The sequence below is a fragment of the Mytilus galloprovincialis genome, chromosome 3, assembly GCF_965363235.1.
Source record: "Mytilus galloprovincialis chromosome 3, xbMytGall1.hap1.1, whole genome shotgun sequence".
NCBI classification, from domain to species: Eukaryota; Metazoa; Mollusca; class Bivalvia; order Mytilida; family Mytilidae; genus Mytilus; species Mytilus galloprovincialis.
Genome location: NC_134840.1, coordinates 103197359 through 103258944, shown reverse-complemented (window position 1 = coordinate 103258944; position 61586 = coordinate 103197359). Strand labels below are relative to the sequence as shown.

At 35.5% G+C, this 61586-nt stretch overlaps 1 protein-coding gene and 1 long non-coding RNA gene across 2 annotated transcripts; one reads left to right on the top strand and one right to left on the bottom strand.

Moving 5' to 3' along the window:
- Positions 1 to 11183: 11183 nt before the first annotated feature.
- Positions 11184 to 34198, bottom strand: LOC143069603 (26S proteasome regulatory subunit 10B). The gene is made up of 12 exons (XM_076244318.1): positions 34073 to 34198; positions 23509 to 23588; positions 22349 to 22388; positions 21180 to 21300; positions 19665 to 19779; positions 18620 to 18769; positions 17307 to 17430; positions 14909 to 14970; positions 14247 to 14367; positions 13076 to 13156; positions 12279 to 12350; positions 11184 to 11360 (listed from the first exon to the last, which is right to left on the bottom strand). The coding sequence occupies exons 1-12, from the start codon at positions 34164 to 34166 to the stop codon at positions 11242 to 11244; spliced, it is 1179 nt and encodes a 392-aa protein (XP_076100433.1). The 5' UTR covers positions 34167 to 34198; the 3' UTR covers positions 11184 to 11241.
- On the top strand, positions 15581 to 16335 carry LOC143066675 (uncharacterized). The gene is made up of 2 exons (XR_012975733.1): positions 15581 to 15657; positions 16012 to 16335. It is a non-coding gene; the product is annotated as an uncharacterized LOC143066675 (long non-coding RNA).
- Positions 34199 to 61586: the final 27388 nt, after the last annotated feature.

Below are 61586 nucleotides of genomic sequence, written 5' to 3'. Positions count from 1 at the left end.
ATTCGTGTATACATACGCCTGGTAGAAAGTTACGGAACTATAGTCAGTAGCGCAATTTAAAATATGTATACATGTATACATTGAACATAAGAAAGAAACATACATTTTGTGTAAATTGTGGTAAAAGTTTTGTAAATAGACTAGTCCATGTATGCCAACAGTATGTAATCAACGAATTCGATAGACTATTGTATACCAAAAGAAGAAGAAGAAAAAAAAGAAACAATTTGATTTAAATACAGGTCAATTTATAACTTGCTTTGGTTCATCGAAGTTAAGAACATAGTAAACTCACAGATTTATATATCAATTAAATTGTTCTCGAATAAAGGACGAAATTCGTCATCATCACAATTGTTCCAACATTCATGTAAAATATATGCAACTGGACGTACACTAATAATCCCCAAGGAATGTGAATATTTTCTAGGAAAACTATTGAGTATCAATTTCGGGATTTATTTTCTTTCTTGATATTCAATGACAGCAATTTAAAGAATAAACTGCTTGTCGGATATTTGTCCGCTTTAGGGGTATTCTTGCAAGTTGAACAGACTTATAATAACATTCAAAAATAGGGAAAGATAACATTAAATTCGTTGTCTTTTAATTTTAAACATCGTTGATCAAATAGTTATTTAAGTATATATATACGTTGGGAGACGACGATAATTATAGTTGTCTCAGATTTTAATAAGGACGTTCCCCATTATGATAAATTTGGTTGACGTTTATCACACTTGAACAGAATATCTATTCGTAATTTTTCGATTCCATTACAAAAATATTTTTGTTCTTGATTCGTACATATTATATTCCGCTTCGGTAGAGTTATCTTCAGATAGTTTCATATATTAATTAATGCATGGCTTTCAAAAGTCTAAATGTAAGTGTTCTCGTACATTTTTTCGCCTAATAAAGACAAATAAAAATGATTTAGTAAAGCTATTTCTAATTTCTAAGTCCCCCTTTTTTATGTGACATAAATCAAGGACAAGACTTGTATATCATTTCATTCTGACATATGCATTACGTTTCCCGTCTTTAACCGAAAATTGTGTATTTCTTAGTAAATTAACTTATTTGAATTCAAATAAATAATAGCACCAAATATAATTAAATAATTCCACGGCGACCAATTTTTATTTGTCACCAACTTGAATATGTATTTTTAATGCCGTGTGTATTAAATGCTACCACTGATCCGAATAGACAGTCACACCTGACAAGGTGTGCCCTAGAGGCGTGGTTAAATACCGAAGTGCAAATAACAATTTACCTTTCAACAAGCCATCTACGAGTATTGCCACAGAACCGTGAATACACACATCGTATAAACCTAGCCATAGCAGAGATAGTAAAAGGTCAATAATAGTACACCAACGGTAAACGGACAGAAAGTCACAGGACAAAAAGTCACAGGACAAAAAGTCACAAATTTGATAGGACAAAAAGTCACAGGACAAAAAGTCACAAATAATTTGTTGACAATTGATTGAATATACGAGAGAAAGATCTTGAAATATTTTCTTTTTGTAACATATATTTATTTCTAAGTTTAGGCAATTGTTCATAAGCCTTGAAAAATGAAAATTTATTGAAATTAATCATACAAAGGACATATTTCTTGGCAGAATGAAGCCATTTAGGTAGTTAGCCACTGTGACATTTTGTTTTCATAACAATTATTTGATCATAATTGATATTTATTTAACACATTTAGAATTACAACATGTACAAAGTTGCTTCATATAAAATAGTTCAAGAAAAAACAAAAAAAATATTTAAAAAAATTAGTGTAGTCTTGTTCAAAGAAAAATAATCTCAAAACTGAATTGTGACTTTTTGTCCTGTGACTTTTTGTCCGTGACTTTTTGTCTGTGACTTTTTGTCCTGTGACTTTCTGTCCTACATTCTACACCAACATATTGTCTTTACAGATTATTGTACTTTAATTTGTTCACCTTATCAGTCCGAAAATGCATTTATTAAAAATAAATTTATAACTTTTTGTGTTGTCTACAAAAATTATTCGAATATATACGTTTAACATAGATAATTTATCTCACGAATGAGTACAATTGAACGTCTGTGCGTTTTATCTTCTTATTATCGGATGGTTATTAGATAAAGCATAAGTCATCGGCGCGCTTACGATTACGTTAAAATATGATTAAAAACCAAGACTTTTAATGATTGTATTTTAAATCCCGGCATGCAAAAATCAGGAGAAAACGTCACGACCTACAGGAAGTAGTTGATATTTTTTCATTAATTATTGAATTTCTCCTTTATTACTGCACATATAGCGATAAAACTTTGTGAATATATATATTATGTCATAATGAACATATTTAAACCATAAGTAAAAAATCGTGAATTTTCCCTTTAACAAATTCACCAGGTACCAAAACAAATGCAAATGGACAATCAAAAATCTAAATTCAAAGAAAAACTTATCAATATCAGTCAAGAAAGAAAATGCAAATAAGTCTACAAAACCTTAATATACTGAGCAATACGAAAGTCACCAAAACTTGGGGATCTTGGGTACTCAGGCTTGGTACACACCCGGTGTCATATGGTATTTTGAACCCCCTAAAAATTGAACCCGGGGTCAAATTACCATGCGGTAAAATGGCCCCGGGGTCATTATACCGCATGGTATTTTGACCCCGGGGTCATTTTTCACATATGGTATTTTGAACCCCCCTGCGGTATATTGAACCCCCCTGTTTTTGATAAATAATATTGCAGATAATTTAATTATAATAATAGTAGGGGGTTCAATATACCGCAGGGGGGTCAAAATACCATGGCTAAGTAAAATTTTCAAAATATCTTTTCCAGCATAGTAAATACATACAAACTACGTATTGGAGTATAATAACTATGTAAAGAAGCTAGAATAGATTGAGTTTTTGAAATTCAAGGTCTATAGAAGGGGGTTCAATATACCGCAGGGGGGTCAAAATACCATGGCAAAGTAAAATTTTCAAAATATCTTTTCCAGCATATCTAATACATACAAACTACTTATTGGATTATTATAACTACATTAAGGAGTTAGAATAGCTAGAATTTTTGAAATTCAAGGTCTATAGTAGGGGGTTCAATATACCGCAGGGGGGTCAAAATACCATGGCAAAGTAAAATTTTTAAAATATCTTTTCCAGCATATCTAATACATACAAACTACTTATTGGATTATTATAACTATGTTAAGGAGCTAGAATAGATTGAATTTTTGAAATTCAAGGTCTATAGTAGGGGGTTCAATATACCGCAGGGGGGTCAAAATACCATGGCAAAGTAAAATTTTCAAAATATATTTTCCAGCATATTTAATACATACAAACTACTTATTGGGTTATTATAACTATGTTAAGGAGTTAGAGTAGATTGAATTTTTGAAATTCAAGGTCTATAGTAGGGGGTTCAATATACCACAGGGGGGGTCAAAATACCATGGCTAAGTAAAATTTTCAAAATATATTTTCCAGCATATCTAATACATACAAACTACTTATTGGAGTATTATAACTATGTTAAGGAGCTAGAATAGATTGATTTTTTAAAATTGAAGGTCTATGGTAGGGGGTTTGTATGTATAAAACATGTCTGGAAAGAAATTTTGAAAATTTTACCTTGCCATCTTATTTTGACCCCCCTGCGGTATATTGAACCCCCTACAATAGACCTTGAATTTCAGATATTCTATCTAATTCTAACTCCTTAACATAGTTATAATACTCCAATAAGTAGTTTGTGTGTATTTAACATACTGGAAAAGATATTTTGAAATTTTTACTAAGCCATGGTATTTTGACCCCCCTGCAGTATATTGAACCCCCTACTCAAGACCTTGAATTTCAAAAATTCCATCTATTCTAACTCCTTAACATAGTTATAATACTCCAATAAGTAGTTTGCATGTATTTTACATACTGGAAAAGATATTTTGAAAATTCTACTCAAGACCTTGAATTTCAAAAATTCAATCTATTCTAACTCCTTAACATAGTTATAATACTCCAATAAGTAGTTTGTATGTATTAAACATACTGGAAAAGATATTTTGAAAATTTTACTTCGCCATGGTATTTTGACCCCCCTGCGGTATATTGAACCCCCTACTCAAGACCTTGAATTTCAAAAATTCAATCTATTCTAACTCCTTTACATAGTTATAATACTCCAATAAGTAGTTTGTATGTATTTAACATACTGGAAAAGATATTTTGAAAATTTTCCTTAGCCATGGTATTTTGACCCCCCTGCGGTATATTGAACCCCCTACTATAGACCTTGAATTAAAAAAATTCTAGCTATTCTAACTCCTTAACATAGTTATAATACCCAAATAAGTAGTTTGTATGTATTAAACATACTGGAAAAGATATTTTGAAAATTTTACTTAGCCATGGTATTTTGACCCCCCTGCGGTATATTGAACCCCCTACTATAGACCTTGAATTTCAAAAATTCAATCTATTCTAGCTCCTTAACATAGTTATAATACTCCAATAAGTAGTTTGTATGTAATTGATATGCTGGAAAAGATATTTTGAAAATTTTACTTTGCCATGGTATTTTGACCCCCCTGCGGTATATTGAACCCCCTACTATAGACCTTGAATTTCAAGAATTCTAGCTATTTTAACTCCTTAACATAGTTATAATACCCAAATAAGTAGTTTGTATGTATTAAACATACTGGAAAAGATATTTTGAAAAATTTTCTTAGCCATGGTATTTTGACCCCCCTGCGGTATATTGAACCCCCTACTCAAGACCTTGAATTTCAAAAATTCAATCTATTCTAACTCCTTAACATAGTTATAATAACCCAATAAGTAGTTTGTATGTATTAAACATACTGGAAAAGATATTTTGAAAATTTGACTTCGCCATGGTATTTTGACCCCCTGCGGTATATTGAACCCCCTACTCAAGACCTTGAATTTCAAAAATTCTAGCTATTCTAACTCCTTAACATAGTTGTAATACTCCAATAAGTAGTTTGTATGAATTAAACATACTGGAAAAGATATTTTGAAAATTTTACTTCGCCATGGTATTTTGACCCCCCTGCGGTATATTGAACCCCCTACTCAAGACCTTGAATTTCAAAAATTCAATCTATTCTAACTCCTTTACATAGTTATAATACTCCAATAAGTAGTTTGTATGTATTTAACATACTGGAAAAGATATTTTGAAAATTTTACTTAGCCATGGTATTTTGACCCCCCTGCGGTATATTGAACCCCCTACTATAGACCTTGAATTAAAAAAATTCTAGCTATTCTAACTCCTTAACATAGTTATAATACCCAAATAAGTAGTTTGTATGTATTAAACATACTGGAAAAGATATTTTGAAAATTTTACTTAGCCATGGTATTTTGACCCCCCTGCGGTATATTGAACCCCCTACTATAGACCTTGAATTTCAAAAATTCAATCTATTCTAGCTCCTTAACATAGTTATAATACTCCAATAAGTAGTTTGTATGTAATTGATATGCTGGAAAAGATATTTTGAAAATTTTACTTTGCCATGGTATTTTGACCCCCCTGCGGTATATTGAACCCCCTACTATAGACCTTGAATTTCAAGAATTCTAGCTATTTTAACTCCTAAACATAGTTATAATACCCAAATAAGTAGTTTGTATGTATTAAACATACTGGAAAAGATATTTTGAAAAATTTTCTTAGCCATGGTATTTTGACCCCCCTGCGGTATGTTGAACCCCCTACTCAAGACCTTGAATTTCAAAAATTCAATCTATTCTAACTCCTTAACATAGTTATAATAACCCAATAAGTAGTTTGTATGTATTAAACATACTGGAAAAGATATTTTGAAAATTTGACTTCGCCATGGTATTTTGACCCCATGCGGTATATTGAACCCCTACTCAAGACCTTGAATTTCAAAAATTCTAGCTATTCTAACTCCTTAACATAGTTGTAATACTCCAATAAGTAGTTTGTATGAATTAAACATACTGGAAAAGATATTTTGAAAATTTTACTTCGCCATGGTATTTTGACCCCCCTGCGGTATATTGAACCCCCTACTCAAGACCTTGAATTTCAAAAATTCAATCTATTCTAACTCCTTTACATAGTTATAATACTCCAATAAGTAGTTTGTATGTATTTAACATACTGGAAAAGATATTTTGAAAATTTTACTTTAATAGCCATGGTATTTTGACCCCCCTGCGGTATATTGAACCCCCTACTATAGACCTTGAATTTCAAAAACTCAATCTATTCTAGCTTCTTTACATAGTTATTATACTCCAATACGTAGTTTGTATGTATTAAATATGCTGGAAAAGATATTTTGAAAATTTTACTTTGCCATGGCATGTTATTTTGACCCCCCTACCATGGTATATTGAGCCCCCTACTATACATCTAAAGACCTTTAATGCTAAAATATCTAGCTCCTTTCCATATTTATTATACTCCAATAAGAAGTTTGTATTTATTTTAGTAGCTTGAAAAGATGTTTTGAAAATTTTACTTTTTAGATTAACTGAGCCATGGTAATTTGACCCCCTCCCCCTTTTTTTACCATGGAGAATCAAAACTTAAGTCTACCATTCTATATAAATATTACAAATTTCAAAAAATTAAAGTGTCCAAGCTACATGGTCTAGTTATAATGCTTTCAGAAGTTTTTTGATTGAAATTTTGTTGGTTAAGACTTCAGAGCACTTATACCAAGCAAATATTTTTCTTTTAACCAATCATTGAAAATTGACCTCCCCTTCTTGTATTAATGATTTTTAATATTTGATTAGCTTTTATATAATGTTAAATGTTTTATTAATCATCTAGAATTAAAAAAACAGGGGGGTTCAATTTACCATGGGGGTTCAATTTTCCATACAGGGGGGGGGGTTCAATTTACCATGGGGGGGTTCAATTTACCATAGCGGTATTTTGACCCCGGGGTCATTTTACCATGGGGTTCAAAATACCATATGACACCGGGACCAGTTGTATTACTCATGGCAACTTACTACACAATGGGTGATGATAAATGTCACAATTGGAGTAAAAGAGAACATTATGAAGCTTCATACTTTTGAAAACCATCGGTTGAAGGGTTTATCAGTTATTGAACAGAAAAGACAGTATTATTTTCAAATATATCAATGACCATAACGTCAGAACAGAAAAAGTGAAAATCTTCAAAATCAAACTTGACCAATATTTTTTTATAAGTTACAACATAACATAATTTGAAAACAATCATTTAAAGGGTTAAAATAAGTTATCCAATGTAAAAGACAAGAAAATGAGGGAATATTTCAAAGGAAGACAACCCTACCAATGGGTCTTCAACGCAGCAAGAAAATCCTGCAGCCAGAGGTTTGCCTCACATGGCCATTAAATAAACTAGAGGCTCTAAAGAGCCTGTGTCGCTCACCTTGGTATATGTGCATATAAAACAAAGGACACAGATGGATTCATGACAAATTGTGTTTTGGTGATGGTAATGCGTTTGTAGATCTTACTTTATTGAACATTATTGCTGCTTACAATTATCTCTATCTATAATGAACTTGGCCCAGTAGTTACAGTGGAAAATATTTTGTAAATATTTACAAAAATTGTTAAAATTTATGAAAATTGTTAAAAATTTACTATAAAGGGTAATAACTCGGGATCCTTAAGGGGTCAATTGACCATTTTGATCATGTTGACTTATTTGTAGGGCTTACTTTGCTGTTTATTATTGCTGGTTACAGTTTATCTCTATCTGTAATAATATTCAAGATAATAACCAAAAGCTGCAAAATTTTCTTAAAATTACCAATTCAGGGGTAGCAAACCAACAACCAGTTGTCCAATTCATCTGAAAATTTAAGAGCAGATAGATCTTGACTTGATAAACAATTTAACCCAATACGAATTGCTCCAAATGATTTGGTTTTAGAATTTTAAGCTAAAATCTAAATTTTACCCCTATGTTCTATTTTTATACGACTGGAAAAAAAATTGCGGTCGTATATTGGTATGACGTTGGCGTCGTCCGAAGACACATTGGTTTTAGCACTATAACTTTAGTTTAAGTAAATAGAAATCTATGAAATTTAAACACAAGGTTTATGACCACAAAAGGAAGGTCGGGATTGATTTTGGTCCCAACGGTTTAGGAATTAGGGACCAAAAAAGGGCCCAAGTAAGCATTTTTCTTGGTTTTCGCACCACAACTTTAGTATTAGTAAATAGAAATCTATGAAATTTAAACACAAGGTTTATGACCATAAAAGGAAGGTTGGGATTGATTTTGGGAGTTTTGGTCCCAACAGTTTAGGAATAAGGGGCCCAAAGGGTCCAAAATTAAACTTTGATTTCATCAAAAATTAAATAATTGGGGTTCTTTGATATGCCGAATCTAACTGTGTATGTAGATTCTTAATTTTTGGTCCTGTTTTCAAATTGGTCTACATTAAGGTCCAAAGGGTCCAAAATTAAACTTAGTTTGATTTTAACAAAAAATGAATTCTTGGGGTTCTTTGATATGCTGAATCTAAACATGTAATTAGATTTTTGATTATGGGCCCAGTTTTCAAGTTGGTCCAAATCGGGGTCAAAAATTAAACTTTGTTTGATTTTAACAAAAATTGAATTCTTGGGGTTCTTTGATATGCTGAATCTTAACATGTACTTATATTTTTGATTATGGGCCAAGTTTTCAAGTTGGTCCAACTTGGGGTCCAAAATTAAACTTTGTTTGATTTCAACAAAAATTGAATCCTTGCGGTTCTTTGATATGCTGAATCTAAACATGTATTTAGATTTTTGATTATAGGCCCAGTTTTCAAGTTGGTCCAAAATTAAACTTTGTTTGATTTCAACAAAAATTGACTATATGAATTTAGATGCTGAATCTAACCATGTTTTTAGATTTTTGATATTTGGGCCCAGTTATCAAATTGGTAAACATTGAGGTCTTAAGGGTCCAATTTTGAACTTAATTTGATTTCATCAAAAATTGAATTCTTGGGGTTCTTTGATATGCTGAATCCAACCATGTATTTAGATTTTGGATATTGGACCATAATAGGTAAATGTCCAATTTAAAATTTTTTAAGTTTAAGTTCTTAGACCACTTTCATTCTGTGTCAGAAACCTATATGTTGTGTCAACTTTTTAATCACAATCCAAATTCAGAGCTGTATCAAGCTTGAATGTTGTGTCCATACTTGCCCCAACTGTTCAGGGTTCGAACTCTGCGGTCATATAAAGCTGCGCCCTGCGGAGCATCTGGTTAGCAATGGCAGCCATCTTGGTTGGTTGGCCGGGTCATCCCACACATTTTTAGCTCGCCTGGCCCAAAGGGCCAAGTGAGCTTTTCTCATCACTTGGCGTCTGACGTCATTGTTAAATTTTACAAAAATCTTCTCCTCTGAAACTATTGGGCCAAATTTAACCAAACTTGGCCACAATCATCATTGGGGTATCTAGTTTTAAAAAATGTCTCCGGTGACCCAGCCAACCAACCAAGATGGCCGCCATGGCTAAAAATAGAACATAGGGGTAAAATGTATATTTTGGCTTATAACTCTGAAACCAAAGCATTTAGAGTAAATCTGACAGGGGTAAAATGTTTTTCAGTTCAAGAGCTATCTGCCCTGAAATTTTCAGATTAAATCAGACAATTGGTTGTTGGATTGCTGCCCCTGAATTGGTAATTTTAAGGAAATTTTGTCGTTTTTGGTTATTATCTTGAATACTATTATAGATAGAGATAAACTGTAAACAGCAATAATGTTCAGCAAAGTAAGATCTTCAAATAAACTAGATACCCTAATGATGATTGTGGACAAGTTTGGTTAAATTCGGCCCAGTAATTTCAGAGGAGTAGGTTTTTGTAAAAGTTAACGACGACGGATGAAGATGGACGCCAAGTGATGAGAAAAGATCACTTGGCCCTTCAGGCCAGGCGAGGTTAAAAGTGTACTAGTTCAGTGAAAATGGAGGTCATACAAAACTCCAAATCATATGAATGAACTAAAATTACAAAATGAACATACAAGACTAACAAAGGCCAAAGGCTCCTGACTTTGGATGTGCAAAAATGTGGAGGGGATTAAGCATGTTCTGAGAGAGCTCAACCCTCCCCTTTACCAATGTAGATTAAGAAAAACAGCAATACACACAGTTATGTTGATTTCACACATGTCTTTGACATTCACAAGGCGAATAAGGGGGTTGGGGCAGGGGGCCTCAGGCCCCCCTTTCGAGAAAAAAAATAAATTTAGTTGATTATATAGGGAATCACTGAAGCATGACAGCAGCTGGCATCCTCTTAGGCAGCCAGTGGGCTCCCACTTTTGAGAATTTCTAGATCAGCCACTGATTGCTAATATAATCTTTGATGTCAATTCTTAAAATCTGACAAAAATTGCATGAGAGCACTTACAAAGAAAAGAGGAAAGAACTTGTTGATAATAAAGGTGAGTAATGGCTATAAACTCTGGAACGACTTCAATGTCTCATATTCTTTACTTGTAGGGATTGCTATAAGAAGACGTCATCAAGTAACCACCTTGCGTGCCTACTGTTATGTAAAATGGTGCTAAAACGTTAACAACCAGATAAAAGAGTATAAAATAGACAGAATTGAAACTTAATAAATCATTCACAACACTCTCTTAACCTGAAATTCCTTACAAATTGTAAACTCATGCACTATAAAGCATTTCAATTTCTCTGAGCTTTTTGTAGCCAGGATCTTTTGGTATGGGCTTTGGTCAGTCGGTGAAACCTGATTCATTTCGTCTTTGGTGGATAGTTAGTGATTGCCATTAACACATTTCAGAATTTTTTACCCTGGTCAGACAACTTATTAATTGTTGATGATGTAAGTACTGTAAGTTCAGAAATTATTGCATGCATTTGTTATTTGTTTGTGATTTTGTCATTTTAGACTAAAATGACATTTAATTTTTGCAATATTGAGAAAAATCCTGTTTAATTCATATGAAATAATTTAAAATGCAAGTTTGAATTATTGTGATTATAACCCTGTGGCATTTTTAGCAATAATTAAAACCTCACAATAATTTTTGAATTTACCGTACTTGAAATCAAATGCAATTGTTTTGGCAAAAAACTGATGTCATGGGCGACATAAAAACACATAGTAGATGACAATTTTTATTTTATCAATAATAACACAATAATAAATGTTCAGTTCAGTTTTTACAGTGGTTTGTAGTCCAACTTGGATTCTAACTTTTTATTATCCCCAACTTTCCTGACGGCCTTCATAAAATCTTCTTCTATTACATAATCTCTCTCTGCTCTGATAGCAAACATACCTGTAATTAAAAATATTCAACAATTTAAGAAATGTTTTTATGTCAAATTATTCTGATTTGATTATGATTTTTGGTGTTTTAACGTGTGTCGTCATTTTTAAGAACCGCATTTAGGCTATTTAGCGGCTACCAGTTTTCATTGGTGGAGGAAGCCGGAGTGCCCAGGAAAAAAAAAGGATCTTCAATAGGAAAATCAAATGATTCTGCCTTTCAAATCAATACCTATACTGACATTAAGTGTGATATATTTTATAGTTGTGTTGTTTGGTTGACATGTCATCGATTTGTACAATAATTTTTAATTATGTATATCCACCATTATGATTGTAAATTCTTTATATCATCTTGCATCTCCCTGGGTTACTTTGATTTGTCCAACTCAGGGTTGACTCAACTTAAAAGATCAGGGCCAATGAGCATGTTAGCAACCTATCCGAATCAAAGTCAAAACTTTTCCATCGCGTTGACTATCAAATCGTAAGATGTCTATTTTTTTTTTAAATCATTCTGAGAAGATATAAAACATGCCCCCACCACCCAACAAAAGATTAATGGTCAGTTCCCTTAAAGCTTTCTGTTAAACAGTCTAGGTAAAATTGGTTACTGAGTGATGGACATGACCATATCCCCCTCCAGTGTGATGCCCAGATGTACGCCTAGAAATCCTAGGCATACAAACATGTATAAGTGACATTGATATGGTAAAGTGAATGTATTTTTGTAATATAAAAAACTTTGAGCATGCTGAAATTAATTTCTGTTCTTATTATAAACATATACACATGAACAATATTTGTTGAGCAAAAACAAAATACAGGCAAAAATAAATTTTGAGTTGATGTTGAGTTAACTCGAGTAGGTTCAAAAGGTCAAACTCAGGGGTTCGATTGTCAGTCGAGTTAACATTGTAATAATTACCTGCTTCTGTACAAACATTTCTCAGATCTGCTCCATTGAAATCATCAGATAATTTAACTACAGCTTCCCAATCTACAAGATAGAAATGTTTGGCGTTATTAGTCATTCATATTTATATTATTTAAATCAACTTTTCTTTTTCAGATATTTTGTTTTACATATAACCCTTTCTAGACAACTGTAAATTAAGAAATTATTATGTGCATTTATACAACTTTGTTAATTTTTTCATGTAAAGATCCCAGTTTGACATATCTGTGATGATTTATATTCTCTTTTATTTATAGCATAATCTTGAATAAACTTAATCTTCAAAAAAGGTATGAAGGCCAAAAGTACTTTTATTTTTATTTTACACTGAAGCATTCCCCCTCCCCCCCCCCCCCAAAAAAAAAAACATGCTTAAGGAATAAGTGGGATATTAATCTTATTTGTCTTATTAAATGAAACATTATGAAATTATGTATACATATGTTGCAATGCTTGATTAATATGAACTCAAGTCTTAAGTTAAGATTGGTCGTATAAAAACTTTATAAATATTTACTCTATGTGACAACATTATCACACTGATATAAGGAGTGATATACATGCAGTGAGGAGAGGTTTATTTTTGTTGCTCTGTGTTGTGTATGTAGTGAGTTTATTTCAGGGATGGATACCCCAGATACTTTGTTTTTCTATTCTAATAAAACCTCCAAATTTTTGATTAATGGTATGTTAAAATAGTTTTAATCTGACAAAAGAACCAAATTGTCTACATGTTTCCATGTTTTTCTCTCAACAATTAATCTTACCTATTTCACCATGTTTTGCTATAGGCTGTGCGTGAATCTTGAGAATTTCAAGTCGTGACTGTTCATTGGGAAGTGGAATTTCTGAAATATAAAATTGTTGTCAGGATAAATTCATATACAAAAACAAACAAAAATATATCATGGATACCAAACATAAAGAATAGAATGACTTTGTATTTTGTGGAGTTTTTTTTTTAACATAGTTCTAGTCTTATGTCATTTAAAGGGGCACTAGCTGTCAAATTCATTGTAACCGATTTGACTCAAATTCTCATATTTGGTTTATAACAATGTAAAACATTTATCCAAACTATCAAAAGTCTAAAATAAACAGTTTACAGAGCATGGGGTAGATAATATATAGGTTCGTTTCGTGTGTATTTTAGTCTAGACGCCATCTAATTAATTATCGATTTGACCTCAGATGACCATATAAGCGATGTAAACAAAAATAAAGATACGAATAGATTAAACCAACACGTGCAATTTTATAGGTCTGTTTGATTTTATTTTATAGATTAAAAATAGATGTTTCTCATTGTTTTTAACCATATAAGAATGATTTTATGTGCATCGAATTAGTAATCAAATGATTAACCGTAGTTTCACTTTCATTGTTGACATTCTTTTTCTTTAAATAACCAGTACACGTACAATGCATGCGTTGTCAATCTCTAGCTAGGGGTTAACTTGAAGTTCACATGAATACCGGTTAGAATGATGATGACGTTTTCACTTGCAAGTGAATCAGTCAAAAATTATGTTTAATCGCTTATTTCAACAAAATTAAAGGAAATTGATTGCTAAAAGCAAATTATTATTTCATTATTCCAATTTGATTAATGATTGATCTAAAAAAAATCATACTTTATTTTTTTATAAATATCGTAGCTAGTGCCCCTTTAAATTAAATTGAAAAAATTAATTACTCTGTTTAGAGCTTGACATCATAGGTACTTGTCTCTGATTTTTGTTGTTGTATTCATATACCTTAATATAGCAGAAAGTATCCAATTCTTATTACGAAGAGATGACACTTGGTTGCCAACTTTCATAATGTCACACCTTTTATAGTTTACTTATAAAGAATGATTTTAGCTCATTGTTGAAGGATGTAGTGATCTATAGTTTCTTACATTGAAGTAATTTGGACATTAATCATCACATTTACCTATTTTTCTGTCCAATCTACCTGGACGTAATAAGGCAGGATCTAATGTGTCTGGTCTGTTTGTTGCCATTATCATTTTGACCTGACCTAATGCATCAAAACCATCCATCTGATTCAACAGCTAGAAAACAGAATAGAAACATCAGTCATGTTAGTGACAGTCTGCTTAGAAAGATAAAACTCTATTGTCAAAAGTTTTACAAAAGCTTTATTTACTTTGACAGAATTTGAACTAAAGTCATAGAATACATTTAGTATATACTATATCCTGTAAAGCAACAAACAAACTGTATATTTATAAATTTTTGAATGGTTTTTATTTTTGCAAAAATTGTAACAAGATTGGTTTCCCCCCGAAATAAAAAACTCACATTCCAAATTTTGAAAGCATTTTTTGTATGTGGCATTTCCTGACATCATTTTCAATAAACTAGCATTTTTGTCTATAGTTTTACAATCTTAACATATATATACTTACAAATTTCAGAATTTTCAATTTTTAGAGCATTTATAATCAAAATTGACAAAAATGCAAGATAAATTATTGCAATTTAAAGAAATGCATCACACACATAAAGCTATCAAACTTAAAATGCAATTTTTCTGCAATAAAAAAGACATGGCAAAATTATTGAATGCACAGTATTTTCTATTATCCATACCTCCATAAGAGTTCTCTGTATTTCTCTGTCAGCTGATGTGCCTTCTGAAAACCTTCTTCCACCTAGAAACAAATATTAATCATAGTATAATAAATTACATCATAAGAACAGCAATCTGCAATGATATTAAAATCATACCCATTTGAAATAGGATCCTTGTTCAACTGTATTACTGTTACTTATTCCAAATGGGCTATGAGCTTATTTAAGATATTAAACTACAGGGCTGAATCTGAGAGTCAGTATGCCTACCGGTCCTCAATTCTCCGCTCTATAAAATGCAGAGACCAAAAACAGGATACATTATGAACAGTTATTTTAGAATTTTTGTGTGCATTTATTACTGCAATTGTTGAACAAATTGACAAAATTGAGGGATTGCTTATTGTGATTTTAGAAAATGTTGCATACATATATAATGATTATAAAAATGTTTAAATATGAGTTTTTATTTTTGAAAAAGTTTCTGAATTTACAGTATACACACATACATGTCAAGTGACATGATATTCGCGTGTAATAAACGCTTTTTCAACGGTTTACACGCGCGGATTTTGTCACATGAGGTGTACACGCTTTTCGACACTTTACACGCAATTACACGCATTTTAGTTCTTTTCACTTTGTGGTCCATAGTGATATCGCTATTCTCGTTTTTTTTTCCTTATTCGGCGATAAATACCGAAAATTTCGAAGTAATTATTTGGCTGACATATTGTTTATTTTTCTATATGAACCAACAGTAAAAGGTAAGTAGTTTGTGATTAGTTTTAACGATTTTGTTACTTTCTTTCTCAAATTCACTTTATAGGGAAAATGTGCACAGAAAGAGGTCGCTTTCAGGCCTGTACGTCGTCTAAAGCGCCGATTGTTAATTCAAAACGATGTGTACGTACCAAGATTCAATGTTTATAAATTATATTTTGGAGTTCAGTTTTAATGATCGAGTGACAAGTACATATTGTGCATTCTTTGTTGCAATGATCAAAAACAATAGATGTGAGAGGAGAAATACAATGTAGCTATTTGAATAACCATTTAACATGTTTTACTTTATTTAATCCAAATCAAATTTATAAAACATTTTTTCTTTTTAATTTCAGTTTCAAATATAGCCAACAGATTCTACAGATGAAAATATCACAGAACTGTTGGATCAGCTCTCATAGTACCAGCTATCTTCTGATGAACTACTCAGTTTTGACCAGGCAATAGCAATGGGAGCAATGGCAGAGATAATGGATGACATTTTACAATGCCAAAAAAACAACATAATGACATTCTGTCAAATATCAATCCTACTGTGGGAGAGCATTTTCAATTATAAAGAAATATTGACACTGAATCCTGATCAGAACTTGACTATGTTACATTTATATTGTACATTGTTGTATGCTGTTATCAAATAAATGTAACTAAACTTGAAACTGGCAGTTGTTTTGATAGTGCCTAGTGGTGGTGCTTTAAAAACAACATAACAGACCACTATTTAATACAATAAAAGTTCACAGTAGTATATATATTGTTTTTTGTATATTAACAAATTTGTATGTGAAATTATGAATATTACCACATTCTTATAAAAAAGTCCGCATCAATGTCACACATTTTCACACGCTTTTTGACATGTCATGTCATGTCATGACATGATTTTCCATTGTCAGAGGTTGACATGTATGTATACACATATAAAATAGTTCAATACCTTGATAGTGGTTGACTTTAGTCATATCTTAACATTTTTTTGAATTTGTAGAATTCTGTATTGATGGCAAATCATTTAAAGTCTTATTCAATTCAAAACAACTCAGGACAATCTAAAACTTGACTTACTGTAACAACACCTGTCTACTGTTGATTATTGAAGACTGTTTGTTATCCTCTAGATGTCTTTTAGTTTTTTTTAATGGTCTATACCAACTTTTATTCATACACAAAGGTAATACATTATTTGATCTAATCCAAACTTATGTTATAATGTTATGTTTTGATTGGATTGGAGAAATAGTATTTTTTACATATTTTCCATATATTGAGATTTTCTTTTCTCTGCCAATGTATTTGTCATAAGGGAATTCCAAGTGCTGGAGTATTTGCTAGCAAATACCATGTCTAAATATAACATGATGTTCAAAGACCTCTAGACTTTTCGTTGAAATGGATACAAAGAACATTCAGTGGAATTAAACAATTATATCATGCTATTAACAAGGGGTATTTTCCAAAAATACAGGTTTCGAGGTTAACCAATTTTCCTCCCTAACCGCTCTGGAAATTTGTTTTCCTCTCAACTGGTATATTTGGCAATACCCCTTGTAAGCATGATATATTTGTTAAAATAGCGTGAGTAGGTTAGCAATAGAACCATAATTTGGCTGCAATAAATAATACAACATACCTATAGCATCTATTTCATCCATAAATATAATACATGGTTCATGGTCCCTGGCAAAAGCAAACATTTCTCTTATAAGTCTGGCACTTTCACCAATATATTTATCTACAATAGCACTGGAGACAACCTGTAAAGATTTAAATAATATTTTTGGTAGGAGAAATATAAATCTGTTAAAAACCTTGTGTTCCTATAAATACCCTCTGCAGTAGAACTATAATATGCACATCAAATCAACATGAAATACAAATTCTCCTGGATTTATTTTAGACAGGTTTTACTGTATATATACAATTGTTTTATATGCTATTTCACAGGTACCATGATGCTATATTCTTTTACCCTTAACATTTCATTTCCTACCAATTTCCATATAAACTATGGGTGGTCAGTTATTTTTGGATTTTCTTGTCATAAACTATTAAAAGTTTTCACTTTATTTTATAGGAATTTATTTTCACTAGTTTATATCATGTTTTAAGGGTACTATTTATTAGACTTTTGAATATATCTTGAGAAAAATTTGTAAATTGCAAAAAACAAATGACTTTTCTAGATGTAGAAAGTAAAGGTTTACTTTTGAAATATTCCACACACTGAAATCACCATGTGCCATCAAGATTATTTGTGCATATTAAAACTTGATTACCTATTACATACACAGTAAATATTTCATAAACTTGAAATTTCTTATTTGAAAAAAAAACTTTACATTTTGTTGGTCATTATGCCTATTTAGCCATAAATAATTTATGTGCAATTCATTTTCAAGGATTTTGTATGATTTTCTGTGCTCCACTTTGCACCCTTCTTCCATTTCTGTGCTTCCCTCTGCCTTTATAGTCATCCCTTTGCATTTTTGTTTTATGAAAGAACTAGATACTGAGGATTCTTTGACTATTTTTGTGGATACCAATTTTTGTGGATTGATGAAAAATAATATGTGTCTTCCTGGCAATAATAGACACAACTACTGTGGATTCAGTTATTTTTCGTGGGTACCAATTTTCATGGATTGAGGAAAACCTTCATATTCATGAATATATAATTTCGTGGTTTTGGTAAAGTCTGCATACATTCCTTTAGAAAATTTGTAATTTGTTGAACATTTAAATTAGTATCCAAAGAATATTGATGAATCCACAGTAAGTCCAATCAACAGTCAGTTCAGTTCTAAAAACAGTATGGGTCTACATAGCATTCAACATCAAAAACAAATTAATTTGGGGCAAATCTAGTTCAACTTCAATAATGAGCAACCACTATAAATGAACACCTGAAGCCAGGATTAAAAAGAAGAGGGTGCAGTGTTTTACCTTTAAAAAGTTAGCATCTAACTGACTTGCCACAGCTCTGGCTAATAATGTTTTTCCAGTACCAGGTGGACCATATAACAAACAGCCTTTAGGTGGTGTTATACCAACTCGCTGGAACAGTTCTGGGTTCATTAATGGTAATTCTATCACCTGAAAAGAATGGATGAACATACATGTATGTACTCAAATGAAAAATAAAATATACAGTGTTCTGGTGTTTCTATACAACAAGATGAATAACCCAAGCTTCATTAAAGATAATTAATGTATTTCATTTAAAATTGAAAGATAAAGGTGAACTCAATGAACACAACAATAAAGTCTTAATAATAAAACACTTTTTTATAGCACTTTTAGCAAGGATAAAATGTCATAGAAATTTCTGAATTTACATCACGTTTATTTCAAAAAATATAGTTGTATCTCCTACCTCCCTACCTACCCTAAAGATTCATGCCTACCCTGAAACAATTAAAATAAATGGAGAATGTGTCCATGGGACACAGATGATGCCCTCCCTTGCATATAAAGTAATAATGGGACATAACTCAAGAACAGTAACAGTGACGCCACCCAAATTCGAACTTGATCTGAGTTTTGTGGTACAGGTAATAAGCTTTGTGTATAAGTTTCATAACATTTGGTTGAGGTAAACTTAAGTTAGAGAATGGAAACAAAAAATTAAGCATTTTTTCCCATTTGTAAAGGGGCATAACTCTAGAACGATAAAATTGGCAACACCAAAATTCCAAAAAATGATCTGTGTTATTTGTTGATAAGCATTGTGTATAACTTTCATAACATTTGGTTGAGGCAAACTTAAGTTGGAGAACAGAAACCAATTTTGGGACGTACGTACGTACAGACGTACAAGGGTAACACTTAATTTCCCCCGCCGCAGACATTTCTGGTTCAGCACTGTTAAAGTCCTGGAGATTTCCCTATATGGTACATGTAAAATTAAAAAAAAAAAAATCATTTTACCTTTCAACCTCCCCATTTTCTGCCATATATATTTATTTTTTGCCCTACAAATGAGACTTACTTCTCTGAGTTCTCTGATTTGTTCTCCCAATCCACCGACCTGATTGTAGCTAACATCACCAGGATCTTCGGCAGACATGTTGTATACTAGTGGATCAACTTCTCGGGGAAGATATCTAAAAAAAGAAAATGGACATACAATGTATAATATACAAGAATGTGTCTATAGTACACGCATGCCCCACTCGCACTATCATTTTCTATGTTCAGTGGACTATGAAATTGGGGTCAAATTTGACATTAAAACTAGAAAGATCATATCATAGGGAACATATGTACTAAGTTTCAAGTTGTTTGCACTTCAACTTCATCCAAAACTACCTTGACCAAAAATTTAACCTGAAGCGGGACAGACGGACGAACGGACGCACAGACAGAAAAACATAATGCCCCTCTACTATTGTAGGTGGGGCATTAAAACAGTCATTAAGTATTAGTGTTATATTACTTTAAATGGATCAATTAAAATTGGTGTTGCATTATGGGTATGTCAGTTATGTAGTTGTTCTGATTGGTCTAGATTTGGGAGTTCTTATTGGTCTAGATCTGGGAGTTCTGAATGGTCTAGACATGATTTACGAATTAGTTTATTCTTTCTTCATGAGTATCATGCTGAGATATTTACATACTTTAAAAGAAAAATAAGTACAGAAATTCTGCTAAAACAGTGACAGGATAAGTTTTGCAAAAATAAACACCTGCACGTTGAATTTTAAAAGCCTTAGTTGTTTTTATAATTTCCTAAAATTGCAAAATTTCATTTCATATTTTATTCATTGTTCAACAATTGTAATTTTAAAATTTACAGAATACTAAACATTTATATAACAACATTTAGAAAGGCATGTATACATTGTAAAGCAATTACAATTGTTGTCATCTGGCAGTACAGTGACTGCATTGTTAACATCTTTATGTCACAGGGAAGTTCCAACATGACTCCAAATTTATCTTTAGTCAAGAACAGGATCAACATTATGGAATGGTTTCAAAAATGAATGCAAACTTAAGAGTACAGAAACGGAAAAATTTCTAATTTTCGAAGTTTTAAAGGCGCATAACTCTAGAACGTTTAATGACATACTGGCAAAATTTTAACTCTATCTGTGTGTTGTGGTTTTTAGCATAGGATATGAGTTTCATAAAATTTGGATGAAGCAAACTTAAGTTAGAGTGCGGGCAGAAAAAAAATTGCAATTTTCCAAGTTATAAAGGGGCATTACTCTAGAACAATAAGTGTCTTGCTGCCCAAATTCGAACTCTGCCTGTGAGTTTTTGCTCTAAGCATTGTGTACGAGTATCATAAAATTTGAAGGAGGAAAACTTAAGTTAGAGTGCAGAAAGGAAAATGGAATGGACAGAAGGAAAGATGGAGGGAAGGACGGTCAAGGGTAACACTTAATGTTGTCATTGGCTATGGTGGGGGCATAACAATATCTGGCCATTCCCAACAAAATGTGTCCAGGAATCTTTTTTTTATGAGCTGTAATGATCCTGAAGAATAGTGAAAATTTACCTCATAACAGTTAGGGTTGTCATGTCTAATGCCACTCTGGTTCCTGACTTGAGTTTAGATTTATCTAACTGTCGACGACATCCAACTACATATCTAGGACCATTGGTGGCTTTTACAATAACTGTAAAATAAAATATGATAACAATCAATGGTCAACAGTATATCCTTTGTAAACAACTACAATCTGTGAACAAATTATTTAATGCACCAAAATTGAATAATTTTGTAATTTACTACAAACTGATACTGAAGTAAACTAGTGTGTCCTACATGAGGTTTTTAGTAAAGGCTCTGCGAATTGTCCAATTTCCATGAGGTTCTGCCATTTTTGATGTAGAAAATTTAAGCACATTTCTCTTTAATAATGTCATAAATTTTCATAATAATTAATTTATAGTCAGTACTATGATTCATCCTATAGGTATCTCTCTTTGCACATTTAAGCTGCTACCTTTCATTGAATTTACAAATGTGTTTAGGTTGATGACTGAATGGAATAAAGACAACTGCGACTATGCGATAAGACAAAAAAATATCAGTAAATTGTAGTTAAACTGGCTTGTCTCATATTGTCATATATACCAAAACATTATTGAAATTTCAACGGAAATCATTTCCCTGACTCATGAGTAGTTGTAAACCACAGGTTCAGACGGCAAATTCTACAACAACCAATGAAAATTGTAGAAGACAGTTAGAGTCAAACACAAGGAAACATACAGAAAAGTCAAGACTAGTTTTCACGTCTTAAGGATGTACTTAGGTGAACTTTTGAAATTTGTGTAAAATATTTTGCCCCACAACACCCATTTATTTTTTTATATAAGACTTAATAGCTCATGGAAGGTCATTTACCAAAATTTTAGAAGATTCTTGATTTCCTTTCTTTTGTTTTGAGACCCAAATGATACCAATGCAAATATAAGGTAAAAGTCCGAGTCAGCCTTTTCCTCGCCATATTTTAAATCTCCAATATCTCGAAAAGGAGGTCCATGACCAATTAAATTTTTTTAGCTTCTTTTTATCCTTAACGAATGCTCTACCAGCTTAAAGTATCAATTTTCAATTCTTGATTTAATAATTTTCACCTAACCTCACCTAAGTACATCCTTAAAAGAGATGACCTTAAAACATTATACCACTAGACAATTTGATTTTCCTATACTTACATTTATCTTCTGTTAACTGTTTCAATACCTCTCCAACAATCTAAATAAAAATAAAAAAAATCTTATGATACAGAAATGCATAATTGTATACTGTAAATTCAGAAATTAATGTGTACATTAATTCTTGTGAAGGGGCCTCGGTGGCTGAGTGGTCTAAATAGTTCTGTACTGTAATCACTAGCCAGTCAACACTGAGGTTGTGAGTTGGAACCCCATCTGTGTGGGTGTACTTGACTCCAATCTTAATTGACTAGGAATGCAAGTTTTCTTGTCGAAGGTCAGTGGTTTTCTCCAGGCACTCTGGTTTCCTCCACCAAAAAAAACTGGCCGCCACAAAATACCCTAAATGCAGTGCTAAAAAGCCGCGTTAAAACACCAAAAATCAAATCAAATCATTCTTGTGAATCACTGATTAATGCTAAAAATGTGCAATCTAATCAATACAATTGATAAGAAAAAATATTTTCTACTGTTGTTGAAAATATACAGATTTTAAAAGAGTTCATCTTATGCATTATATATTAAAAATGCATGTACATTGTACTAGTAGATCAGAAAATGTCCTAACAAATACAAGTAACCTCATAAAATATATAACAATATGTGACGACAGTAATCTAGGAAACAATTTATACTACAGCTCATGTTGCTCGGGATGTTTTAAATTTCATCTAACCACTATATGGACAACTCAAATTAAACCAAGAAATTATCTCAAAATATTGAATTCAAATGCTTAAATATTTTTTCCTGTGTAAAGTAGGTTCAATATTTCTGTAAGATAAACAAAGGGGAGTTTGCCCACAGGATGTGTCACTGTCAGGGGACTTTCTAGAAGTTTGCCCACAGGATGTGTCACTGTCAGGGGACTTTCTAGAAGTTTGCCCACAGGATGTGTCACTGTCAGGGGACTTTCTAGAAGTTTGCCCACAGGATGTGTCACTGTCAGGGGACTTTCTAGAAGTTTGCCCACAGGATGTGTCACTGTCAGGGGACTTTCTAAAAAGTTTGCCCACTCCCATCATCAGAGATGCAAACAGTGATTTTTTCCTGTCAGACCCATCACATTTCTGCCAGACCTATATTTTCACTCAAAAATCAAATGAGATGCAGCAATCATGGAGGTATGAAAATGACAAAAAGCATGTATGTTAACAAACCTGTCCAACACTCTGTAGAGCTTTTAAATCATTTTCTGACTTATCATACTGTTTGTTTAATTCTTTGGAACTCTCTCTCACTGAAAGAAAAAAATTAGAAATGAAAGTTTACTATGTTTACTCAGACAATTTCTGCATGTACATAGTCATGATAGTTGTTTCTTCAATGGAATTTGTGTCTTTTCACCAATAAAAAATTCAAGTTTGTGAGATAATATCAAGAAAATCATCTGAAAATGTTATAAACACTTATTGAAGTGATTACATTCATGACATTATAACTTCTCAAATTACTTCAATTAGTCTGTGTCTATTTTTGTGAAAATTTATAACATTTCACAGCCAAAATCACTTGAAGACATGATTCTGAAATCACTTGTTTAAGTACACCGGACTGTTCATACAACTCATATTTAATAAGTAGAATATTTTATTTTTTAGTATAAAATTGAGAATGGAAATGGGGAATGTGTCAAGGAGACAACAACCCGACCATAGAAAAGACAACAGCAGAAGGTCACCAACAGGTCTTAAATGTAGTGAGAAATTCCTGCACCCGGAGGACGCCTCCGGGTGCAGGAATTTCTCGCTACATTTAAGCTTGCCCCTAAACAAATATATATACTAGTTCAGTGATAATGAACACCATACTAAAACTCCAAGTTGTACACAAGAAACTAGAATTAATTAGATGTGTCAAAGCGACACGAATGGCCCCGTCCGAAAAAGTTGAAAAATCTGCAATTTCAATAACACATGTGGACACAAACATGATGGTAGTTTCGAAATTCACATATCAAAAATCAGCTCAAAATCTGGAGGTGTATAGAAAAATGTCCATATAACTGTGATTTTCAACAATTTTCAAAGGTGTAAACCTTTAATTTTGGCAAAAATTAGCAGAGCAGAACGAAACTTAAACTTGATCTGTAACTCATCATTGTAAGCTCACATACCAAAAATCAGCCAAATATCTGAAAGCATTTAGAAAAAACAGTCTGTATAACTGTGATTTTGAACAATTTATCAAAGTCCAAAGACCGTAATTTCAGCAAAAATTAGTGGAGCGGAACGAAACTTAAATTTGATCTGTAACTCATCATGGTTAACTCACATGCCAAAAATCAGCCCAATATCTGAAGGCGTTTAGAAAAAAACTCTGTATAATGGTTTGTTGCGGAATGACGGAATTTCGGACAAGGGTAAAACTATATGGCACTGACAACTTCGTTAATAAAAAATAATTTTGAATCCTGATTTGAACCAACTTGTAAACTGGGCCCATAATCAAAAATCTAAGTACATGTTTAGATTCAGCATATCAAAAAAGCCCAAGAATTCAATTTTTGTTAAAATCAAACTTAATTTTGAACCCTTTGGACTTTAATGTAGACCCATTTAAAAACGGGACCAAAAATTAAGAATCTACATACATGGTTAGATTTGACATATCAAAGAACCCCAATTATTCAATTTTTGATGAATCAAACAAAGTTTATTTTGGGACCCCGATTTGGACCAACTTGAAACTGGGCCAATAATAAACAAGAGGCTGTCACAACGACAGCAAACCGGATTTATTAATATTTATTTGTGTCCTGGCAATATCACAAGAACCATTACTGATGAATGGTGAAAGTGAAAATCGTCAATATCAAATTTGACCTCCATCTTGTCATCAGTATCAACATATTAAAATTTGAAAAGCTTAGATTGAATGGTTCATGAGTAAATGCAACAACGTGAATGGAAACGCCATTTTACAATCTTTCAAGAACCATAACTCCTGAACTGTAAAAGTCAAAATCGTCATTATTGAACTTGACCTCTATTTTGCCATCAGTAACAACATATAAAAATTTCAAAAGCTTTGGTTGAATGGTTCATGAGAAAATGCACAGACACGACTGGAAACACCATTTTTCAATCTTTCAAGAACCATAACTCCTGAACCGTAAAAGTCAAAATCGTCTTTATTGAACTTGACCTCTATTTTGTCATCAGTAACAACATATTAAAATTTGGGAAGCTTTGGTAGAACAGTTCATGCGTAAATGCACGGACACGACTGGAAACTTCATTTTTCAATCTTTCAAGAACCATAACTCCTGAACGGTAAAAGTCAAAATCGTCATTATTTAACTTGACCTCCATTTTGTCATCAGTAACAACATATAAAAATTTCAAAAGCTTTGGTTGAATGGTTCATGAGAAAATGCACGGACACGACTGGAAACACCATTTTTTCAATCTTTCAAGAACCATAACTCCTGAACCGTAAAAGTCAAAATCGTCTTTATTGAACTTGACCTCTATTTTGTCATCAGTAACAACATATTAAAATTTGGGAAGCTTTGGTAGAACAGTTCATGCGTAAATGCACGGACACGACTGGAAACTTCATTTTTCAATCTTTCAAGAACCATAACTCCTGAACGGTAAAAGTCAAAATCGTCATTATTTAACTTGACCTCCATTTTGTCATCAGTAACAACATATTAAAATTTGGGAAGCTTTGGTAGAACAGTTCATGCGTAAATGTACGGACACGACTGGAAACTTCATTTTTCAATCTTTCAAGAACCATAACTCCTGAACGGTAAAAGTCAAAATCGCCATTATTGAACTTGACCTTCATTTAGTTGTCAGTAACAACATATTAAAATTTTAAAAGCTTTGGTTGAACAGTTCATGAGTTAATGCACGGACAACATTTGATTGCCGCCCGGCCGCCCGACCGCCTGCCTGCCGTACATCCCCAAATCAATAACCGACATTTTTGTCACAAAAATCCTAATTCCCTAATTCCTAAACTGTTGGGATCTCAACTCCCAAAATCAACCCCAACCTTCCTTTTGTGGTCATAAACCTTGTGTTTAAATTTCATTGATTTGTTTTTACTTATACTTAAGTTATTGTGCAACAAGAGGCTGTCACAACGACAGCAAACCGGATTTATTAACATTTATTTGTGTCCTGGCAATATCACAAGAACCATAACTGATGAACGGTGAAAGTGAAAATCGTCAATATCAAATTTGACCTCCATTTTGTCATCAGTATCAACATATTAAAATTTGAAAGAGCTAAGGTTGAATGGTTCATGAGTAAATGCAACAAAATGAATGGAAACACCATTTTTTTAATCTTTCAAGAACCATAACTTCTGAACAGTAAAAGTCAAAATCGACATTATTGAACTTGACCTCCATTTTGTCATCAGTAACAACTTATTAAAATTTGGTAAGCTTTGGTTGAACAGTTCATGAGTAAATGCACGGACACGACTGGAAACGCCATTTTTCAATCTTTCAAGAACCATAACTCCTGAACGGTATAAGTCAAAATCGTCATTCTTAAATTTAAACTTGACCTTCATTTTGTTGTCAGTAACAACATATTAAATTTTTAAAAGCTTTGGTTGAACGATTCATGAGTAAATGCACGGACACGACTGGAAACGTCATTTTTCTATCTTTCAAGAACCATAACTCCTGAACGGTAAAAGTCAAAATCTAAATTATTGAACTTGACCTCCATTTTGTCATCAGTAACAATATATTAAAATTTGAAAAGCTTTGGTTGAACAGTTCATGAGTAAATGCACAGACACGACTGGAAACGCCATTTTTCAATCTGTCAAAAACCATAACTCCTGAACAGTATAAGTCAAAATCGTCATTCTTGAACTTGACCTTCATTTTGTTGTCAGTAACAACATATAAAATTTTTAAAAACTTTGGTTGAACTGTTCATGAGTAAATGCACGGACACGACTGGAAACGCCATTTTTTTAATCTTTCAAGAACTATAACTCCTGAACGGTAAAAGTCAAAATCGACATTATTGAACTTGACCTCCATTTTGTCATCTGTAACAACATATTAAAATTTGGGAAGCTTTGGTTGAACAGTTCATTTGAAATGCACGGACACGACTGGAAACGCCATTTTTCAATCTTTCAAGAACCATAACTCCTGAACGGTAAAAGTCAAAATCGTCATTCTTAAAGTTGACCTTCATTTTTTTGTCAGTAACAACATATTAAATTTTTAAAAGCTTTGGTTGAACGGTTCATGAGTAAATGCACAACAGGACTGGAAACGTCATTTTTCTGTCTTTCAAGAACCATAACTCCTGCACGGTAAAAGTCAAAATCTAAATTATTGAACTTGACCTCCATTTTGTCATCAGTAACAACATATTAAAATTGGAAAAGCTTTGGTTGAACAGTTCATGAGTAAATGCACAGACACGACTGGAAACGCCATTTTTCAATCTGTCAAAAACCATAACTCCTGAACGGTATAAGTCAAAATCGTCATTCTTGAACTTGACCTTCATTTTGTTGTCAGTAACAACATATAAAATTTTTAAAAACTTTGGTTGAACTGTTCATGAGTAAATGCACGGACACGACTGGAAACACCATTTTTTTAATCTTTCAAGAACCATAACTCCTGAACGGTAAAAGTCAAAATCGACATTATTGAACTTGACCTCCATTTTGTCATCTGTAACAGCATATTAAAATTTGGGAAGCTTTGGTTGAACAGTTCATTTGAAATGCACGGACACGACTGGAAACACCATTTTTCAATCTTTCAAGAACCATATAACTCCTGAACGGTAAAAGTCAAAATCGTCATTCTTGAAGTTGACCTTCATTTTTTGTCAGTAACAACATATTAAATTTTTAAAAGCTTTGGTTGAACGGTTCATGAGTAAATGCACAACACAACTGGAAATGTCATTTTTCTATCTTTCAAGAACCATAACTCCTGAACAGTAAAAGTCAAAATCATCATTCTTGAAGTTGACCTTCATTTTTTTGTCAGTAACAACATATCAAATTTTAAAAAGCTTTGGTTGAACTGTTCATGAGTAAATGCACGGACACTACTGGAAACACCATTTTTTTAATCGTTCAAGAACCATAACTCCTGAACGGTAAAAGTCAAAATCGACATTATTGAACTTGACCTCCATTTTGTCATTTGTAACAACATATTAAAATTTGGGAAGCTTTGGTTGAACTGTTCATGAGTAAATGCACAGACACGACTGGAAACGTCATTTTTCTATCTTTCAAGAACCATAACTCCTGCACGGTAAAAGTCAAAATCTAAATTATTGAACTTGACCTCCATTTTGTCACCTGTAACAACATATTAAAATTTGGGAAGCTTTGGTTGAACAGTTCATATGTAAATGCACGGACACGACTGGAAACGCCATTTTTCTATCTTTCAAGAACCATAACTCCTGAACGGTAAAAGTCAAAATCGTCATTCTTAAAGTTGACCTTCATTTTTTTGTCAGTAACAACATATTAAATTTTTAAAAGCTTTGGTTGAACGGTTCATGAGTAAATGCACAACAGGACTGGAAACGTCATTTTTCTATCTTTCAAGAACCATAACTCCTGCACGGTAAAAGTTAAAATCTAATTTATTGAACTTGACCTCCATTTTGTCATCAGTAACAACATATTAAAATTTGAAAAGCTTTGGTTGAACAGTTCATGAGTAAATGCACAGACACGACTGGAAACGCCATTTTTCAATCTGTCAAAAACCATAACTCCTGAACGGTATAAGTCAAAATCGTCATTCTTGAACTTGACCTTCATTTTGTTGTCAGTAACAACATATAAAATTTTTAAAAACTTTGGTAGAACTGTTCATGAGTAAATGCACGGACACGACTGGAAACACCATTTTTTTAATCTTTCAAGAACCATAACTCCTGAACGGTAAAAGTCAAAATCGACATTATTGAACTTGACCTCCATTTTGTCATCTGTAACAGCATATTAAAATTTGGGAAGCTTTGGTTGAACAGTTCATTTGAAATGCACGGACACGACTGGAAACGCCATTTTTCAATCTTTCAAGAACCATAACTCCTGAACGGTAAAAGTCAAAATCGTCATTCTTGAAGTTGACCTTCATTTTTTTGTCAGTAACAACATATTAAATTTTTAAAAGCTTTGGTTGAACGGTTCATGAGTAAATGCACAACACGACTGGAAATGTCATTTTTCTATCTTTCAAGAACCATAACTCCTGAACAGTAAAATTCAAATCGACATTATTGAACTTGACCTCCATTTTGTCATCAGTAACAACATATTAAAATTTGAAAAGTTTTGGTTGAACAGTTCATGAGTAAATGCACAGACACGACTGGAAACGCCATTTTTCAATCTTTCAAAAACCATTTCTCCTGAATAGTATAAGTCAAAATCGTCATTCTTGAACTTGACCTTCATTTTGTTGTCAGTAACAACATATTAAATTTTTAAAAGCTTTGGTTAAACTGTTCATGAGTAAATGCACGGACACTACTGGAAACGCTATTTTTTTAATCTTTCAAGAACCATAACTCCTGAACGGTAAAAGTCAAAATCAACATTATTGAACTTGACCTCCATTTTGTCATCTGTAACAACATATTAAAATTTGGGAAGCTTTGGTTGAACTGTTCATGAGTAAATGCACGGACACGACTGGAAACGTCATTTTTCTATCTTTCACGAACCATAACTCCTGAACGGTAAAAGTCTAAATCCTCATTCTTGAACTTGACCTTTATTTTTTTGTCAGTAACAACATATTATATTTTTAAAAGCTTTGGTTAAACGGTTCATGAGTAAATGCACGGACACCACTGGAAATGTCATTTTTCTATCTTTCAAGAACCATAACTCCTGAATGGTAAAAGTCAAAATCGACATTATTGAACTTGACCTCCATTTTGTCATCAGTAACAACATATTAAAATTTGAAAAGCTTTGGTTGAACAGTTCATGAGTAAATGCACAGACACGACTGGAAACACCATTTTTCAATCTGTCAAAAACCATAACTCCTGAACGGTATAAGTCAAAATCGTCATTCTTGAACTTGACCTTCATTTTGTTGTCAGTAACAACATATAAATTTTTTTAAAACTTTGGTTGAACTGTTCATGAGTAAATGCATGGACACGACTGGAAACACCATTTTTTTAATCTTTCAAGAACCAGAACTCCTGAACGGTAAAAGTCAAAATCAACATTATTGAACTTGACCTCCATTTTGTCACCTGTAACAACATATTAAAATTTGGGAAGCTTTGGTTGAACAGTTCATTTGAAATGCACGGACACGACTGGAAATGCCATTTTTCAATCTTTCAAGAACCATAACTCCTGAACGGTAAAAGTCAAAATCATCATTCTTGAACTTGACTTCATTTTTTTGTCAGTAACAACATATTAAATTTTTAAAAGCTTTGGTTGAACAGTTCATGAGTACAGTTCAATTTTCGCGAAAGCCATCCCAAACTCCAAACACCGAGTTTTTTGCTGGTGTGACACCAGGAAACTCCGACATCACTCCCTAAATTGTCGGAGAAATTTGGGAGTATTCCCTCCGACTTCCGCGTAAATCCGTTACCTTTTGTTTATTGTATTAGCGACATCTCTCCCAGTCTGGAGTGACGCGGTGTCACACTAGGTAATTAATTGCCCTAATCCTTCTGATCTATGCCGGCACTCGACAGTCAAGGTATGCGAGATTTCTAATGTAATTAAACAATTGTATTTCCTGTCTATTGATTATCAGGTTATATCTGATTGCTTGAAACAAATGAAAGATTAAAATAAAAGTCAAAACGTTGTTGTTAATTCTTTCAATTACACTGTACATTTAAATCAAGTTAAAAAAAAAACTATATTTGATTTTGACTTCCGTTTTTTATCAGTAAATAAATATTTAATTTACTAAAAGAGATATAATTGTGTAACAATAAACGGAGACTAACGTTGAATAAATTAGGACAGTTTAAAGAAAAATTACACGTCTCAAAGTTTTTTATACAAGTAAAAAAGAAAATATTATTCACTATCTGTTATGCTAATAAGTTTCCATTTCCATTTTACGATTACAAAATAAAAGTTTTAAAAAGCAAAAGATTGTTGTTAATGCTTTCAATTGCAGTAAAGTTTTATAAAAAAAAATCTATACTTGATTATGATCTCTTGTTCTTTTTATCGGTAATTTATATAACTTGCGAAAATAGACGGAAATTAACGCTGAAGTTATAAAATGTGAGAAAGAAAGAAAATTACGTGTCTTTAAACTTGTATATGCAAGAAAAAAAGAAAATACTATTCACAATTCGCTATGCTTAATAAGTCTACGGCATTTTCTCTTCACGATTTGTAAGCATTACTTTAGGATAAATAATACATTTCGGCTACAACAGGAATACTTCTATAGCTGCATCAACTCGTCGTTGCATAATATTCATTTACGCACAATGAATGTAAACTTTTGTGTTGTATTAATTTAGAACAGTAATCTTTAAATATTTCTAAACCAATAAATTGCTGTGGGAAGACGATACGCAACTCAGTGATCAACAGTGCGTGGTTCAACTTAAACTTGAACTTGACTTCGCTCACAATATTGAATGCTAAAATAGTGACATCAATTTTGTCCACGAGATTTTTATTTGGCGGGAAATAGTATCATGTAACAGTTAACTCAGGTGACCTTTCTGGATAACCGTGGGAAAATTCATTCAAGGTTTAAACTTGCTTTGTAATGATTGACATACATTTGTGTGCGTTAAGATTGAGGGCTCTAGAAGGTCCTTTTACAATTGATTAACCGGATTCTAAATTATATTCCTTTTCTGAATAAACCAACATCAGCCTTTTATTTTTACGTTTCTCAGTCAACAGAGGACATAAAACCGGACATTATTTATACGTCTATAGTCAACACTATATATTAATGGTATATGAAAACAGGATGCATGTTCATGATGGGCGTTGGTAGAGACCTCTGTGAAAATTTGTCGATCGATAAAATCCGATCTAATTTTATTTTTTTTACATATTTCTTTCTTGTAGAACACGATATAATTTCATTTTAATATTCCAATTTATAAATTTATGAAATACTTCTTTTTATATTTCGCCGAGGAGTTTTAACGAGCAGTAAACTACGGATTGCGCCAATCCAATTTTATTTTAAATAATTAAAGATCAATAACAGATTAAAAACACATGATTTCTTTTCTCCATATAATTAAATAAGGTTGTGATTATTGTGTTGTGTCTTCTCAGTATTTATGAATATAGGGCTGCCACATTGCATACAAAACTATTTGTCACTTTACAGTTTCTTTTTAAAATTCAAATATTTCAAGTCGGAAATTTTATTCTACCGAGGTAGTGAAACATAATATTTTACATTTCAAAATAAATTGAAAGTAACAGAGTTCACTTGTTGATCCGATAAATTAACTCTTGGGTTTAATTTAGATTGGACAAATTACCGTAAAAACATCATTTTGTTTTAAGCCAGTTGATATTAATTTTATAATATTGAACTATTAATGAACCGAATATTGCTCACTGAGTAGGTCATAAAAGGTTCTAATTGTGGTAAAATCGTCTTGAATAAAACAAAAATTATGACCTGATCGGACTATAATGAAAATACAAAATAAGTGTTTTATTCGTATTTTTATACGTCTGTACGCTGTATGTCATATGACAATGACATGGGCATATACATACAAGAATAATAATCGTATTTTAAATAGAAATGTCACACTTTTATCTGACAATGAAAGGACATTTAAATAACGTATTTTAAAGCACACAGGTGCAATCAAGATCGATTAAATGTACAAAGGTAATAAATCTGGCTAATCCGATGATGTTGTCACGCGTCATTAATTTTCAGAACATCCGATGGGCAATAAACCAATTAACAGCCACGCGGTGTTGGGAGAGAATCTTTGGAGGAAATTGGGAGTATAATCCGTGATTCGCGGTGTCACACCGCTACACTCGGAAATCGGTGATTAGAGTTCGCGATTACATACTCTCTGGGCGTACTGTAAATGCACAACACGACTGGAAATGTCATTTTTCTATCTTTCAAGAACCATAACTCCTGAACGGTAAAAGTCAAAATCGACATTATTGAACTTGACCTCCATTTTGTCATCAGTATCTTGTTTTATCCTTTCTTTTGGATATTTCTGGAAATATTTTACATCAATAAGCACAAAAAAGGTAGGACTTTGTAACTACGTAAAAATTTCTAACCGGCAATAAAAATTTCTTTTTAAAATTAGGTGTCAAAGTTCCCCCCAAAATTTGCTCTCAAACTCCAGACTTAAAAATGGCTTCGGCGTTATGACGTCGTAGGAAGGCGTCCCAGAAAAAATTAAAATAGCCTTGCCAGACGTCATAATTATTTGGACTTATCCCTAGCTAGAGATTGACAACGCATGCATTGTAAGTGTACTGGTTATTTAAAGAAAAAGAATGTCAACTATGAAAGTTGATCATGCTTCCAAAAGACCATAAATGCAGTCAAAACACTGGCATTAATATTATTACTATTGATTGAAACAAATGGCTGTCTTTTGCATGTGTAACATTTTGATATTTTAGGATGACAAAGCAAGTTTATGTGTGCAAATAGTCAACACATTTTAAATGTTGATGGGAGTTATTTCAATTCTGGTTTATCACGTCAGCTTGTGAACATACTTTCTTTTAACCTAGCTTCGAGTTCTTTGTGTTCGAGAAGCTTTTTTCTATAGTCAGCTAAAGCTTTTTCACGGGCACTATCTGTTGTTGCCATTTTCTTTGGGTCGGCGGAAATGATAATAAGGGACGTAATAAGTAAAAAAGAGTTTCATTAAGTACCGCAAACTAAAAAGTTAAATAATACACACACACGGACATTAAAATAGAAAATGGTCGTTACATTAAAATTCCTCGAGAACAATGTAAAACCTGCAAAGTCATCGAGGACGAATTCCATTTTATTCACCATTTGCAAGGTAAACGAAAATATCAGACAAAATTTATATAATTGATAGATGAGGAACATTTTATGGCCCACATTTTATTCACTTACCTGATTATAAAAAAATATTTAATATTTTAAACCCCGCTTCCTTTAGACATGTTAGAATTATTGGCTTCTTTATTTTAAAAAAGGCACTGGCTACGGTTACATCGAAATATAACAATAATAAAAATATTATTGTTACATTGGAGACTAAATGCCGGAATGCATGGTTGGGTAAGGACCTGTTTATTTACGAATGTAACAATAATTATTGAGGCTACGGTTAAATTGCGTTATTGTTACATGAAAAAAAGCAATGTACGATGGGACTAGTAATATGTACTAAATAATAAATTATAAATTTGCGTCAAGTTATAAAGCTGTAAGAAATGTATGTCTTGATATTGTTTCAGTTTCGTTTAAAACGCATCCCAAGTTTTATTTTTCACCATTAACAAAATTGGTCCAAAGTATAATGACAGTAATAAGAGTAGGTGTGAAGTTAAATACTTTAAAAAAGTGAAACCATTGAACTATATGTTTAGCTTTTGACAGTCACACTGCTAATCTTGAGTTGTATCTTTAAGAACATCAAAACCATTAATACGTTGTAAAACTATTCAAGTTGTACACCATTTGTTGACTAACAATATTTTATTATTTTAATATCAGTATTAAATTACAAGTATTGTTTAGTACATATGAAAGAATGAAGCAATACAACTATAGAAGATTTAAGTTTAATCAATCTAGCGTACATTGCTGTGTTTCATGTAACAATAACGTAATGTAACCGTAGCCTCAGTAATTATTGTTACATTTGTAATTAATCGGTTCCTCACCCAACTTTGCATTCCGGCAATTACTCTTAAATGTAACAATAATATTTTTATTATTGTTACATTTCCATGTAACCGTAGCCAGTGCCTTTAAAAAAGGTCATTAGACGAGATTAGAACTGAGGACAGAGGTCTTATTCACGGTAACATGGTGAATAACTGAACAAAAACCTCCAATCTATACAGGATATTGAACATGTTTATATAGACTTAAATCAACTACTATCCAAGGCTGGGCATCTACCTCAGGACCATCCAAACAGATAAGAAAAAAGAAACCAAAACTACAAGTAATGACACCAGAAATTCGTCAAGAAATAACTGACAAGAAGAATGCATACTATGCCGGATTGGAAACAGAACAACCGACCTATATAATGATCCCAATAATCAGTGGTTACAGAAGAAGAAAGTAACAACTTGTAACCTTAGAAAAGAATGCCGGTTAACACTAGCAAAACAATAACTAGAAAGGAAAAGCGAACTGATTAATGCCAAAAGTAACAACTCCAATTTATTTTTCAAACTTATCCGACGTCAAAGAGGAAGATTTGGAATGCATATTGATGAGCTAAATGTAAACGGACAAAAATACAATACAGAAGGGGGAATATTGGAGGGCTTTAGAAAACACTTTGCAAATCTTGCTAAACAAAGTGATAACAGTCAATTCGACCAAGCATATATTGAGCAGGTAGACAACGAATATGCTACTATCATAGATATATGCAAACAGGACTTCAGGCACATTCCAGTAGAGAAGCAAGAGATCATGAATGCCATTAAAAGTCTTAATCGAAACAAATCCCCGGATACCTACACTGCTGAAAATTTAGTTCATGGTGGAGAAATACTTGCCTCATATTTACAAACTCTACTAAACAGTTCTTTTGAGTTCTGCTTTATACCTGATGTTATCAAATTTGGAATATTAACACCAGTCTTCAAAAATAAAGGCAACAAGAATGATGCAAAAAACCATAGAGGCATCACAATAACTCCAACTCTATCAAAGATCATAGAAACAGTACTTAAATTTCGAATCAATCCCAAAATTATATTTATATGTATACAAAATCCACTACAGCGAGGTTTTACCAAGAATGCATCTCCTTTATATTGCTCATTAATTATGGAGGAATTTCAACGAGAGAACAAAGATCTGAAAAAAGAAACAATATTTGTTATGCTAGATGCTAAGTCGGCCTTTGACGTAGTAAAACACTCGAGCCTATTTCATATGGGACTCACACCGCAAGAAATACTCATGATTGATGATCTATATAAAAATGCAAGATCCAGTGTCAAATTGAACGGTGAACAATCCAATGCATTTAATATTGAACAAGGTGTCCGACAAGGAGGCACTCTTAGTGCCGACCTTTACAAAGTTTATGTAAACGATCTATTAAACGAAATATGTAACACCGGTTTTGGAGGACATATTGGTACGATCAACTGTAGTGCGCCTACTTGTGCTGACGATCTTACCATAACTAGTAATTTTCAGTTTGAAGCTCAAATACTAGTCAACATAGCTAACGATTACAGCAAAAGAGAGTCATATATAATACAACCTACTAAAAGCGTTGTACTACCTATCCAAACCAACACCAATGCCCATAATGATACGACACTTCTTATGGATGATAGGGAAATGCCTACAGTTGATAAAACCACACATGTTGGGATACAAAGATCGAACTGTAACACACAACTAGTAACTGCGGAGGAAAACATCAAGAAGGTAAAAAGAGCTTTATACAGTTTAATGGCAAGTGGCTTGCATGGAGAAAATGGACTAGACCCATCTACATCTATATCCACCTTCAGAACATGTGTTATGCCCATCCTACTATATGGACTAGACGTTGTAATGACCAACAGCAAATCTTTCAATCTAATTAAAAACCGATCTCTCGTCGCTCCCGTTTTCTGATATGACGCGTGGGAGATCTAACGAAACTGGCTTTGAGGTCAAATGTGAGTGAACTAAAAGTTATGAATTTATAAAGATATGCAAATGAGTTGACGACCTATTAATAAGCCAATCAAAAAAGTTTATGAATTATTTTGACTGACGATTTCGTCGTAAATAAAATGAGTTACATCCCTTTGCCTTACGTTAAACTTACAAGATCGTGGAAGACTGAATTTCATTGGTCGAAAAAGACACACCTACGAGGTCACTCACATGTGACCTCAAAGCGGGTTTCGTTAGATCTCCCACGTGACATATCAGAAACAGGAGCGATGAGAGATCGGTTTTTAATTAGATTGCAAATCTTTGAAAATACTAGAATCTTTCTACAAGAAAACTATAAAACAAATATTATCTTTACCAATATCAACTGCAGACCCGGCTATATATTTATTATCTGGATTACTACCCATAAATGCTGAAATTGATATAAAAATTATAACTTTACTTGGAAATATTCTATGTTCTGACAAATCAACTGTTGAATGGAAAATAGCAAATCGTCAATTGAAAATGAAATCGTGCAAAAGCAACAGTTGGTTCATTGGTGCGAAGAAAATTTGTTTTAAATATCAACTAACAGACCCAGTAGAATTTTTGGATACTATAACAACAAAAGAAACATGGAAAGTAGAATTTTTGGATACTATAACAACAAAAGAAACATGGAAAAGAAGCATGGTAAATAAAATTAAAACATACTGGCATAGAAAGATCTTGGATGAGAAAGAACATTTCAATAGCCTACAATATTTATCCCCAATATACAGCCTTGGTCATTGTCATCCGTTGGTCAGTATATCTACTTCTGACCCAAAAATAATACAAAAATTGCCACCCCGAGTGAAAATTGCAACAGGGGTATACATCCTACAATATTCCCAAAGAGCCAAATATAACTCTAATGCAGTGGACCCAACATGTCAACTATGCAAAAATGGAGAAGAAACATTATCCCATTTCCTGCTTACTTGTGTAACTCTAGATGCTGTAAGAAAACCTATTTTGGAAAAAATAGTGAGAACTGCTGATAGAATTTTCTCTGAGAGCAACAGAGTCAATAACATTGAACTATTCAGATTGATTTGCGATCCTTACAACTATTGCAAAAATAACAACGATCAAATTTGAACCTCAATGTAGGAAAATGTTACACCTACTCCATACAACAAGATATAGACTTCTCGGTCTGGATCGTAAACAACTCAAAAAGAGGAGGAAAGTTTAAGACTATTAGTTAATTATATATAATATATAATATGGATTTTTTTGGAAAAAAAAGTTAGTTTCCAGTTTTGGGAGAAAAAAAAATAATTTGTTTCTGATCCTGAGAAAAAAAATGTTTGTTTCACCCTCAGCTGCCACTTTATTTAATGCTAAAATTGAAAGAAAAATATTGTTTTCGATTTGTCGTCAAAAAAATAGATTGTTTTTCGCATTTGGCGAAAAAAACAGTTTGTCCAGAAAAAAATCCATAGCCCCCCCCCCCTCGAAAATCAAATGGTTGCTGCCTTACATATTATATACATCGTACATTACAGTGTAGTTTCGATAAAGACGGATGTGATCATCTGACTTCTCCATGCCTAAAAATCTAGTTGCTAATTTATGCTAGGTGTGCGAATATATACTTTAGCTTTATAGCAGTCTATAAGTAAGCCCTAAATGTTACTGTCTTATAATTCTTATATCATTTGCATATCTATAAATACTTGAATTGGATTGGTCAATTATAATTTTTCTCTTGGTTTACACTTCGATAAACCATGTTTCCGAAACTACTTTCGTAATCTATTCATGGCCGATACACATTCTTGCAAGGATACTGGGATTTTCAGCAAATTGAGATAATAAAACAATTTGCATAACAGTTGTTTCCATTCGACTGCATATATAACCAAAAAAAAATCCGTCTTTGAATCACTATAACACGGAAAACGCCCGGTTATATATTGGTTGAGGTACCCGCGGCACGATCTTGAGCTAGTTCCCCCAAACTAGAAAATAAATCACTTTAGAAGCAAAAATATGGAAGGACCTTGGAATTACCAGCCTTGCAGAAATGGACATCCGTTTCCGTTGAGAAAATCCGATACCTGTTTGGACTTTCTGTGCAAATATTGCGGTAAGACATTGAATGTTTTCACCTACCATCGTCAGTGTTATGCAGTTAACGCTTATTGTTACAAGTGCAGACATCATGGACATTTTGCCCGTATGTGCAATTTTCACGTTAAGTCATGTGAAATCCGAAAACCGAAGAAAAAGTCGAAATCCAATATCCAAAGAGACAGCGATCGAATGAGAACGTTTATTGAGAAGAAACAAATGTCTCAATTTCCGTTTCAAGGACTTGAGGACAAGGAAATCTATTCATTTACGTGCTCCGTACAGGACGAATCCGTGAAACAACACCTAAACAAGTTGAAAGAGTCTAACCGAAACTTCATCAAAGAAATCAGTATACTCAAGTGTGAAAATTCAAAATTAGATACCGTAGTGAAAGATAATGTGATATTAAGGAACAATTTGGACAAAGTAAATTTGGAACGTTTAGAACATGGCCGGATAATTCAAAAGATCGAACATGAGTTAGCCGAACATGCAAGTAGAACTGAAAATTTTGAGAAGGAAATAGTGCGTTTGAAAGAGGAAAACCTAAATTTAACCAACGCCAGACAACGCTTAACAATGGAGTTTAAAAATACTGACATGCACTACAATCGCATCTTAAATGATATGGAAGGCGAAATTCAGAGACTGAGTGAAGATAACGTAAACAGTAGACACGAGATTCAACATCTAGATATAAAACATTCAAACCGAGGTGTGCGTTCGACCCTTGCAATTTGCTCGCGTGGCAATTCGCAGCAACATCATCGGCGTGGAGGAGGATACCCACGACGATAACAAAATTCATTCGGCTAACTCGGAGACCGAGTTTAGGTGGAGTAGTGGCGAATATAACCAGGAAGATTTGGACAATTAGGACTTAGATATAAATCAAGTTCAGACAATATATTTTAAGTGCTATAGTGACAATTTATTAATCCTTTTATCAAACTTTTTACATTTCTTTGTGTCTATTTAATTCTATTGTTAAATATATGTTTGTCGTGATGGAAATCACTCTGACCATGACAAGTTAATCCGTTGGACACTAATCCTTTTCTATAGTAACTGTTTTTTATATATGCTTTTGTATGTCATTTTGTTGTCAGTTTAGGTCTTAGGTCTGGTACTGCCCGGACCTTGCTAATAAAGTTTAAAGTATTGGTATTCCGTCTTTGAATTACTATAACACGGAAAACTCCCGGTTATATATGTTTGATTTCAACTGACAAAAAAAAAATTGGTGTTTTTTATATGCTAAATATACTTTGTACATCTGTGGTCATATCAGGCTGTGCATGGTGAAGCAATTTATTGCCTTTAGGTTTGTACTTTTTTTATTTTGGTCATGAAAATAAATTTGTAGTTCTATTGTGAAGTTGCTAACACGAGAGTACCCAAATTGCACCTATATTGTCAGTTTTTTCACCAATTTTTGTTTATGAACCAGACAAAAGTTTATTCTTTGCTTATTTTTTAGACTATCCTTGTTTACAATATAGTGACACCAATTTAATTTTGAGTCCATGCAGAGTCATAGAAAAATGGGTTTGAACTGACCTTCAAACAATCCATGGTTCTGTAATGAGGTCAGTACCCAAATTCCATACATCATTACATTTTATTTCAAATCCTTAAAACTGGAATATAAACAGATGTTTTGTTTTATTTCTTCAAATATTTCGAACAATTTGACATTATTCCATGCTTCAACTTTTATTTTTGAAGAAAAGGATGCTGGTAACAAATTTAATTTGCTCATTTTAAAAAGATGATAATTAGATAACTTCACATGGTGAAAGAAAACTTGTAAGATTTCTACAGCTTTTTGTTGTTGCATAGGTGCAATTTTGGTTACTGAGTGTGATGTTATATAACCATAAGCATGATAAGTGTGTATTGCTAAATAGGTTGAAATGTGAACCTGATATAGTGATAAAGTACTACTCTGTAGAGTGAAAATGTTTTTGATCAGATTTAAACTGATGCATAAAAAATACAGGTGACTGTTGCAGCTTGAATTTTTAAGGATGTAGCCCACATACATGACATACTCCCAAGTAACATGCCCTGTACATGTATATATACCTATCAAAGTCATGGTATTATCATGGGTTATCATATGAACTCCATCTTCCCATAAAATCCAATTTTGGACAATAAGGGAGCATACAATATATACAGTTTGTACTTAAACTTACCCAGACTCAAGTCTCCAAGTCTCCTTTTATGATTAAACTTAGAGAGAGAAAAAAAAATCAGTTTCAATCTCCTGGGACTGTATCTGATAAAGTGATCTATGTGACATAATCAGTGAAAAGATTTGTTGAGAGTTTGCCAAAGCAAGTCTTGAAAATAAATGCGTAGCTGTGAAGTTGCTAACACGAGAGTACCCAAATTCACAGTGTAGATACTATTATGTACGCTATCCGGAAGTCGCGATTTTCGAAGCGAGAACTTTTTTGATCATATTTTAAGTTTGATGGATATACTGAATTAAACGGAAAGTTGATCATCTGAACATTGCTTAATGATTAAATCAGCTGACATCAATATTCTCAAATGGTTTAGAAATAAATTCAGCACATTCATTATTCGTATCTTTGCCTTAATCAAGAGATTTTCAAGTGCATCACTAATGCCCGCGTCACACTGTCCCGATTTTTACGCCGATGGCAACACGATTATGGAAATTTTAAAAATCGGGACTGATCGTATCTAGATCGGGCTATTCGTAGTGCCATCTTTAACCATCGTAGAACCATCGGCCACTTTTTCTAGCCTTCGGGGACAACTTCGGGAAAGGTTCTAAATTTTTTAACATGTTAAAAATTCCCCGAAGGTGCGTCCGATGTTGAGGGTTCGTATTGAGTTCGTATCACCATCCTCACCATCGTAATGTCACCGGGAATGCATCTTTGAACATCGTATTGCATTCGTGTTTCCATCGTTTCCATCGGGCAGTTTTGACATTACGATGTCTACACGAATGAATCACGAAGCTACCCGAAGGTCTTACGATGGCAACACGACTTCGTGAAGACCTCGTAATCCCGTCGTGTTGCCATCGAATAAAAGTACGAAGGCGACAAGATGGAACTACGACGGCAATAAATCCAGCTAAATGTAAGTTAATTTTCGCGCTGAAATACATTTAACGTGCCATGCGCGATATGTACTGGTCAGTCTTATACGACAGTTAAGAAAGACGTTCACAAAACATGGAGCTCATATCATATGATTCTATGAGAACAAGAAAGACGACAGCGTTGTTCAAATATGCATATTCAATTAACCATTTTCTGCATGTGTCATATACAAATATAGTGTCCAAATTTGTCCCCAATATGTTACATACGAGGGGATGCCACGCTCGGCATTGCCTTGTTTGAACTGTAAAATGTGTGCACTAGTCTGAATAATCACCCATAATTATGCCCATGTTTACTGATCTATCTTAAAGGTAAGGTAATGGGTTCGTTGATCCCTTTTATTCAAAAAGAGGTCTTTCCAGGAGAATATCATAATAATATAGACAAAAGGAAGGATGTGGGGAAAGCAACAAATGCGGCAAAATATGACATATAGAAAACAAAATGGTTATGGAGTAAACATTCGTGTGACAACAACTCAGACGATACATAAAAAATCAGAATAATGAAGAAAAAGTTGGTTTCCCTATATACGTGTACCTACAGTGTTGGTGTACGAGGCGCGTTTATGATTTTCATTATGTTACTTGATATGAAAAATTGACAAAAAATAATATTTTACTTGTAAAAGTAAATCCTGAGCCTGTAATAGCTGCTCTTCTTGTTCCATTTAAATTAATAGAAACAACGCTGTCGTCTTTCTTGTTCTCATAGAATCATATGCTATGAGCTCCATGTTTTGTGAACGTCTTTCTTAACTGTCGTATAAGACTGACCAGTACATATCGCGCATGGCACTTTAAATGTATTTCAGCGCGAAAATTAACTTACATTTAGCTGGATTTATTGCCGTCGTAGTTCCATCTTGTCGCCTTCGTACTTTTATTCGATGGCAACACGACGGGATTACGAGGTCTTCACGAAGTCGTGTTGCCATCGTAAGACCTTCGGGTAGCTTCGTGATTCATTCGTGTAGACATCGTAATGTCAAAACTGCCCGATGGAAACGATGGAAACACGAATGCAATACGATGTTCAAAGATGCATTCCCGGTGACATTACGATGGTGAGGATGGTGATACGAACTCAATACGAACCCTCAACATCGGACGCACCTTCGGGGAATTTTTAACATGTTAAAAAATTTAGAACCTTTCCCGAAGTTGTCCCCGAAGGCTAGAAAAAGTGGCCGATGGTTCTGCGATGGTTAAAGATGGCACTACGAATAGCCCGATCTGGATACGATCAGTCCCGATTTTGAAAATTTCCATAATCGTGTTTCCATCGGCGTCAAAATCGGGACAGTGTGACGCGGGCATTAGTCGGTGAACCTAAAAGATTTTTACCGTCTTAGTGTACAAATTAATTTATGAACCAGACTTAATTAACTTAATGAAGTAGATTTCAAGTGGGGGTAAAAGTTTCAACCAGATCTTTGAAGCCAGAAATAAGAAATTTACACTTGTTTGAATTTCTCACTGTACGATCAGTCTCGCTTGTATATTTTGAAACTGTATGATCAGTCTTTATTTCACTGTATTCTAGTGGTGATTTCAAAATTATATACGATACATTATAAGGTGGCATTTTTCTAAATAACACAAATATTATATATTTCAATAAATTCACATCCTTAAAACGTATGAAACATGTTTTAGCTGGATAGGGTGTACTCGACTTACTACATGAAGTATAAGGATGTTTAAATGTTGCTAAAATAAGAAGTAGGTTTGTTTTATATATAAGTTTCAGAAATGTCCTCCGTTATACTTAAAATTGTACAAACACACAGATTTAATTGTTATATAAAGATGCATGTATTTACACACATTCGATGCCGTACTGGAGCCTATAATTGATCACAGTTCCTTCACTTTGTTTTGGATGTAGAGCTGTCTCTTTGATACTCTATTGTACTTCTGTTCCACATTTCTTCTTAACAGGTGACAACAGTTCCGAAGAAATATTACATACATTAAGTGAGTGCTTCACATTGTGGAATTGTGATTGTATTGTCCTTTTTAAGGGAGTTCGCTTCTCAGTTTCAAAGTAATTAACTTTTCAAAGCACTAGTTTATATTTATAGGGGATTAATATAGGAATCCAAAGAGCAAAAAAATATATAGGTCACCGTGCTTGTTTCGATATATTAGCCGTTGAGATTTTTGCCGGAAAATGTTCTCTCTTGACTTTTCATATAGCTTTATCATTAACAAGTTTATGTCCCCAAAAACTATTTAAGGAATGACTGTAATATTTTTCTGTCTATGAAGAAATAACATAAAAAATATGGTGCACACTGAATAACGCGCGTTACCAAATTTTGAAAACATGACAAGCGAGCTTCCTTAATTTCAGCAGGTATTAGTTTAAAGGTTTTTGTTCGGACATCTGTAATAGACGGAGAAACACGTGTTGCAACTTTCAACTTTAATTCTTTCGAATCATGAAAACTTGGCATTGGATTATCCTGAAAAAAAAAATAATCTTTCGTTTACTTGAATGCATTACAGTATTTATATTGATTTGAATTTAACATGTACATTTCATAAACAATTTTCAAATAACAAAGTCAGTGGACTAGATATTAATGGTTGCCTCCCGTTCACCCCATCCCAAAGTTTTCCTCAGGGTCGACTTATACCAACTTTTAGCCTGAATGGTTCTATAATGGGGCAGATGTAAATGAAAAATGAAGATAAAAAAACATAGCTGACTCCCAAGGAAAATCAAAACAAGAGCCTTTCAGAAGAAGCAATCCAGATTTTTTTAAATTTATTTATATCTTGCATTTTTCAATCTTTCAAGAACCATCTTTCTTGAACGGTGAATGTGAAAATCATCAATATCATACCTGACCTCCGTGTTATCATCAGTAACAACATATTAAAGTTTGAAAAGTTGAATGATTGAACGATTCACGAGTTAACGCATCACGACTGGAAATCTTTCAAGAAGCATACCTCATGATCAGAAACAGTAAAAATCGTCAATATATCAAATTGACCTCCATTTTTGCATCAGTAACGACAAATTAATATTTTTAAAAGCTTTGATTAAACGGTTCATGAGTAAAGGGCATGGACAATGTTTGGCAGCATTCTAACATCTCCAAAATAATATAAATAAGAAGATGTGGTATGAGACAATTCTCAATCCAAGTCCCAATTTATTTTAAAATGTTAGTACAGCGTGTTTAACCGTTTTAATGGTCGCACCAACCTTCAACATACCTACCGATTTTTCTGTGGAAAATTCTGTTAAAAAGGGTAAAAGTGTATAAGCTAAGTATTATTATTTTCACAAGTTGCCACGCAATTAATAAATGCAATAGCCTTTAAAAATGTAATAGCTAAACAGATAACTGCACCAATACACTATTACAAAGTCCACAAGCGAACCATGTATTGCTTTTTAGGCATTTGATTTTAAATAAGACTGACGGAACAAAAAACAATTATTTTGCCGTCTGCAAAAATCATCAGAAATATATTTGTATTGTCTGATGAAAAAAGTTATACGTTATAGTTTCCTGGACAGTTCATAATATCACATAGACACGTATATACCCTCAAATTGCCGTTGTTGTTTTTTTTAAAATCATGACTGGTCATACAGTCAAAAAATCTGAAATCGCTTCTAGAATACAGTCAGTTCTAGACTGATCGTACAGTAATATATTTTGGGATCCTCAAGGAAAACATATTTTTAGGGGAAATACGAATATTCTACTTAAATACGAAAGGAATTTTGAAACAGCATATATTTAACTGTAAACTGATGCAAATATTTGCAATTAAAGATTATTTGCTTTGTACTACGAGAGCAAAATTGTCCATCGATTTCACTTTTTTCTATGAAGTTGGTGTGATGCACACGTATATTTTATGTTCTAATGCATGTTTTTGTTACAGTTACTCATTTTTATGATCCTATACATACCTTGAAGACCTTCAAAAGACTTTGTAGATATAGGAGTAAACAAATGATGAGAAAAGTCACCGTAGGCAAAACCGTTCTGTTAGTCAGTTGGAAATTATCGCTTCGAAAATCGCGACTTCCGGATAGCGTACAGAATAGTATCTACACTGTGAAATTGCACCTATATTGTCAGTTTTTTAATCAACTTTTTTTAAGAACCAGACAGATTATGAATTATTGGGTGGGGGGGGGGGGGTCATTAAAGTTTTGAATTAGTTTGTTGGCTACTAGTCCAAATAATTATGACGCCTTGGACGGCTATTTTATAATTTTTTTTGGACGCCCTTCTGCGACCATGAGGGAACTAAAAAAATCAAAATATAAAAATACCCTCAGAAGACGGCATGAGTGTAGTACCTCGGGGTCGTCGGTGGTGCTCCACTGACGGAGGAGACAGATCCGGAAGACGTAAGAGCCTCGTTTCGGATCTGTCAGTCGAAACGTAGAGCCAACGCCAGAAGCAAACGCTGATTCTAGCAGACTCCATAAAACCAATTAATAGTGATTAATTAGTGCCAGATATCGTCACGGTAAGTTTAAGAAAGCTTACATTGGCGCTACGAGCATTTTTTCGAACAAATTTACTCGGGGAGTTAAATTTTAAATCGAAAATAGCGATTTTAAAGGGGCCAGACCAGCACCTCCATTTTGTTTTTAGGAGATCCCTGACAGGTCACCTATTTTCAGTTTTCGCTAACCACAGCTTTGCTGGGTTAGTTTATTTGGGAGGAAAAGTTAGAGCACCGGGAAGGGAATCTTTTGTGGCTAAGTTTTAGTCACGGGTTTTTATTTTTAGGGACTTTTTCACACTTGGCCGTTTGCGGAGCCCTTGTAGGAACAAGTGTAAACCCCTTAATTGTTCTGCAAAACCCTTGTAGGGAATTTTGTAAACCCCAATCCAATTCCGCCGCGTATTGCACTCAGTTGACCTACGCAGTTCAACTTCCATTTGCAAACAGAATTTGGAAAGAATCTTCCAGTTGCAAACAGAAAGAAGAAATTGTAAGTGTCAATTTAAACACCCACACACATACACTTGCCCTTTACATACATACCTCTGGGGTCAACTTATAAGCTTGATCCCCAGTTAAAAAGTTTGTTGTTGTTGTAAAACCATACAAAACAGTTCGATAGTATAAATACCCCTTTTCAGTAGATACCCCTGCCCAAGCCCTAATTTAACCCTAAATTGTTTATTAATTGTGTTTCAAGGGTAACCATGGCTAGAGTCCACATAAACTCTGCCACTTTTGAGGAGTTGTTATCAATTCCAGGGGTGGGGGCTAAGATTGCAGCGAAAATCTGGGAATTGAGGGAGGAGAAGGGGATTCTAGAGTTGGAGGACCTACGGGAGGTCCCTTATATGAGGATAACGGAGGCAGCTATAGAATCTATAGATTTCAGTACCTCTTTGCCACCCAACAGGGGGTCTAATAAATTTTGCAAAGAGGAGATGAGGCATCAGGAAAAGGTGCAGCGGATTGATAACCTCATACAGGCAAGGGGTAGGGAGCAAACTGCAAATGAGTATCACAGTCAATCAATAGAAACACCCAGAGCCAGGGAGGCATGGTCCATATCTCCATCCCAGCATCTCAATTTTCAAGATGGTGGGGAACTTAACCGTGGGTTCAGGGAAGACATGGGGACCCACCAGGACCAATGGGACAGGCCCATGATGGCTTCTGGGGTTACGAAAGATTACAGGTATGAAGGGGAAACACCTAGATCTCGATATAACAATGCCGGGGATACCGGAAGGGAAAGAGGGGGTTTTCAAAACAGGTATACTGACAATGCCGGGGATACAGGAAGGGAAAGAGGGGGTTTTCAAAACCGGTATACTGATAATGAGGGCCCAAGGCTTAGAGATGCCCATGTGGAGAGTGAGGCTCCAGCATCCAGGCACGCCAGTAGCATGGGGTACCCCACCGGGTCAGGGGAACCTAGACGGGGATCTGGGGACCAGAGAAGCTCTCGTCGGGATGCATATGACCACCAGGGGAACATGGGAGGGCCAGATAACCAAAGACAAAGGGGGTCTACGGGGGTTAGACCTCCAATCCTACAGAAGAGTCTTAAGTATGATGGGAAAACCAACTGGCAGGCTTTCTATGCCAAATTCTCACGATTATGCCAGGTCAGTGGTTGGTCTTCAGGGGAGTGCAAAGATCAATTGTGCTGGTCCCTCGATGGGAAACCCAGTGAGTTTTATGCCTTGCTGGTGGAAAGAAGGCATGACTTGTCTTATGAGGACTTGGTGGGTAAGTTAGCTAAACGGTTTGGGTTCAATGAGTTGCCAGAAACAGCCAAAGTCCAATTTAACATTGCCAGGCAGGGTGGGGACGAAACCTTAGAGGACTGGGCCGACAGGGTCCAATCCCTTGCCACAAAAGCCTTTCGTCACCTACTGGAGAATCATATGTACCAACAAGCCATCATGAGATTGTGTCAGGGGGCCTCAGATAAGGAGGGGGGAATGTTGGCCTCCAACGTAAACCTAAAAGTATTGAGGAGGCGGTGGATAAAATTCGCTGGCATCAACATAACCACCAAGCCATATATGCAGGGCAGGGGTGGGGACCACTATACTGTATGTTCCATCTCAGGTCCAGTCTCCAATAATGCTTCTCCTTGCAAAATTCCCCATAAAGAACATCCCCCTAAAGATGTCAAGGATTTAAAGGACCAATTTCATGCCTTCAAAGGGGAGATAAGCGGAACCCTGGGCAATATCATGTCTGAAATACAAAAGCTATCAATAATGCTAGGCCCCTATCCAGGAGCCCCTCTCCTCGGGCCGGTAATGATGGTTGTTTCCATTGTGGGGAGGTAGGTGACTTTAAAAGGGAATGCCCAAAGTTTCAAAGGTCTAATTCTCCTAAACCTGGGGGTAAAAAAGTAACCTTCGAGGACAACAAGGGTTCGTTAAACTCCAACGGGTCGACTCAAGAGGTCTGAGTCTGGCCCCTAAACCACGGAGTATAAAGGACCTCGTGATAAGCAAGAAAATCCCTTACTTGAATAGGGAGGGTACCATCAGTCAGATAGAAATGATGCCAGGGGGTCAATTAGCCATTTCAGAGGAAGTAATTTTCCCACATGTGCAGGAAAGCCAAGAGGAACAGTCCCACCTCAAAGAACCAGGGGTCATTAAAGCATTATCTCCCGTCCCACCAGACCCAACGTCCACAAAAGATATAGACTTAGCTAGAACAGAAAAACCAATAGAAGGGCCTGAGAGGGAACCTATCAGTCTCACGGCCCTGGACATGTCTGAATCTGGGTCACAAGACGAAGAGTCTGGGGAGGAAGGGGAACAAACACTGTGCGATAGCTCAAACAGTGATGAGGAGGGGGACTTGGTGACAGAAGGGGAAAGAGAAATGATAACCATAAGTCAGTTAACTAGGGGAACTATGTACCGGGTACCTGTGGTAGTCCAGGGTCAAGGGGTCAATGCTGTTGTGGACACAGCAGCTCAGGTTACCCTGATATCAGAGGAAATGTACAAGAGTTTAAAGGAGCCACCTCCTATCCTTAAAGAGGTGGTAATGAACACGGCAGGGAAGGACCTACAAATGAAGGGTTTTGTTGCTGGGCCTTTTGATATTAAGTTGGGGAAACAAGAGTTCACCTGGAACATATATGTAGCACCAATTGGGGATCAGATGCTATTGGGGATAGACTTCTTAAGGAAGCAGGGCATCTCACTTGACCTACATAGGAATCAATTGTCCATTCACGGGGAGGCCGCCCAAATGTCATGGGGTCAGGCTAGCTCATTGCCCCAAACAACTGAAGTACGGGCCAAATCTATGGGCCGAGAATACATCATTGAGGCAAAGGCCGAAGGCAGTCTGCTCATACCTAGGACCTTACGTATACATGATGTGGGTCAAGACCCTGTGTTGTGTCTGATCAACCTCACTGGTAGCCCCTGGCTATCTCAAAGGGGGACTTACTAGCCCAAGCTCAGGAAGTCGACGTGGGGGATCCCACGGGCCATAAAGTGTGCAAGATGGGGGTTACTGGAGATTTTCATTAAAAGTCGTTGCCCCAACACTTACAAGAGATGTTCACTAGGTCCTGTGGGGATTTGTCCAAGGGGGAGGAGACCTTGTTTTCCCTGTTATAGGAATTTCAGGATGTCTTTGCTAGCAGTGACTCGGACCTGGGCCATTTCACGGCCTTTGAACATGGCATTGACACCGGGAATCATCCCCCTATTAAACAGCGAATGCGCCGTACACGAAGAGGAGGCCCATTTAGAAAAAATGTTACAGTCTGAGGTAATTCAGCCATCCGTATCTGAGTGGGCTTCTGTCCCAGTCCTCATACGTAAGAGGAAGTGTAGCGTTAGGTGGTGTGTGGACTATAGGAGGGTCAATTGGGCCTGTTCCCGCCAAATATTTGCACTCCCCTTAGTAGAAGAGTGCCTAGACACCTTAGCAGGAAATGTGTGGTACTCCAAGTTGGATGCCAATTCGGCGTATTGGTAAGTCAAAATAAAAAAGGAGGACCGGCCAAAAACGGCCTTTATCACCAAATATGGGCTGTTTGAGTTTGCACACATGGCCTTTGGGCTATGCAATGCACCAGCCACATACGCCCGGGTTATAAGCTTGGTACTCCGGGGGTTAACATTGCGGGTAGTGTTGGCATTCCCCCCTTTTTATATGTAAACCTATGTCTGTATAGTTTCTTGAAATTATTGAGAATAAACGATAGTTGTTAATGAGATGTTTAATGTTGCAAGCAATGTAAGCCTTGTAATTTGCTATTTTGGCTGTTGTTTCCATGATACGACAGATTTGTGTATGTTAATTTGTTAAGAAGTTTTATTTCACGTACTGATTCCGTATTTTCGCGGTAGTTACCTTATTATACTATAAACCGAAATAAAACTGTTCTTATGATCTACTAATAGATTTAAAGTCAAAACCCATCTTTATTGATGAAGATCAATCCATGTTTACAAACAATATCAACATTGCGGGAATTTCCCTTGTGTGATCCATGGTTTCCGATTGGTAAACAATATGTAACAAGCTCTGCCATTGGTCAGTTGAAAGTATAAATACAAAAACAACAACAGAAACGAGAGATTGTTGGGTTAATAAAGTTGGAAAGCGGCAATATTTAAATAAGAAGTTAAAACTATGTCTGATAATTACAACCAAGCGTTAAAAGTTAGTAAATACTGTATATAATAACCGTTATCTTTGTAATTACTCTAAGGTTGTCGGTGCTGGTGCTAAGGGTGCCGGTGGCGGTGCTGAGGTTGTAGGTGCTAAGGTTGTGGGTGACGGTGCTAAGGTTGTCGGTGCTGGTGCTAAGGGTGCCGGTGACGGTGCTAAGGTGGTGACTGACAGTGCTAAAGTTGTTGGTCTCGGTACTTAATATTTCCGATGTTTTGATTATACCAAGTTGGTGTGGTATAAAGTGAAATAGGATAATAAAATCTTTATATAGGGAGATTATACAAATAGTCCAAATAAGTGACAACTTAAAGACTTGACTGTTGAGAAATATATACTAGTGTTGTATGTCGAAGTAAGACCAATCATTACCGGGAACTCGACCAGACCAGTGACAGAGCCTGCAAGACCCAGCCTCTCCAACGGAGATTATTTATTTTCGTACTAATAAAATAGGAAACTTTATTTATTTAGATATTTTATTTCATAACTATAGATAAACACAAGTACATATACGATCTCCCTTTCTGTAACGTGTTTTGGTCCGACGGTAAACAGTGGACGTCGAACCTTACACTTTATAGATTCTTTTGCTCTCTTTTTCTTTGTGACCCTGTGTTCTCTGGTGGCCAACTCTAGCACTAGAGAGGCGGCGTTACAATATTAGTCTTGGGAAGGGATTTCGGGGACCACTTGGCAAACCTGAGGGTGGTATTTGAAAGGTTTAGGACGTACGGGCTCAAACTAAAACCCAGGAAGTGCGATTTATTTAGGAAGAAGGTAGAATTTTTAGGTAGGGTGGTATGCCCCGAAGTGATGGAAATTGGCCCGGGATATGTAAAAGATGTAAAAAATTGGCCAAAACCCCGGAACTCAAAGGAAGTGGAACGGTTTTTAGGGTTCGCAAATTATCACAGGGCCTTTATAAAAGACTATACTAATATAGCTTTGCCGTCGTGTGTACTATTGTTTTTCTGTTTGTCTTTTTCATTTTTAGCCATGGCGTTGTCAGTTTGTTTTGGATTTATGAGTTTGACTGTCCCTTTGGTATCTTCGTGGATTTCAAATATTTTGACCACGAGCATCACTGAAGAGACATGTATTGTCGAAATGCGCATCTGGTGCAAGAAAATTGGTACCGTTAATGTTATTACTACCACTGGGTCGATGCCTCTGCTGGTGGACTATTAGTCCCCGAGGGTATCACCAGCCCAGTAGCCAGTACTTCGGTACTGGCATGAAAATACGGATTTTTTGTGTTATTAAAATTTGCTGTTACAAAATATTAGAAATTATTTTAAATTAAGGAATGTATCTCCCTCATGCATAGCTCTGATTCCTTTCACGGATTTGGCTATACTTTTTGGACCTTTTGAATTATAGCTCTTCATCTTTTATATAAGCTTTGGATTTCAAATATTTTGACCACGAGCATCACTGAAGAGACATGTATTGTCGAAATGCGCATCTGGTGCAAGAAAATTGGTACCGTTAATGTTATTATATCGTCCCTCTTTTGCCCCTTCAAGCCTTAACCGGAAAACGCCCCTATTCCTGGGGAAACGAGCAACAACAGTCTTTCGACAGACTCAGGGAAGCCATGGTGTCAACCCCTGTCCTGTCACTGCCCAATGCAACTGATCCTTTTATCTTAGACACGGATGCCTCCGACAAGGCTATTGGGGCAGAATTATTGCAGGTTCAGGGGGGACAGGAACGGGCCACTTCCTATGCTAGCTTTACCCTCACCCCAGAACAGCAGAAATACTGTACTACCCGGAAGGAGCTGTTGGCCAAGGTTCACTAGGCTATTCAGACATTACTTGCTTGGGCGGCGGTTTACGGTTCGGACAGATCATAGTAGCCTCACTTGGTTGACCAACTTCAAGGAACCCCAGGGACAATTAGCCCGGTGGCTGGAAGAGCTCAGTCAGTTTGATATGGAAATCAAACACCGGCCAGGGGCTAAACATCCTAATGCAGACGCTTTATCGCGACTGCCTCAATTTGGCCCATGTCCCGAGTTTCATGTAGACAAGGTTCTAGCAGATTTGCCCTGTGGGGGATGTAGATACTGTGCCAGAGCTCAACAAAATTGGGGACAGTTCACGGAAAATGTCGATAATACAATACCCTTGGCAAAGAGACCCTATGGTAGTACACAACCCAGAGACACACGAGAACCAGTGGTGCAAATATCCCGGGTATCAGTGTCTAAGATGGGGGACGAATTGGCCATATGGTCAGAGGGGGAGGGTGACATCTGGATGCAGGAAATAGGAGGGGACCCGGGGGTGAACTTGGGATACAGTCAGGAGGAATTAAAAGAAAATCAAAGTAAGGACCAGGAATTAAAATGGGTGGTTCAATGGAAAAAAACAAAGGGGGAACCCTCTGAGGAGGAAATCTTCCTTAACGGTCCCGCCACCAAGTACTATTGGGAATTATTTGTCCTTGGGGGGAATAATATCCTGTACAAGAAAGGGTCCACCGGAGATTCAAACAGGGTGGTCATCCCCCAAGTATCACGAAAGAAGCTTATTGAGTTGTGTCATGATATTCCTGCAGCGGGCCACCAAGGGGGGACCGAACCTACCAAAGGATCAAGTCAATGTATTACTGGAGAGGGATGAAGAAAGAGATTGAACAATAGGTAGCAAGTTGTGCCCTGTGTAGCCAAAACAAGCTTAACAAGATAAACTTAAACAAGATTAAGTTGTGTAAGGATAGGGAAGTCCCAAATTGGTGTAGAAAACTACAAGCCTAAGTATTGTAACGAAATGGGGGTTCTTTGAAATGGAACTTGTTTTCCCTAAAATTGTGTGATGATGTTGTTAAAACCTTACCGTTAATTGACTGTTTTTATTATATATTTCCTGTGTAACTATGTTTAACTTTTTATTATTCTTGTCCATGTTTTTACAAACGAAACAGCTGTGAATTGTTTACTTTAAATGACGTTCACCAATGACGTCATAACCTAATTTTTCTATGACGTCGGCTCTGGGTTTGGTAATTTAGGTATTATAAAATGGTAAGCGGAAATGGTAAGCCGAAATGGTAAATTGTAAACCATTTCGGTAATGGTTTACCTAAGTATAAATACGGTGGAGAAAACCGACAAGACTTTAGTACGACTTTACCCTGGGCAAGTGACACACGCTAATTCCAAGCGATTGAATAATCAGAAATAACCAGACTATTTCCGTATAATGTTGGCTTGTTAGTTCCATAGCAAGTTGTATTTAGAGAATTACTTCTCGAGAGAAACGTTATCAGTTTTGACATTGAATTTCCGTTACCATTTGCCGATTACCAAACTATCTTGTTCGTAAACTTTCTAGGTATTTATGTATTATAGTTCCGCTATCCATTTTCTTTACGATATTCTAATAAAGTAAGGTATTTATTTGTTAAACTAGAATACTGTTACTTAAGTTATTTATTACGTCTACGAATTGCTGATATTTATTGCACGTATAAAATACAAGTTGATTTTTATTCGACGAGTCTGTTATTCTTACAAAAACCTAAACGGAACCAAACTAAGATTTATCAGAATACCACAACGTACCACAAAACCTATACAGAACCAACTGTAGATCTACCCGAATACCACGATACCAGAGAACCACGTTACCAAAGAAGAGTCGCCAGTTATAACTTTAGTTCATATATTCCAGTCTTATAGCAACACACTAAGGGTTCCAATATTTATAGTTAACACCAAAGCTTGACCGCTCGGTTATCGTTACAGTATTAAGCAAAAATTGGAAGGAAATAGAGGAGTTGGAACCCAAGGGAAAAAAGGGTAAGAACATTTATTGCTCATGCCGGGGACCAGATGATGGGGGTCTGATGATCAGGTGTGCAGGGAATGGTTCCATGGACGATGTGTAAACATCACTCCTGAGGAGGCTGACGGAATGGACGCCTATCAGTGTCCTGGATGTTCGGTCTCCACAGGAGTGCACGTGTCTAGGATCTCCCTGCACTCTAAGGTAAATTTTTTTCAGATGGACAATAAACAGAAAAACACCAGAAGATGAAAGCCAGCCATTCTCTCCCATGCAGTCCTCCGTCACGGAAGTGGTGGAGGAACTGGTGGTTATCGTTCCAGAGGAGGAGCTGAAACAGCTGAACCCGGAGGTACAGGGGAGCCCTGGGGAATCGTTAGAGGTAGGTGAGGGGTCAGAAGGGGGGTCTGAGGGTGCCACTGAGGTTGAGGTGAAGGGGGAGGTGGGAAAGAACTAGAAGAAGAGGAAGAACAGAAGCAGGCCAGACAAAAGGAGGAGAGCTGGCAGACGAAAGGACATGGCAGGGGCCTCACCTCTCCAGACAGCCTAACCTCGAGGGTCCAGGTGGCGGATCAGGGTCAGGGGGTGTGTCGGGACCAGTCTGGCTCTACAGCTCACAATGAGGTTGCAACATCTCATTTTGGAGGGCAGGGTGGATCAGTTGGCACTGGATTGTCTTGTCCAGTGTCTGGCTGTGAAGCTCGGGGACCAGGGCTGGAAGGGCACATCCTAGCGGAGCATGTGGCCGAGGTGTTCCGGGACCTAAGTGTTTCAGACCCAGGGTTAGCTGGAGTGCGCCTCACTTCGTTGAACACACTCTTCCGGGCCCTAGGGGGTGCCGCTGTGGGGAACCCCATCCACTGGGTTATAAGCCAACTGGAGACTGTGGGGCTGACTCCAGAAGACCTCAGTGCTGATTGAGGAGCCATGGCAGCAGTGTGCCAATTGGCACAGTGGGAGGTTCCGTCAACCTTCACGCTGTCGCCAATCAACTCACCTGCAGTGCTCATGCACTGGAGGGCGCAGGTGGAGTTAATGGCTCTTCTATAGGGGCATCAGCGCCGGGCCTTTCTTTGGGAAGTCCACCTCAGCTCCAGTGAGCCTTCCCCGGCGAGCTCCTCTAGTGAGGAGGGGAGTCCACCAGCCAAGGCAGTTTTCTGCCGGCTGGGGGCTCTGGTTTGCACACAGGGGTCTCCCAGGCCCTTGGGACAGTTTGGGGTGTTCAGTTCCACGGGGAACTCTCCACGGCCCGTTTCCTCCCCCATGTCCCTTCCTACCCGGCCTGTACCCTCATGTCCCTTCCGTGTCCCAGACCTAGCCGGTCACTTCCTGGTCTAGGATCACGAGGCTCACCCTTGTCTGTGGGGGCACAGGGATCAGGGCATCGGGGAAATTCCTCAGGGAGTAGGGGAGTGGAGCCCCAATTGGGGCAATATGCGCAATTGTTTCTCCATAGGCCGTAATGGTAACGTTTTCTTCTATTGCTCAGCCCATATCGTAGACTTGTATATGTATGATGGCTTGTTTCGAAGCTGAGACATTTTTACATATGTGGTTAAATTTTCGGGGTACGAAGTGTGATTCATTTTTCCGTAATTTAGCAAACCCCGAGTATCCTTTTGCGATGTGGCTCCTCATGGTAAAAAATCCCATTTTTAACACAAAAAGTTCTTTGAAATTTTAATACTTTGAACACATTTAATAGCTCCATGGTTTTTACACATTTATTCTGTGTTCTATTACTTTCTAAATTAACACTTATGGTTCAGCTCAGTCATTTGTTTATCATAGAAATGTGTCAAATATCACTACACAGAGATTTTTTGTTTACACGTGACTTTTGTGTTCCTCATTTCAAGGCGCATTAGGGGTATTGTCCCAATTGTGCAGGGACCTTCCAGAGGCTTTTGACAGCCATATGCACCTGGATCGTTGAGCAAGATGGGGCTGCCTTCCCGGACATCCTTGGGTGATTTTCTTAGGGTGCGGTTGAACCCTGCCCCTTGGACCCAGTCAAGCTGGCAGGAGAAGTTGCAGTTTTCTGTGACCCGAAGACTTGGCCCCGTGTACCATTGAGGCTGGAACCGGGATGGGTCGGGGCGGTGGGAATCCATCCCAAGAATGCCGTGCAGTTTGAGGATGCAACTCAGCACCGGTTCCACCAACTGGTGACCCACCAAAGTGTGTCCGCCCTTGGAGAGGTGGGCGTGGATTTCACAGTGGAGGAAAAGCTGCACGCCCGTCAAATCTCCACTTTGAGGTGGGCACTTCAGTCGTGTCGCTTCGACCAGCCTGTTGTTCTACACATTCGGGGCGATCGACTGCACCGGGTTCACGCTCGAGCTCACCATGAAGTCTTGGAAGTCATGAAGGGCGTTGCAGTCAATCCTCTACAGCTAATCCATCTTCACTGCTTCCAGGGGGGGGGGATGGCTCATGTGAGAGAGTGGCAAGACTCTTACCGCAGTGTCTACTTTGAGTTCAGGATGAGAGTCCATTCCTTTGACTCCGCGCAGAAGGACGCCTTGAGGTTGGTGCCTCCGTTCAGGATCCTTCTGGAGAGCGATGCCCCTTACTTTCCCCCACCAAATGCGCGGCATGGCCACACTCATTACCTTTATGAGGTGGCAAAGGTGGTGGGAACAGTGTGGGCAACCTCTCTTAGGGAGATTTTACGGGTGGCCCACCTCAATGGTAGCCGTCTGTACGGAGTTAACCCGTAGGCGGGCAGCTCTAGTTGTAAATAGTGACATCAGGGCCCGTTGCCATTTATAAATGAATTTACAGCCCGTTGGCTTCCAAATTATTTTAGTTATAGCCAGTTGGCTCCTAGTTGATGAAATTAACGGCCCGTTGGCCAAGATGAAATAATGTATATATGTATAATCCTGGGGAGTGTGTCTTAGGGATCCCAGGGGTGTCGGAGATGGGGGGTACCACCTGTTGTTCAATTTCCAAGGGGGCGGGGATGCTGGGCGGGTCCATGGTATTTCTAATTTAAGGGTCCCACACTTATATTCCACCAGAATAGAGTCTTTTGTTTTTCTCCGGGGGTTACTCCTTTTATATAAAGTCGGGGGAGTGTAGTACCTCGGGGTCGTCGGTGGTGCTCCACTGACGGAAGAGACAGATCCGGAAGACGTAAGAGCCTCGTTTCGGATCTGTCAGTCGAAACCTAGAGCCAACGCCAGAAGCAAACGCTGATTCTAGCAGACTCCATAAAACCAATTAATAGTGATTAATTAGTGCCAGATATCGTCACGGTAAGTTTAACAAAGCTTACATGATTATCTGGACTAGTTGGCTACATGACTTACCGTGATCACATTCAACAGTATAACCAACGTCATTATCACTGTTCTTTGATATGGCCTTTATGGGGAATTATGTGGAAGGTGAACATATAAAGTAGTCATGGTCAGCCAGTGCACCGGAGTTTACCCCACATGCCGCATGGCCATTATAAAAAAAATCCCGAAATGTATTGCTTGCAGAGGTTTTTTCTATGTTCCTATGGCTGGACGGAACTTTTACGCTAAATATGTTATCATTAATTATGATTTTGTGACTTTTAAATGAAGTACCTGTGATTATTAAGGAACTTTGTTTTGACCTCACTGACTGATAATGGCAAATGAAGCAGACGAAACATGGCGTTGACCACAGATGTTGTTGTCCAAACTTCGGTAATTTCCGTGGTACAATAAAATTTAAATTAACTTCACAAGTTCTCAAAATTTCTGAATTCTTGTTTTTGTAAACAAATAAAAATTCATGTCGTATTTCACATCGAAATTATTCCTGTCTGTCCCGTGTTTTCAAGTTCGCGTTGAAACGTTAAATTCGGCAGCCATTAAAAAAAATAATCGTACGAGATTTAACGAGAGTGACGAAACTTTTCAGATGGGTCGTGTAGAGAGAGTTATCGTTCTTTATTCCAAAACGATGCTTCTACCATAAGTGCCAGCTAAAGCTGGCATACTATAGACATAATAATGACTGATCTTCTTTGATCTGTAGACTTATATAATAGTTCTTGAAAAACTGGTCATTATCGTGATATATGGAGTGCCCACAGGACAGTGGTATTGACTAAGATAGTGATAATGACTAAGCCGAAGGCGATGTCATTATCGCAGTCGCAGTCAATACCACTGTCCTACGGGCAGTCCATGTATCACGATAATGACCAGTTTTTAAAGAACTATTATGTTTATTTTATTGAGAAACCATGTTTTGGAAAATTCTCATAAATTCAAAATGCCTAATGAATGTCAAGTTTTTAATACTGTTTACCTTATAATGACTGTTATGTTCTTAATACTGTAGCCCGTAAAATAACTGTCATGTTCTTTAATAGCACTGCAGACCGTACATAGACTCTCATATGTTTCCTTTCGGTAACACAAATATTAACTCTCATGTTCTGCTAAATATTTACCTAATAATGACTTAATGTTCTTAATACTGTAGACCCGATGAAACTGTCATATTTTCACTATTTAAGACCTGACAAATGACTCTCATGTTCTCACTATTGATGAACTCATATAGAATCTTTTGATTTCACTTTTGTAGACGTAATTATGACAGTCATGTTTTCACTATCTTAGACCTTATAATGTTTATCATGTTTATCATGTTTTCACTATTGTTGATCTAAAAAATACTCGTATCTTCTCATTATTGAAGATTTTATAATGACTCTTTTGATCTTAGAACTGTAGACCTGATATTGTGTCATGTTCTCCCTACTGTAGACCTCATTACAACTTCCACTTTTGCACTTCTGTAGACCTTATAATGACTATTATGTTCCCCCTACTGTTGACCTAATAATGACTGATGTTCTTACTACTGTTAACCTAATAATGACTCATGCATTAATCACTGTAGACTTTAAGATGATTTACATGTTCTGTTTAGGGATATTTGCTGGTCAGTTTCCAAATAAATAAGTTTCTGTAAAACTAGTATATGTTGACAGGGAATAAATTGAGGAATCAAAAAAGCCAAAAAAAAATATAGGGGTCAATGTGCTTGTTTTCCAGATATTAGCCATTGGAATTTTGGGGGGAAAATGTTCTCTCTTGATTTTTCATAGTTTTATCATGGACCAGTTAAAGTTCTCAAAAACTATTAAAAAATAAATAATATTTTATAAGACTTTCACATATTGCTTATAATTATACATGTAAAAGATTTATAAAAAGAAATAATGGGGCTTCATGGGCAACTTTTTAAAGGTTTTTCAATGGATAAAACCAGAGGATTTCGAAAATCTGACAAACATTCTAAAACATGACAAGCAATCATCCTTAATGTAGACGTCAAAATGACTCTCATGTTCTCACTACGACAGACCTTATTATAACTATCATCTTCTTAGTACTGTTGACTTTATAATGATCCTCATACTTTCCCATTGTACTCATAGCAATGACTCTCATAATTTATCTGTAGAACAAATACGAACTCCCATGTTCGGTCTACTGTAGACCTTATAACAATTATGTTCTCAGAACTGTAGAACAAATTATGACTCATGTTATCACTAATTGGACGTTATAATGACTCATGTTCTCCCCGTTATAAACCTAGAAATGACTCTCACATGTTTCCATTCTGTAATATAAATAATAACTCTCATGTACTGCTTACTGTATTCCTTATGATGAATGGCATGTCCTTTGTACTGTTAATCAACTAATGACTCATGCTATCAATTCTGTAGACCTTGAAATGACTTTCATGTTCTCAGTATTGTAGGTCGTATTATGATTAGCATGTTCTAACCACCGTTGACTTTATAATGATTCACATATTATCACTCCTGTAGACCTTATAATGACTCATGTTCTCAGTATTGTAGATCGTATTTTAATTATCATGTTCTCACTACTGTCATGTTATCCCTTCTGTTAACCTTATAATGTCTTGCACTGGTGTTAGTTCAACTGAGAACACTAAAGGCACCAAATTGAGGTTACCGTTTGCAATACAAATATCCGTCCATAAATTTTGAAATTAAAAAAATAATTTGTTTTAGTTTTGGACAAATTAAAGAATATTCTTCAGAAAAAAATTAGTGTACATAAGTTTTCTAATAAAAACTAGACGTTTAGTTATAAACATATGCATTAT

What these genes read in the sequence shown, in the direction of transcription:
- LOC143069603 (XM_076244318.1), bottom strand. Translation starts at nt 34,166, where the DNA reads ATGGCAACAACAGATAGTGCCCGTGAAAAAGCTTTAGCTGACTATAGA. An exon ending in CGAAGCTAGGTTAAAAGAAA is followed by an intron (nt 23,589 to 34,072) that starts GTATGTTCACAA and finishes TTTTTCTTTCAG; the next exon opens with TGAGAGAGAGTTCCAAAGAA. An exon ending in AGCAAAACATGGTGAAATAG is followed by an intron (nt 12,351 to 13,075) that starts GTAAGATTAATT and finishes TCTATCTTGTAG; the next exon opens with ATTGGGAAGCTGTAGTTAAA.